General features: G+C 46.9%; 3 protein-coding genes across 4 annotated transcripts; all 3 read right to left on the bottom strand.

Moving 5' to 3' along the window:
• Positions 1 to 525: 525 nt before the first annotated feature.
• On the bottom strand, positions 526 to 1,490 carry FAM243A (family with sequence similarity 243 member A). The gene has a single exon (XM_032865551.1). The coding sequence runs from the start codon at positions 1,471 to 1,473 to the stop codon at positions 718 to 720; it is 756 nt and encodes a 251-aa protein (XP_032721442.1). The 5' UTR covers positions 1,474 to 1,490; the 3' UTR covers positions 526 to 717.
• Positions 1,491 to 20,856: 19,366 nt separating this feature from the next.
• On the bottom strand, positions 20,857 to 22,962 carry SMIM34A (small integral membrane protein 34A). The gene is made up of 2 exons (XM_032865549.1): positions 22,903 to 22,962; positions 20,857 to 21,442 (listed from the first exon to the last, which is right to left on the bottom strand). Exons 1-2 carry the CDS (start codon positions 22,907 to 22,909, stop codon positions 21,030 to 21,032), a joined length of 420 nt encoding a protein of 139 aa, XP_032721440.1. The 5' UTR covers positions 22,910 to 22,962; the 3' UTR covers positions 20,857 to 21,029.
• An 18,039-nt stretch (positions 22,963 to 41,001) lies between these two features.
• Positions 41,002 to 51,704, bottom strand: KCNE1 (potassium voltage-gated channel subfamily E regulatory subunit 1). 2 transcript variants are annotated; one of them, XM_032865379.1, is made up of 3 exons: positions 51,591 to 51,704; positions 42,525 to 42,975; positions 41,002 to 41,603 (listed from the first exon to the last, which is right to left on the bottom strand). In XM_032865379.1, the coding sequence occupies exon 2, from the start codon at positions 42,922 to 42,924 to the stop codon at positions 42,532 to 42,534; it is 393 nt and encodes a 130-aa protein (XP_032721270.1). In that variant the 5' UTR covers positions 42,925 to 42,975; positions 51,591 to 51,704; the 3' UTR covers positions 41,002 to 41,603; positions 42,525 to 42,531. The 2 variants fall into 2 exon arrangements, with proteins under 2 accessions (XP_032721270.1, XP_032721269.1); XM_032865378.1 differs by having other exon boundaries at positions 41,002 to 42,975.
• Positions 51,705 to 71,104: the final 19,400 nt, after the last annotated feature.

Here is a 71,104-nt window from a genome sequence, read left to right as displayed (position 1 = left end):
GATGCAACTCCATGGCAAAGTCTAACAACTTCCTGGTGGTATTCGTCGAGTTGGGATGAAATATTAGATAAGTGGGCTCCACAGACCCCCAATCACTTCACCTGTTCACCTACCAAGTCCCAGTTGAATCAACCAATGGCTACAGCTTTCCAGGTGCCTTACTGGGACCACCAACTTGCCTTGAGCTCCTAGATGGAGTTTCTCCTCAGATGTATCTCACTCAGCCTCTGACAAGCAATGGGAAGCAATGAACCTGCTCAGCCACTGTCTGGACCACATCTCCTGCTCATGGCAAACTGTCTCCCTGTAGACTATTTTGGTTGGCTGAAACTGGTTGACACACTATTTTCAACTTTTGGTGACCACACACTTGGTTCTGACCTAAATTTTGACTACACAGCCCTTAGCTCTGCTCACCCCTGCTCACCACTGAGCTCCTTTGGGCTGGGTTAGTTGGAATCCTCCCATTAACATAGCTCTCATGGTGGCCTTAACAAGATGGGAGTCGAGATCCCTAATTTACCAACAAGCTTTAATGGAACCTCCGGTAAACCTAAAGCACTTTGCCAACAGCCTTAGAAACCTCAGTCCTCACAGCATCTCTGTGAGGTTGCTGTTGGAGCATCTTGGGCTGCCGTGGTCCAGAGTCGAGCCCAGCAGAGTTGGCAAAGACTATGCCCATAGCATGGTTCCAACCGCTTGTGAGAGGAATCACCCTTAAGAAAATTTACCAAGATAGTAGTTTTCCCATCTCCGTACTTTGTTGGTTATTATTTTCCATTTGCTTAGGTTTATCCTTTCAATCCCTTTGCTAATTAAATCGCTGAGAAGTATATACTGGTAAGAATAGACACTGTCAATGTAGTGAAAACAAAACTCCTTTCTGTTATTGATGATAAACCATTTCAGAGAAGACCAGGCTGAGTCTAAAGGGTTTAGGTAATTGTAAGGGGAAGGCAGAGAGAGTAGTTCATGGCCACAGGACTTGGCCACCTCAGGGCAACACACAATGCTCGTTAAGTTAATGACAGATGGAGCATGGACCTGGACCTCTGGCTCTTCATCTTCTTTTGGCCTCATCTTGTCCTGCTGCCTTCTCTCTTTGACCACAATGGCACACTTCCCATAGGTCTTCTTCACCACATCACAGAACTCAAAGAAGAGGCTATCTTCCTGTTTGATGCATAACTCATCTCTTAGGAACATCTGATACTTCCAAGGCACCCATCCGTGTCTACCACCAGCATGCACAATACACCATGTTGGAGTTTGCACGAAATACCCATCACTTAGGTCTTCCCCAGTTACAAGACTTTCAGCGATATCAGTTTCTCCAAAATATACTGTCTTAAATCCATCATACTGCAGTGTTCTCAGGGTTTTCAAGTATTGGAGACATTGCTTCCTCCTGACATTATCAAATGAATTTCTGGTAATGATGTTTCTTAAAAGAGTGTTTCCAAAGTGAGGCATGGTGTCTCCTCCAGTGTTTTTAAAAGCTTGCCTGTCTCTCTCTGTGCCCATCTGACCAAAGTGGTATGATGACCTCACAAAGGGCTTTCTTACAACTAGCCCAGTCACAGAGATACACTTTGACTTTCAAAGCACCATGAAACACATACTCAGTACAATTTTCTTCTGGCTTATATGGTATGGGAAACGCTAACTGTAAAAAATGTTTCTTTGACATCGCTTTTCCCATGGTTTGGGACTGGCAATTGTATTAGTTTGGTAGGGCTGCCATAACAAAATACCAGATTGGTGGCTTAAACAGCAAATTCATTTTCTCATGTTTCTGGAGGCTAGAAGTCTAAGACCAAAGTGTCAGCAGGTTTTTGGTTCCTTCTTCTGAGGTCTCCTTCCTGGGCTTGTAGGTGGCTGCCTTCTTGCTGTGTCCTCACGTGGCCTTCCTTCTGTGGGCACCTATGGCTCTAGCCTAATCTCATCCTATGGTCATTAGACCTGTTGGTTTAGGGCCCCCCTATAGGATCTCATTTTACTTCAATCACCTCTTTAAAGACCCTCTTTCCAAATAGAGTCACATTCTGAGGTACTGGGGCCAGGGTTAGGGCTTCGACATATGATGTGGGTGAGGGAGACACAATCCTACCTACCACAACAATCTTTTAATAGCGGCGAGCTACATTGATGACCCCTTTCCATTTGGTTCATGAGGATGAAGAAGAATATTCACATTCATGCATCCAGTCCAAATACATTTATTGAGCACATACTAAGCACTGGGCATTATTCCAGGCACCAGTGGTACAGCTATGACACGTCTAGTGAGACTTGCACAGGTGTGTGGTTTAAGTCTGCACATGTGTGGAGTTCACAGGTGGCAGAGGAAGGTGTGAAAAAAAGTACAAGGAAGTCAGCCTGCATGCCTTTTATTGGACTGCCAAATCTTGAGCTAATTCAGTAACCTATCTGGAAATCACTTTTAATTTTATATACTCCCGGCAAAAGATTTTTTTTTTTAAATCCCAGTAGGCTCTTCAGTTGCCTTTGTATTTTCTTGTTCTTAGAGATAAAGATGCTTCATAGGGGCACCTGGGTGGCTCAGGTGGTTAAGTGTCTGCCTTCGACTCAGGTCATGATCCCAAGGTCCTGGGACCAAGTTCTGTATGGTCTTGCTCAGCAGGGGGCCTGCTTCTCCTCCTGCTTGTGCTCTCTCTCTCTGACACGTAAATAAATTAAATCTTCAAAAAAAAAAAAAAGATGTTCCATAAGTGTGCAAAACCGATTCCCTCATATGACAATGGGTCGGAATGATTTGACTGTTTGATGGTCAGTGATTTGACAGGTCCTTCGCTTGACTGTTGAATGGATGAGCCTTTCTCTTCCCACCATGATTTTCTTGGGACTCAAGTTTAGGCAACCCTGGACAGTAAGATTTCCCCAGACTGGTTAACATGAAGAATGTGTTCTCTGAACAGCCTCTCAGAAGCCAGGATCAGTGTGTTTGGGTTGATCAGTAGCTTATGGCTATTTTCTCTTAGGATTTCTTTTATAGTGGGAACCATTTTTCAGACCAAATTTGATAGGAATGCCAAAGATGTAGAACAGAGGTGTGGCTACTGTGGTTGAAGTGGTAATGGTGGCCCCAGAGTCACCCTGTCCAGCCACTCCCTTTCCCACTGTCCCAAGGTCCCCTGGGCTCTGGAATGGCCGTGTGAAACACTATATAAAGCAATGAAGTCAATTCTAAGACAACAGTTTGCTTCTTTCATCCAGTGTTTGGGTATGGATATGAGAAACGTGATCAGAAGTATAGAAGAAAAAGTGTTATATTATCTTTTGTGTAAATATATACACATAACTAAATGATAAATAAATATGCATACTTTCTTATATTTTCATTTAGGAAAAACAGAAGAATGAACCAAATATGAGTTAAAATTGCTTACCTACAAGTGGCGGAGTAGAATAGGAAGGACGGAAAAAGCAAGAAATACAGACTTTTCTGAACGTATTTCGTTTTATTGCTTTAACCAGAGAATATAAATATTTGGCATTTTTAAAAAACACAAGTTAAAAAGGAAAGATAAAGCAAAAATATGCAAATAAATCCGAAACTAATGAACCTACTTATCATGTCAGTAACAAAACAAAACACCCAATCCAGCCACACCCAATCAACAAAAACACTCGATCCAGCCGGAATGTGTACTTCTGCCACTCAGACTGCAGTCCCTAATATTGTCTCCTATTAGGGGAACCAAAAGTCCTTCTGTTCTTAGGGAAGGAAATATACAAGATGGGCTTGGGACTTCTTGACCAGCCTGAAAGCAAGGAAGCCATCAAAGACTACCAGGTTCTGTTGGAAGGACCTAAGAGTCCATTTAAAAAGCCTCCCATGGCCAACAATGGAAGAATTTGAGCATCAGTCAATAAAGAAATAAATAACGACTCCAAGAAATTGAAGTAGAATAAATCTATAAAAACTTTTGAGTACATTATAGTACTGAAACAATCAAAACAACAAATCAAACACACAATTAAAAAAATATATTCAAAAAACCTGTTGGTTGCCTGGGGGTGACGTTGCAGAGCACTACTGCACTGTTCTGCTAATTAGTAAACAGAAGAATCAAATGCGTATCTTGCCTTTTCTTGTGTGGATTCCATTTCAGACTGGGAAATGACAGGATGGCCAGTCCAAACGGATGTCAGATCAAGGTGACGGGTGTGAATGTGGCCCTACTGGGCTGTATAGGGACACGGAATAAATCTGAGTACTGGGGTCGTGGGCAGCGGCTCTGGTACCAGATAAACGTACTGGTCAAATCTTAGCTCCACTCTCAGTAGCCTCAATTTCTCTCTCTATGTAATGGGAGACTACCTATGGCAGAGTATTGAGGCAAATATAATTCACTGGCATGGAGGAGGGACCAATGGCTATTTAGGAAGCACACTCTTTGTTTATACCTTGTCTGTACACTTCCTGCTTGCTAAGTGGTCTGTTGATTAAATCTTTACCCCCACCGGGAAGGTGAAAGTACTTCCTGGTATTTCAGGAAGTGGGGAGGCAGGGAAGCGAGTGGGCATTGGGGAAGGGGAGGGTCTGTTAACTGTCAAAATTGAAATTAAAAAAAAAATTGTTGGGACGCCTGGATGGTTCAGTCTGTTAAGCCTCTGACTCTTGATCTCAGCTCAGATCTTGATCTCAGGGTTGAGAGTTCAAGCCCCACACTGGGCTTCATGTTGGGCGTGGAGCATTCTTAAAAAAAAAAAATGTTCTATTACTTTTGACTTTTAAACACAATGCATAGGTACTGTAGATAATTTCCAGCCTCAGAGAAGTCACTCGTTCCTACTACATCCACACCTGCTTCACTCATCAGCCAGAAAGCTGTTGGAATTATTCTGCGTCGTTCAGACACAGGTGGATTTAGGAGTATAGATACAGATCCAGGCACAGATGTTTGATTTAAAAAAAAAAATGAATCATACTTTATATTCTGTAACTTGCTTTTGTAAACCTCACAATAAATCACGGACATTTTCCCATGTCATTAATATGGAAAACCTCATTGTTTTTAATGGTTATATTGTATTCCATTGTTTGGATGGGACACACTCTATTTGGCAAATGCCCTATTTTGTGGTTATTTAGATAGCTTCAAGGTCTTTGCTATCTCAAATAATGCTATGATGAATATCTCCTCATAGTTGCGAAGGTCTGATGTAGATATATGCATCTATAGATGGCAGGGAAAAGGAGAGTTCAAAGTCATTAATGGTTTAAATATTGGTAGATATTGCCAAATCATCCACTAAAAAGTTTCTACCAATTTGGACTCCTCAGATTGCTATCACCACTTGATATTAGTAATCTTTAATTTTCACCAATCTGATAGGCAAAAAGGGCACTTCACTGTTTTAACTTCATTACTTATAAGTAAATCTGGCCATAGAATTTTTTTAAAGATTTTATTTATTTATTTGGGCATCTGGGTGGCTCAGTGGGTTAAGCCTCTGCGTTCGGCTCAGGTCATGATCTCAGGTCCTGGGATAAATAAAATCTTTAAAAGAAAGAAAGAAAGATTTTATTTATTTATTTGGCAGACAGAGATCACAAGTAGGCAGAGAGAGAGAGGAGGAAGCAGGCTCCCTGCCAAGCAGAGAGCCCGATGCGGGGCTCGATCCCAGGACCCTGAGACCATGACCTGAGCCAAAGGCAGAGGCTTAACCCACTGAGCCACCCAGGCACCCCTGGCCATAGAATTTGAAAAAAAAAAAAAATGACAAGAAGAATTTGGAACAAAATGCACACATTTAGATGGCGTTGGGGGTTATTTTTAGAGAGGGGACAGGGGCCATGGGTGTGGAGGAACCAGTCAAAGGAGGAGTTATGGGGCTGGGCCCATAACTGGGCCCAGTGGGATGCCCACCAGGCCTTGAGGGTGACAGGAGAGGGGGTCCTGGAGTCAGAGTGATCAACAGAGGGAGGCAAAGCCAAGCCACAGCAGCCCTGGCAGAGAATCCTTCTGTGCCCCACCTTCACTGGCCTAGGTGGAGACCTTGCCAGCATCTGGGCAGGACCAGGAAGTAGCCTGACTGGGTGGTCAAGGGGCCTGGACTCAAGCAAACCATTGCACCACACACAATCACAGAAACCCCGAGAACCTTCCATTTTTCCTCTTCCCTTGATTCTGCACTTCCTCTGCTTCCCCTCCTTGGCTGTAGGTTCCACTGGGAGCTCCTGAGGGCCTGGGAGAGAGGACATGACCACCCTGGTCACCTCCCACTTTGGAGATGTTGGAGGGTGATGGAGGGACCACCAGGGGGCAGTATGGATCTGTGTCCATGATGACTTATAAGCAACACCATAATCACCTCCCAGGAGAGGAGTCCTTGCCAGCCCCAGAAGCACCCCATGCCCCTTCCCAATCACAGCCTTCTCCCTCAGTCCTAATAGTAACTACCCTTTGCTTTTCTAGAAAATTCTTCTTTCTTCCATATAGCCTGGATAACTGATATTCTAAGGTAGAACACTGAGGTGCATTTCTTTAAATTAATTTCGTATAATTGGAAAATCAAGTTTGTTTGATTTAAAGACAAAAAGTGACAGAAGTCTTAACTCGAATTCACAAGGGGAGGAGTTGTAGGGGCATCTTAAACTTGGTGAGGATTGCTATAGTTTTATTGATTTCTGCCAGACACAAATCATGCTTAGGATTAAAAAAAAAAAAAAAAGGGAAGAAGAAGAAAGAAAGAAAAAGAAAACATCTGGAAACTGGTTGCACCAAAAAAACAAACAAAACAAAACAAAACCCCCAAACCCCAAAACAAACAAATAAAACTAAAACAGTCGGCACACATATGAATAGATATGAGTATGTGTGCTAGTTTGACTCTTCCTTAGTTGCATAGGAAATATCATGTTTATTTATTTCGAACCATGACACTGGACTCAGGCATTGTTGGGGCTCCTCACCCCCCCCATTCCCAAGCTTAGAGCACTGGCAGGTCACTGAGGTCACCCGTCCACGCTGCTCACTATGAGCACCCTAGGAGACACTCAGATCGAATTCTTGTGTTCCAATCACCTGGGCCCTGGAGATTTGCTGGGGCTGAGAACCTCTAGGTGTGCCCTAGGCCACTGCTCAGGAGGCCCAGTCACATTCAGAGGGGGACTAAGAACGAGCAAGTCGAAGACCCCCAGAACCCCCACCTAAGACAGAGGCTCTGGGCTGGGCTGGGGGATAGCTCTGCCCCATTGTCTCTGCTCAGCAGCCCTGGCCGCCTGTCCCTCACAGGGCCAGTAACACGGTCTCCTATACATAGGGGGAGCAGCTGCCCTGAGACTCTGACCAGGCCCCCTGAGCCTCCTCCGAGGCCCAGAGCTTGGCATTCCCTACAGGAGGCAGAGCAGGAAGGGAAAAGGGCTGAAAACGAACCCAACTTTGCAACTCACAAGCGATCTGCCCCTGTACATGCGTGATTGGGTACATGTCAGACTTCCTGCCTCCTCCCCAAGCTTGCTCTTGGGAAGATACTCCCAGTGAAATGCATCTGGCATGGGAGGTCACAAAGCCCCTGCTTGGCCAGTGGCTGGGGGTGGTAACAATAATGTTTGTGGGCACTGAGTTCTGGGAACGGCCCTGGGCCCTCTCCCCGAAGCACCATAGGGAGCCCTCCATGCAGCCCATGGTGTTGGAAGGATTCTTGCTTTATTGTCAGGACAAAGTGTTTAGGAAGAGAGGGCAAAGGGGCTCCTTCTCCTTGCCTGCCGACCCAGAGAAGAATTCTCAGTTGCCTCTCTTCCTACAAAATGGATTCTTAATAGAGCTAAGGAGAGTTGACGGGGAGGGACCATGGGGGCTTCTTAAATTCCTTGATTCTTTCTGGGGCTTCTTTTCCTCACATGTAAATTGAGGGAATTGGACCAGACAAAGGCTGAGTTTCGTTTGCCCTAAAATTTGATGTTTTTCTTGTGAACAAGTAAGATACGTGTGAGTGTAGATGTAGGGGTGTGTGTGTGTGTGTGTGTGTGTGTCTAGAATGTGTATATGTGTGTGGAAATATGTATGTGTGTATGTCAGTGGGTGTGTGTTTACATGAGTGTGTGTGTGTGTGTGTGTCTAGAATGTGTATATGTGTGTGGAAATATGTATGTGTGTGTGTCAGTGGGTGTGTTTACATGAGTGTGTGTGTGTGTGCATGTGTATACACACGTGTGTGGATTTTAATTACCCGGGACCTGGTGCGGGACGCCCACCTCCGGATATGCTTCCTGTTTTCTCGGCAACTGAGTGACCAGCTCCCAGGGAATGCCTTACTCAGGCCAGGCCTGGAGCGACAATGCTTCCCACTATGCACACCTCCCACAGCCCTCTTCCCACGTTATTCCCAGTTCTCACTGCTGGGAAGGAGCTGGAACTAGTAGTCAGGGGAACTACCGAATTCTCTTCAACTGTCCTTAGCTCACTTCTTGCCTCATTGGCTGAGGCAAAATTCCCACCTCTAACTTCTCTGTGAGCCCTCACCTGGCAGATAAGAACCAGCCGCCTGAGTTTAAAGTTTCCTCTAGGGTCTGTCTGGTCTTCAATGGAGTACATGGAAGAATCATCTGGGGAGCTCTATGAAATTGTTTCGATCTGGGCCCAAGCTCAGAGGTCCTGATGGAATTGGTCTAGGATAGGTCTGGTCATCATCAAGATTTTTACAAATGGGGGTGCCTGGGTGGCTCAGTCAGTTAAGCATGTGACTCTTGATTTTGGCCTAGGTAATGATCTCAGGGTTGTGGGATTGAACCCCATGTTGGTTCCACACTCAGTGAGGAGTCTGCTTGAGATTCTCTCTCTATTTCTGCCTTTCCCCCTGCTCAAACTCTCTCTCTCTCAAGAAAATAAATAGAAGTCTTTAAAAAAAAAGATTTTTCCAAGTGTCTACATGATTCTCTCTCTCTCTTTTTAAAAGATTTTGTTTATTTATTTGACAGAGAGACAGCAAGAGCAGGCGCAAGCAGTGGGAGTGGGAGAGGGAGAAGCAGGCTTCCCGCTGAGCAGGGACACATCCCAGGACCCTGGGATCATGAGCTGAGCCAAAGGCAGACGCTTAACGACTGAGCCACCCAGGCGCCCCTGTCTGCATGATTCTTAAGTGAAGCCAAGGTGAGAACCCATGTCTTAGAACAAGTTTTAATCAGGTCCTAGTGGGGAGCCCAGGGGGTCAGAATGTTAGAGCTGACAGGGTTAATTTGGAAAGGAAAAGAACCATTTTTAATGACTTTTTAAAAAAAGATTTTATTTATTTTTGCGAGAGAAGGAGGGAGCACAAAAGTAGGGGGAGGGACAGAGAGAAGCAGACTCCCTGTTGAGCAGGGAACCCCTTGCGGGACTTGATCCCAAGACACTGGGATCATGACCTGAGCCAAAGGCAGACGCTTAACCAACTTAGCTACCCAAGTGCCCTTTAATGACTTTTGAATATAGATATATTTGTTTTATATAAATGCAGAAGAGAGAAAACAGGGTATGGGTTTGAGCTTCTCCTTGCTCCCTTTGGTGGCCATGAGGAACCCCATGGTGCACGGTATCCTATTCCGTTCCAGCTGCTATAACAAGTTACCACAGATTGGGGTGGCAGGGTGTGGGAAGGGCTTAAACAACAGATATTTATTTCTCACAGCTTGAGGCTGGAAGCCTAAGATCAACTAACTTCCCAGTAGATCCTGTATCTGGTGAAGGTCCACCCCTAGGTGTAGACAACCAGGTTCTCATCGTATCCCCACATGGGTGAGAATAGAGATGGCAAGATCTCCCATCTCTTCTTAGGAAGTCCCTGGTCCCATCAGGCAGCCTCCATCCTCGTAACCCAATCATGCTTCCCAAGATTCTACCTCCTAATACCATCACAGTGGAGGTTAGGATTTCAACGTGAATTTTTGGAGGACACAAACATTCAGTCCATAGCACGTGGTTTAAGAACTCCGTATCTGGTTCAACTCTGTGGGATCATTAGAGTTGTTCCCCGGACTTTGGCTCTTAGCCCTCCAGGCACATGGTAGGTAGGAGTACTTCCCCATCCCCCTGTGGTTAGGAGCAGCCATGGGTTCATTCTAGCCAGGGAGTGGTGGGCAGAAGTGATGGGTGTCCCTTCAGCCTGGAGCCTTTAATGGTGCAGGTGAGACCCTCCAGAGCTCTTCCCTTCAGCAATGAGACCAACAGTGTTTCGGAGATGGACTGTTCCAGAAACCTGGGACTCAGAGTAAAGACAGTAGTAAATTGGAGTAGAGCCCCAGCTGACCTGCTGTGCATCTGTGGCAAGAGAGAGAAATAAACCTTAACCAAATAAGTAGCCTTCCCAGCTCCTTACCTTGAATGAAAACAGAAGTGTATTTTGGACAAAGACTTGATAGAAACATCACATGGACTTCTGAATCCGGTAGCTTTGAACCTCTTCCCAGCTGTGTAATGACAGACAGGATTCTGAACCTCTCTGAGCCTCAGTTCCCACCTTCTAGAATTTATAAGGGGACCGCCTGGGTCTATATCAGAGCTCCTAGCATTTGGTAACATTCATGCAATCTTGGTTTTCTTCTCTTCCTCTTGTACCTGGTTGTACACCTACTTGCATTTTCCCTGACCCCTTCCTGACAGTACCATGAGTTTGGTTCAGGAGTTCACCAAACTTCCATGAAGCTCAGGTTCTTCCGGAGGACGCCACAACTCCTGTTCCAGACTCAAGCCAACCCCCATATTCCACTCCCCAGCCATCACGTGGTTCAGGCTGTGTTGTGACAGAAACAGCCCCCAGGGAATCTCACGATTCTTGCTTGGATTTCTGGGCACTCAGGCTCCAAGAGAGGGCTAACCTTGCTTCTCTGCATCTCTCTTTCCCGGGGAATAGATCTGTCCTCTATGTAAAAAACCTCACCAACACTTTTTCAAACACATCCCATCCCAGCGAAGGATGCAGCCTGGGCTCCAGCTGGGACACCCACTTGTTTTCTGCTAATTAAACTTCTTAATATAACAATACCTAGTGGGTTTTCAAGGCAGGGGGTGTGGGATAAAGGTCCTCGCCTGGCTTGGTGAGGCCACAGCTTCCCCCACACCTCGGGCTAATGAAGGGACATGCATGCAAGTGCTTGTCTGGGCCTTGGTGACAGCTTGGGGCAGAAAGCCTTCGAGATAATCAGGGTTTCAAACCACGCAGGAAGGACATGACTGGAGGGCAGACAGCTCAGCATCTCCCTGGCAAATACTAATTACAATAATAATACTCTCCAAAGAACATTAGCATTTGTGCGCATGGGAGAGCAACCAGAAATCCATGTCATGGAAATGATGTGGCTTAATTTAACATTTACGACTTTTATTGAAGACTTATTGACACAATCCTGCTTGTCGCTTCACTGCATTGAATTTTCCAGTGTGTCAAATTATATGGGTTTATGTCGACGGTGGGGGGACATAAACCTTTGTCTGCCCTGACCTGAGATTTATGGACAATTTCTCAGTCATGTTGTAACGTATCGTTCCAAATCACCAACACGTTGCCTGTGCTCTTCTTACACAGAGTTCCCAGCTGGGGAGAACTGGCCTTCTGTCACACGCTGCTGTGGTCACCTGACCAGGTCTGGGAGGAGGAGCTAAGTGGGGGACGGTCCATAGGATGCAGAACCTAAGAGAGACCTTGACACCTTCTGACTCCTGCACAGAATCTGCCCTTCTGGAGAGACATTTATTACATGCCAGGCAACGTTTCTCCCGGAGCCCTCTCTTACATCATCCCCCCTTCCACCCAACACAGATTATTTCTGACCGGGGGTACCTGCCCCTTCCCTGCTCCCAAAGATCCTGGCTCTCCTCTAGCTTTGCTTTTACTGTGTTGCCATGTGTTGTCCCTTGACCTTCTCCAGGAGACTGTGTTTTTCTGTCTTGCTGCTCCTAGCACAGTTCCTGGCCCTTTGCCAGCCCGCCATATAAGAAATGTATATTTGGGGGGTGCCCGGGTGGCTCAGTGGGTTAAAGCCTCTGCCTTCGGCTCAGGTCATGGTTCCAGGGTCCTGGGATGGAGCCCCGCATCGGGATCTCTGCTCAGTGGGGAGTCTGCTTCCTCCTCTCTCTCTCTCTGCCTGCCTCTGCCTACTTGTGACCTCTGTCTGTCAAATAAATAAACAAAATCTTTAAAAAAAAGAAATCTATATTTGGTCTTCGCTTCAGTTCCAAGCACAGAGCTTCTCTTCCTCCTCCTCCTCCTCCTTCTTAAGATTTTATGTCTGTATGTATTTTAGAGAAACAGAAAGAGAGCATGCAAGCAAGCAGAGGGGGTTGGGGGGAGGACCAAGGGGAGCAAAAGGAAAGAATCTCAAGCAGAACTTCCCGCTGAGTGCAGAGCCTTATCCCAGGACCCTGAGATCCTGACCTGAGCCGAAACCAAGAGTCTGACGCCCCACCGTTGACCCAGCCACGCAGGCGCCTCTCTAGCACAGAGCTCCTAAAACCCTTGGGAATATCCTGAGTGAGAGAAACGTCTTTCATTGTTGGTAACTAGTCTCTCTCAACTGGACCTGAGTTTATGCTAATAAGATGACTTTGGCGAGCCCAGAGATAGCAGGTTGGGAGCCCGTTGCCATAGGAACCATTAGTGTGATGAGAGGGCTGAAACCGGACCTCCATGGTGGGGAGGTGGGCTGGAGATTGAGTTAAATCACCAGTGGCCACAGATTTAATTTTAATGAAGCTGGCATCAGAACCCCTAAAAACGGGATTCAGAAAGCTTTTGAATTGGTGAACACAGAGAAATGCGGGGGGTGGGGGGTTGCCTCTCAGAGAGCCTGGATGCTCCACACCCCTTTCTCCATGCTTCTCCCCGTAAGCTCTTCCATCTCCCTATTCCTGGGTTTGTCTAAACTTGACAGTCTAGTAATGAAGAATTTTCCCGAGTTCTGTTCAAGCTGAGTGCTGCTGTTCAAGCACATTACTGAGCCTGAGAAAGGCTTGTGAGAACCCTGGATGTGGAGCCCGCTGATCACCCTGGTGACACCTGGGAACTAGGGACTGGCATCTGGAGTGGCGGCGGTCCTGGGGGGCGCAGCTCTCAGCCCGTGGGGTTTGCTGGAACCCTGAGCAGTGAGTGTCAGACGGGGTTGCTTTAGAAAGATGAGGTTGAGGGGCGCCTGGGTGGCTCAGTGGGTTAGAAGCCTCTGCCTTCGGCTCGGGTCGTGATCCCAGAGTCCTGGGATCGAGCCCCGCATCGGGCTCTCTGCTCAGTGCAGAGCCTGCTTCCTCCTCTCTCTCTGCCTGCCTCTCTGCCTACTTGTGATCTCTGTCTGTCAAATAAATAAAATCTAAAAAAAAAAATTACTAGAAAGATGAGGTTGAGAGCAGATGAGTGAGGGAGGGAAAGAAAAAATGGGTTATAAGTTGTTCCCTGGGAAACATCCTCAACGCAATTAAATACAGGGTTTGGTCCCCTCCTGACCTCTGAGCGCTTGCCATCCCCCATCTTATAGTTCATTTGATGCTGTCGCAGGGCACCTTTTGCTTCAACGGAAGAAGTGGTCCATTGTCTGGGTAACACTGGAGATTATATTAAAGGCTTCCTGTAACCTCAGGGCCCAGAAGCCCGTTGGCCTTCATTTCATTCACCACTGGTCAAGCGTGCTTGGCCGTGAACTTTCATTCTTCAACTCACACCTTGTACCATTCTGGGGGCAGTCAGGAGACTGGGTGGGTGTTTAATGTACAGAATTACAAAACTGAAACAGGGAAGAAGCTCTACGGATGGAAAGAGAACTGGAAAGGTGAGCCAAGGCTGAAGAAGAAGAGTGCCCAGGGAAGGATAGACTTGGAGGAGAGGGGGCCCCCTTCCCCAAGCTGGGGTTCAGACCTCGTTGGAGGATTGTGGCCTCCAGGTAGAGGAGAAGTCTGCAGGGCCCAGGCTGGAGCTGTGGTCTCTGAGCAGCAGGACGTGATTCCCCAGGTGCAGGAGAGCCGAGGCTGGTGGGCAGGTGCAGGGGAGCTGGGCACCACCATCAGTGGTGTTTCCTGTGGCCCTTCTGATGGGGATGCCACACGCCCCACAGCCCAGGCCAGGCTCCGCCTGCCAGTGAGTGGGCTCCTGTGAACCTTGAACTCCATCTGGCACAAAGACTCACCCACATACTGTGTTAAGAGACTTGACCGAATTGGCTTCTCCCCCACCCCCACACTAGGCTCTCTCCATAAAGGTGACCCCAGCCCCGTTCTGAGTCTTTGCTCAAGAAAACACAGTGCTGCCCAAGCACAACATGTACGTGGTCCCATAAGCTGCATCTTGTGTACGATCCACCTTGCCGAACCGTTTTCAGGAATCCTCCACCTACTCCCTTCTGGAACCTTCCATGTCCCTATGGCTCCAGTCCCTTTTTACTCCTTTTTTGTTCTCAGCTTTGTCTCAGTTGGAGTGGAGCTCAGTCTGTCTGGCAGTCTCCTTCCTCTTCTGTGGTCATCCTAACGCAATCTGTCTTATTGCCTTTAGTAAGGATCCGCTGCTGTTTCTTCTTTAACACTGTGCCTTAGTCAGCTCAGACGACCATAACAAAATACCACAGACTGGGAGCTTAGACAACAGACAAACATCCCACAGTTCTGGAGTCTAGGAGTCCAAGATCAAGGTGTCGGCAGATTTGGTGTCTGGTGAGGAAATTGCCACCTTATTGCTTCACACAATGGAAAGAGAGCCCTGGTGTTTTTCTTCAGATAAGGACACTAAACCCATCATGGGGGCTCTACCCTCCTAACCTTGTCTAAACCTAACACCCCCCCACAGATCTCACCTCTAAATACCATGATAATGGGCAGGGGAGCACCTGGGTGGCACAGTCAGTTAAGGGTCCAACTCTTAGTTTCAGCTTAGGTTGTGATCTCAAGGTTGTGTGATGGAGACCCACATCGGGCTCTGTGCTCGGCGTGGAGTCAGCTTGAGATTCTCTCTCCCTTCTCTCTGTACCCCTCCTTGCACATGCACGCACTCTCACTCTCAAATAAATAAATCTTTAAATACTATTACAATGGGGGTTAGGACGTCAACATACACATTTGGAGGGGACACAAACATTCAGCCCAGGGGACACCATCAACACCCTGACTCCCTTACGTGCCATTCTCTGCTGGCCCCTGAACTGGACAGCTGTTACCACTGCCTTCCATCATGGGTGACTAGATGCCTCCTGCCAGTGAGGGGGCTTCCTACATCCCAGAGCTCTCTGTGCATCTGGCTACCGGCATTGGCTCCCCTGTCCCCTGAGAAGTTGTTTCCTGCTGCCCAGAGACTACAGCCCAGCTCAGGTCCAGGCAACCCCACGAACTTTTCCACCCTCCAGTGGCTGCAACTAGAGCTTTACCAATGGGGTCTGAACCCCAGCCTTGGGGAGGGGTCCCCCTTCCAAGTTTGTCCTTCTCTGGGCACTCTTCCTCAGCCCTCCCATATGCTTTAGAGTTCTTTTTATATTTTTATAGTTTCTTATCATTGTTGAATAGTCCATTTAATGAAATTTCCTCTGTTCACATGACCATATGGTTTGTCTCCAGCTTTTTTTGTGGGTGTTACCATGGAGGCGGCATAGCATGTGGGGATACAGAGGATGGGCAACAGACAGAAGGAATAATCAAGGTACAATGACGCTTAGTACCTGGTCCATACTGAGTCCTTTTATTTTAACTTTTATTATTTTCACATGAGTATGGTTATTTTTTTAAAGCACATCTGTAGGAGGCTGGGCAAGGGGAGAAGGCTTTCTGGAAGCAATGATATCTGAGTTGATTTGAAGACAGACAAATGAATAGGGCATCTGGGCAACAGAGCATCCACTATGGCCAAGGCTGTAAGCTTACCTGGCTCCTAAGGCCACTATAAGGACCCAAGTGAGAGAGACCGATAAATGTACTTTGTAAATGCACAGAGAGATTGTGAACAATAGTGATCCAATTACTTTTGCTTGCTGGAATGACCTTCTTCCTTAAGAACAACAAATTTCCTTGTTCAAATTCAATGTTCATTAGATTTTGTCTGGGGACTGGACATTTCCACCAGAAGAAGTGCCCAGTGAAAATTGTTAGGACCTATTGTTCCCAAGGAAATAGCTCTCATTGTAAGTAATGAAACTGACACACTAGTGCATCCTTCTTCATTCAGCAAATATTGATTCTGTGTTTTGCAAGGAATTGGTAATGTCAAAATTATTCTTGTCCTTATTCTTGAGAGCTTGACATCTTGAGGTTTGAGGAGGGGAGTGGGCAGCTACTCCTATATCCTTGACCGAAGAATGGCCCTCCTCCGTCGGGGAAGGTTGTCCTCTTTGATCCAGTATGCAGCTTTGGGAGGGGGGCACATGGAGTGGGGAGGGAGGATGGGGACACCCACCTAGCCAGCCAGATCAGTCAAAATCAACCCTGGTGATCAATGAGGTGACAGATGTCACAGTCAGGTCTCCCTCACATCATCTTGTCCTTATTCTTAAGTTATGATTGTCCTTCTCTGGTGATGGGCAAGTCACTGGAAAGACATTTCTCAATGTGTTCTGCCATCCTGCTAGGTCCCTAACCTACTCCCCCCACTGTATCTTTTCTCCTTCCCTTGAGAAGGGAATTCTTCTCTTGGTCTCCTGTAGAATGGTTCCCCACGTTCATGAGCCCTTGGGGTCTCACTTCCTGTACCAAACACTCGGCAAACAAATGCAGTTCCCAGCCTTGGAGAGATTCTGTTAAATAAAATTTTCACTTTGGCTCATCCAAGTGTTTATGAAGTGTTAGAGCAGCCCTGGAGGAGACACCAGTTCTGCCTTAAGGGTCAAGACATTTTCAAGGAAGGTAACACCTGGGCAACAGTCTTTTTATTGGCATTTTTCTCCACAGACTTCTCCTTAGAAGGGAGCACATGACTCGGCCTCAGCCAGAGTTCTCTATTCCTTGGGCCCACCCTCGATGATTGGTCTAAGGGGTAGACACCTGCTGTACCTGATCCAAAGCAATATTCTCTCTGACATTTGACACTTGAGCAGAGGCGCAGAGAGGCAGCATGGAAGGTGAGCCACCTTCTGGGAGGACCATAGAAACAAGGTTCTCCAGCAGGGGCCTCTGAGGGAAGGCTCTGAGCAGACTAACGTTTCTCCTTCCTGAGGCCTGGATATGCTGCTGTCCTTCTGATTCTTCGAGCTTCCCCAGTTGCCTTCTCAAATCCTCTTTTTGGGGGGAGAGGTCATAAGGTTGGCTGCAGTCGGTTTCTATTGTTGCCAAGAGAAGAACTTTAATTGAAGAGTGAGTCGACATTCTTCTGCTCTAGTGGAAATCTAGACAATCAGAATCAGTTAAAAGGATCAGAGCCACCAGCCACTCTAGGAACAGCTGATAAATACTGACAAATATTTAGTCTTTAATTTTTTAAATTATTGTTTTAAAATGTGATGGGGTGCCTGGCTGGCATAGTTAAGCACCTGCCTCTTGGTTTCACCTCAGATCATGATCTCAGGGTCCTAGGATTGAGACCTCTCTCCGGCTCCACACTCAGCATGAAGTCTGCTTGGCATTCTCTCTCTCCTCTCCCTTGGTCCCTCCTCCTCCCCACCACTGTCTGTCTCTTTCTCTCTAAAATAAATCTTAAAAAAATAAAGAAAATAAAATAAAATGTTGTGATAATTACATCACACATGAAAATGCAGCTGAGCTGATTAGAATTCCATTTAGAATAGAACTGTTCCAAACACACAGGAAAACTCTGGTAACCTGGGTTTGATTTGGTAGAAATTATGGCACCATCAGCCACAAATCCCCAGAGGAACCATTCCTGGAAACTGTTAACCAGATCCATTCTGCATTGATTTTAAATAATTTCCATTTCAGAGGAATGTCTTTATCTGACCTGATCCCCTAATCTTGGGGGTAACTTACGATAGAGACAAAGAAAGAAAAGGCGTCTGGAATGTTGGGAATCAGCTTTCTCTACTCCTGTTTCCACGAGGGTTGATGGAATGTGCAAATCTCTTCCCCGCTTGCTGAACTGAACACCCACACACGGTGGTCCTAGTACCTTTCCTACTAGTCCAGCTACGTGGGGTTTGCCAAGATAGCTGTGGACTTCTCTCAGCCTGAGCATTTTAGATTTAAGACATTTTGCATAAAATAATCATAATACTTGTGTCCCACCAGTCTTGCTTAAAATGGGGACTTCATGGATGTTGTCCCCATCCAGGAACACATCTTCCATGCAAACTGTCAGAACAGCTCTGGGAAAACAGGTTAATTTGGATCAAGAAACAGTTATGTGTCCTGGGAAAATGTCCTTGGATCTCATGTAACTAATGATATCTGAGTGTCAATGGGAAGATAAAGGCTTTGCCCCTTAGGAAACACCGTAGGAGCCTGTTCCTGATCACATGTCTAACATGACAAGTCCTCTTTGGGAACTTGAGTCAAGAGTTGGGGATTAAATGGAACAGAATTACATTGAATGCTTCTTGAGAGGTCAAATGATGTGAAGTCTTAAAAGTGATCATTGAGCTGACATAAGAAGAATACCAAATCTTCTTTTGCCTAAAACACAAAAATCCTAGAAATACAAAAAACTTGGTGAAAGAAGGGATCCCAAGGGATCCCACATCACATTGCTCCCCTTTTCAAATGTTACTTCAAGGCCCACTTCCCTCAGGAAATTATTTATCCAGTAGTATCATATAGGATATTTTTGGTTGAGAGGGGTCAGAAAGCTTAATAAAGGAAATTTATTGGCTCACAAACTGAAACAGTCCTGTGGCAACTTAAGGCTTCAGGACAGTTTGATTGGGACTCTAGTCTCTATGATTTTCTTAGTTCCTTGCCTATGTTGGCTTTTGCCCTCAAGTTGGCTTTTCTAATGTTGGCAAAAAGGCTCCAGCAGTTACAGGCTCAGATCTGCATTTAACACTGTCCTGAGCAAGACAGAACTTTAATGTCCCAGGATCTCCCTTTAAAATCTTTCCAGTCATTCTGAGTGGGTGGACCAGCTCCCTGAAGACATGAGTCCATCTTGGACCCAATCAGTGAAGCCAGGAAATGCAAAATACTGATTGGACTAACCTATGTCTCTTATTTCAGCCCTTGAGCTAGGAGTAGTTTCAGCTTCCTCAGTGCCTTATGGATCTCCAAATGCAAATTAAGGGTGGTTGTGTTAAGAAAGGGGGAAATGCCTGCTGGGGAAGCAACCAACAAGAAAGTATTGAATTTTCAGATTTAGTGAAGTTCTGACTTTACACTCCTATTGTAATACATTCCATGTTCCTATTTGCTGTGGATTACATTTTTGTCTTTATTTCTTTCTTCTGTTTTATCCTGCCCTATAAGCATCTCAAACATATGGATGATACCCAGCCCTAACTATATAGACAAGCCAACACTTTTGTTGGATAACCTAAAAAAGAAAAAAAGAAAAATACTTGGAAGTCGACCTTATCCTCCAAAAACATAAGCTTGGGGTTTAATTCTGACCTTTATGAAATTGTGGCGCTGGTTGCAGACCACTGTTTTCAGACAGGAAAAAAAAATTATTTTAGTTGTAGTCCAGGGAATGTCTCCAAAAACGGAGCTGGATAAACTTCATAGATGTTGGTATAACATATAATTTATCAATTTGCCTGCTGAAAGCCACTTGTGGAAGTTCAGCTAATCACGCTCTCTCTAAATTAATTACTCATCTAGGCGAGGTCTTATTTCTTTTTAGTCTGAGACAAGTATATAAGTAACAGATATTTATAAAACATTTGAGTTAAATCATATGATGTCTAATATAACAAAACCTAAAAGTAACTTTTTGTTTTGTCTACATGTAAAACTTGAATCTCATGGATTTGATTCAGAGCTCAGGTCATCAACTGTTTTGCAGATTGGTTCTCTTATAGAACAAGGTACTGTAGCCATTGCTTGCAGACTAATTGCCAGTGGAATAGTCATGTCCTTTTCCACAATAGTATAACCACCAGCCCCCACTATCAAATCACAACCCAACACTACCACCATCAAAGTCGACCATCAACCACCACCACCATCATCCACATTGACCACCACTACACTACCACTACCACCACCATCAACATGAACCACCACCAGCATGACCATCATCAACATCAACCACTGACTGCCACCATCAGCACTATCACCAACACCACCATGAACACTAACCACTACCATCAATACCACTAGAATCAGCCATCACTATGATCACCACTAACACTGATACCACCATCAGCATCAACTACCATCACCACTATGAACGCAGGGCTTATATTTTACATATTTATTTTTACTTTGAAAAATAAATTTATGTGCATGATTTCATTAGTTCTTATCTATTTTATAAGATTGGCAGAATAGACATTATCATTCTCATTTTATCTGTGTGCAAACTAAGGTCCAGAGAAATGAGGTGGTGTGTTCAAGGACATCAAAGTGTCCTTGACTAGAGTTTGATTCTTCTGACTCCAGAACCAATGCTCTTTTTCAATAGATGCCATGACCTCAATGAAAATGAATTTCTAACTTCTGTTATTAACAACCTTGGTTCTATAGTCAAGTGAGAACATCTAGAATGAATGGCTCTTTGAAACCATACAGCCCACTGCCATGTGTTCTAGGTGAGAGCCACAAGTCATTCAAAGTTCATGTGACCCCCTGGAAGTTGAAAACTTGAATCCAGGGTGCTCGATTCCGAATTCGGTCTTCTTTCCATGACAAGAGGCTACTTTCACACATACCCTCAGGAATCTCCTAGATTCTCTGAGAACACTGACTGCTCCAAGTCCTTCCCCAGAATGCAAGCTTTCCTGGGGAAGGGTATGACCAGAAGCTGCCGCCCCTGCTGTCCTGTCTCAAAGTGCCACAAAGCCTGAGAAGGAACGGGACGCTGGCTCCGGTCACACTCCCTCTGTCCTAAGTGCCCCAGGGATGCTCTTCCAGCCCCATTCAAGGGCCCGACTCCTCTCTCAAGGTTCCAGGTAAACTCAAAGCTGCCTCCCCTGGTAGGAAGGTTGGGCCTCTTCTGTGGAGTTCAGTGTGCCTTGACTTTCAAGGGATCCCCTGGATTTCAGTTTGGCACTCACTGTTTTTATATTTTGGCCCCAGGCTGGCCTGGCCGGGCTGCAGGACAGCTCTGTTGCTGATGGTCAGTGCAGAACCTTCAGCCCCCTTGCTCGGGAGACCTTTCTTTTTGAGTTCGGAGGTCAGATTGGAGTAGTAAGTATCTTCCAAGGATTTATCGTTCTTTCTGAGGATGTTGCTGGCCAACCGGAAGAGGAAGATCACTCCATAGATGCCAATGATGGTGAGAATGTACCAGGCGGCGCTGGTCCCATCTGGAAGTTTCAGGGCCCTGGTGGAGTTGGCGCCGCTCCTCCCCTCCATGTGGTCCCTCAGCAGGGAGCTGAGACCAGTGCTGGCCTGGGTTTGGTTGGGGGCTCCCTGAGGTGTCCACTTGGTCACTGAGAAACAGAGAGATCCAGATGAGACCCAGCATCCTGGGCTCAGGGCTGCCTGGCCAAGCCAATGATCAGAGAGAAACATGGGGGAGAGGGGGGTACTGCTTCAAGGGGCTCTCTCTGTTGAATGGGCAGGAGTCTAACAACACATATATAAAGAGAGATTTTTGGGAGGACAGATACTAAATATGAATATATGAAAAAGTGAACTAACCATGGTATAGTGTGCAATCATGTGCATAAAAGAAGGGAGGATATGATATTTGCTCGAAGCTCATATATGCATAAAATATCTCTGGGAGAATACACAAGAAGTCGGTACCTATAGTTGCCCTTGGGGAAGAGAATTGAAAGATGAGACATACTTTTCACTAGCGCCCTTTTGTACATTTCGTACCATGTATGTTTATCTTCAAAAAGGAGTTGATTTTAAAAGGAAAGGATATAAGTGGACACTTTCTTGGTCTCCTTGGAGAAGTGCCCCTGGGTAGTGACACTGTGTGCCCTTCCAAGGCCAGAAGATTAAAATCTTAATTGCTGTTTAATTCAAAACTGTTTTCTCTCCTCGAAGAGCCAGTGCACATGAAATGAAAGCCACAGAAATAGTACATAAAACTGTGAGACATTTTTTGATTGAACTTCACTGGCTCAAATCCCTGTTTCTCGCCCTCTGCAAACACAGAGGCATTCAGATGTGTCATGGGGTATAGCCCAGAGCCTGCTGCATGGACCACAGCTTCTCCCCAAATGCTACCTATCTGGCATTTGTTTGTTGCTAATTCATTTTACTAATGCAAGATGCAGAGAGGTTAGTATTTCTTTTTTATTATAGTTAATTGCCGGAATAAGCGAATGATCTTATTACTTTGAGATGAAGGGAGAAACAGTTTAAAAATAACTCTATAAACCACATGTGACAAAGCCTACATGAACAGATTTAATTGTATAAAATTGGTCACCCATAATAAACAATACAATAATGAAGAATTTTATACCACCGTTGGTGGAAGGGCTTGACAACTTGAAGTATGGATGGGGGAAAATTCCCATCATTATTAACAACAACAACTACAAAAAAGTCAACCCAACAAGGACATCATAAATCTCAATTAGAGCAAAAGAACACATGTTTATAAGCCCAGACCTTTTCAAGAGTTGTTATAGAATGATGTGATATGTTCGAATACATAGAGAATACACCCACGCAAGAACTACAGGACATTACATTATTTTAAAACCTTTCCATTTCCACTTGAAAGAATCTCACTATATTAATTACTGCAGTCCATTATTCTTTTCTTTTTAAAAAAAATAAGAATAAGTTGGTTGTACCTTAATGGATAGACATACCATGTAGAGAGACAAACATTTTCCTCTGTGCATTTTGCACTTATAATTTACTGATGGAAAATACAGCAGTCCTTCTAGAAGAGCCCATCCCTGTATCCACGCCAATTACTCACGTTCCATGAGGCGGTCTTTTCCTTGACTCTTGGGGAGGCAAGTTTAAGCGGCATGGACAGAGGAGATAAAAGGAGAAGTCTTCCCTGCAGGTGGTCACAGTTCTAATGAAGCCCGGCTGCCCAGAGGTTCCTGAGCAGGGAGTAACATGATACCCAGAGTGTTTTAAGGCAGTGCCAAATAGAAACTTCACAGAGAAGACTCCAACTATCTTTCTCTAGTTCATCAGGGGATCACAATCGATCTGTCTGCTTTTGGCTCAGAATACAAAGCACTTCCTGGCTTACATGTGTTGAGAGGGTCTAAAGCAAAAGAATTTTTACAAACATGCTGGTACCAAGGAGTTTCCAGCTCTCCCAGGTCCCATCCAGGCCTGCAAGGCTGGGAGGCTTGCCGGAGGCTGGCTCATCAGCTCATAGCCTGGATGGTTCCTGGTTCCTGAACTCCCCTCTTCTGTACCTGTCCTGGGAGTGCCAGATGGTCAGGTGTGGTAGAGACCTGTTGTCATAGGGTCAGGAAACGCCAGGGTCAGGAGTCACCAGCTTCCTCTTGGACTGTCTCCCGGATGAGGAAATCCAGCCAGGAAGGCACAGGCATGGGGTTGGGGGTGGGACACACCCCCTCAGGGATCAGTGGGCCGATAGGCCAGGCTATGCGGAGTGGCACTTCCCTTCCCCACTCTTCTGAGTCACAGCCCACACTGGAATCTAAGTACATTTAACCAGAAAGTGCTAGAATAATAAGAGGCTGAGAGAAAAGAAAAGCAGCGATCTTCGGCAGGTTCTGAGCAGCCAATGTTCCCAGCCCCACTCCTGAATCCTCACCAAGACTAGCACCTGCCAAACTTGTAAGGGTTGTTGGCTTTTAAGATGTAATTTGGTGGGAGCCTGGGTGACGCAGTCGGTTGAACATCTGACTCTTGATTTCATCTTGGCTCATGATCTCGGGGTTGTGAGATCGAGCCCCGCATTGGGCCACATGCTCAGTGTGGAGTCTGCTTGTCCCTGTCTCTCTCTGCTCCTCCCCCACCTTGCATGAGCACTTTCTGTGTCAAATAAATAAATAAAATCTTTAAGCCTGGTTGGCTCAGTCAGTTAAGCCTCTGCCTTCAGCTCAGGTCACGATCCCAGGGTCCTGGGGTTGAGCCCCACATTGAGCTCCCTGCTCAGTGGGGAGCCTGCTTCCCCCTCTCCCTCTGCCCCTGCCGCTCCCCTTGCTTGTGCGTGCTCTCTCTCTCTGTCAAATACATAAATAAAATCTTTAAAAAACAAAAATTAAAAATTAACAAAATAAAAAAGTAAGATGTAATTTAATAAAATTGTCATCAACATGAGACTAGACAAGTAAATTATCAAATAGGCTGTATGATCTGCCGTTCCAGTCTTGGGCACGTATCTAGGAGAAATGGCACATACACCCACACAAAAAGTTGCGTATGGATATTCACAGTATTATAAGTCATGGCTGCACCAAGAAGACAGTCCAAATGTCTTGATGTCTCGATGAAGGGGTGAATAAAATACCGTCGATCCCTAGAATGGAGTATTACTTGACGGTGAAAAGGAATGGAGTGCTGACGCATGCTACAACACGGATGGAGCTTAAAAACGTTAAGCCAGGGTGCCTGGGAGGCTCACTTGGTTAAGCGTCTGCCATCGGCTCAGGTCATGATCCCAGAGTCCTGGGATCGAGGCTCCCTGCTCCTTCTCTCCTTTCATGCTCTCTCTCAGTCTCTCAAATAAATAAATAAAATCTTAAGAAGAAAAGGAAAGAAAACGTTAAGCCAAGTGAAGGAAGCCAGTCACAAAGAACAGTCTAGTGCGTGATTGCCTGTGTAGGAAATGTCCAGAACAGACAAATCTAGAAGGACAGGAAGTAGATTCGTGGTTTCCTCCAGTTGGGGTAGTGCTTGAGACCTGATAACTAAGGGTACAAGGTTTCCTTCAGGGACTTCAGGGTTCAAAAATTTGTCGTGGTGCTGGTTCCACAACTCTTCTTTAGTGAATACACTAAAAGCCATTGAATTGTGCACTTTAAGTGGGTGAACTTTATGGGCTACGGATTCCTTTTCAATAACGTAACACAGGCGTATGAAGGAATACTATGGAGCCCAGACCAAGAAATGCAGAGGCTATTGGTGTGCTGATGTGTAGAGCTCCCCCACATACGTGGGTCAATGAAAACTGTAAAGAAGACAGCAAGTTACCCTCCATGTAAGGTGGAGGGGGGAGGGGCGCCTAGGGGCTCAGTGGGTTGAGCATCCAACTCTTGATTCCAGCTCAGGTCCTGATCTCAGGGTGATGGGATCAAGCCCCACCTTGGGCTCTGCACTCAGTGTGGAGTTTGCTTCAGACTATCTCTTCTTCTCCTGCTGCTTCTCCCCCATCTTACCCACCCCCAGCTCACTCTCTCCAAAATAAATAAATAAAATCTTTTTTTTTTTAAAGAGTAGGGGGAAGTCACACAGATCTAGTTTGCGTGTACAGGCATTAGAAAGCTGCTTTAAGGATGCCGGAGAAAATAAGAACAGGAGTTACTCGGAGAAGAAGAGAATTCTGTAGATGGAGGGCGGGAGTCGGGGGAGAATTCTCACTGTATATTCTTTACGAATCTGAAGAAGTTTAATCATGTCTGTGTGTTCCCTATTGCATAGCGAAAACATCCATGGACTAAACGAAACTCTTCATTCAACTTGTATTTCGACTCCTGCCATCTCTCTTTTTGTGGGGTGGGTGGCTGGACCCACACTTCGGGCTCTGCCACACAAACAGGGATTTGTCACACTGACCTGCAGAGCTGACAAGGGGCAGAAAGGAGGACCCCGGGTGACAGAGAGCAAAGGGTAGAACAGGGTCAGGAGTCAGGGCTCTGGTCCCAGCTGTGCCCTCGCCCTGTGACGCTGGGCAAGACCCTCCCCACCCTGGAGCCGGTTTCCTGGCCTGTGAGGGGAGGAACAGCGGGACTTGCTCCCCTCTCATCCCAGGAAGTCAGGAAGGAAGCCTGGGGAGGTGTGGGGAGGAGCCGCTCCCGCCCCGTGGAGGTGTCTGAAGGGGAGGGCTGTGTGTCAGGTGAGGTCAGAAGGTTTCAGCATTCGGCCCAGGAGGACGAAGGCATGGGGTGTGGGGAGCAAGAAGCTCCAGAAAAATGGGGGTGACAAAGAAAGGCAGCCTCCGGTCTCATCCCCACTGTACAGGTGCACTATGGTGAGGGCATAGCTCTGTGCGAGGTGCTCTCAGCCCTGTTTTGGCTTCTCTAATCCTGGGAAGCAGCAGTGTTATTCCCCCTTAAAGGGGGGGAGGGACATTCTTTCATGCTCAGAGAAGTGACTTGCCCTAGTGTTGCACAGATCCCAGATTCCAGAGAGCAGAGGGCTGAAACCAAAGGCATTCTCCTCCCACACCCTGAATGTCACCTGTAGGCTGGACCCAGGGTCCCACGGATTCTCCCAGCTTGAACAGCAGAATGTCCTTGCTGAGGCGTATCCATGACCTTGAAACCCGTCCTATTGGCCAAAATGAAACTGTGATGTTAAAAGTCGGGAGAACGGTATCCTTCAGCTGAAGACAAGTAACTAAAGGAGGCGGAAGGAAGACTCCACGGGCTTGGTTGTAGAATTGTCCACTGGCGCATGGTTCACTTTTCAGGATGCATGTCTCACTTCGATGTAGACCGTACCCTGTTTCTTTCACATGGAAAACCCTGATAGACCGTGGGAAAATAAGGTTTAAGGTTTATATAGAAAACACAAATGTTATTTAAAAAAAAAGAATTCTATAGTCTCTCATGGCTGTGGCCACATGGTACCATCTGATGAAAAATGCCCTTCCTGGGGCTGGGGAGGGGGTGGTCGAGGTCATGGTCCCAGGGACTGGGCGGCTGCCTACCTTATGATGCCCTGTGGATGACGCTCACTATTGTCATTCCCGAATGCTTACATAACAGTGAAATGGAACAACCTGTACCACCACGATGGCCAAGAATTTTCTTCCTATTTGTGTATGTCTTTTCAGACCTTCTGGTTCAGTCTAGACAAAGTGCAATCAAGCAAAACCATTCACCTGGTAAATATTTCTCTGAGCTTCAGTTCTGGGAGAGAGGGACCCCAATACCTTTTGGCCTCTATGACATTAGAGAATAAACCCTTCCAGAAAACCACAGCTTGTCTCCCTCCTTCCCTCCTTCCCTCTCTCCCTCCCATCCTCCCTCCTTCCCTTTTCTCCCTTCTTTCCCTTTTCTTTCCTTCCTTCCTTTTTTTTTTCTCTCTTCTTTTTGTTTCTCTACTAAAGAACCAGTCAGCTTAGAAGATGCCCAAATTGGGGGCAAAGGTAGTGAGGATGTAAATTTGACTAGCCAGGAAAAGAAGCAAAGTGTCCTTGCATTTCAGGATATCAGAATTGGCACTTTTAAGAAAATGTCAATAAACACATGCTCATAACCACCCTTGACATTCTTTCTAAGGAATTTTTCTAGGGAAGGCAGAACTCACCAACCAATTCTGACTCCTTGCAGCGCAGAAGGACATTAAAAATGACAGTTTGGGAGTCCTGTGGATGGCAACGAAACTTCTCCCTTGCCTTGCCCTGGACAATGGACACTTGCAGGCTCTCCCGACCAGGAGCGTAGATTCCTTTGCAGGAGGTACAAACTTCCAGAGGCCATTTAAAAGATGTTTTGCATATTTAAAAAATCTTTAACTTATATGTCATTCTTGCCTTTCCTTTTTAAAAAAAATTTTTTTAAAGATTTATTTATTTGAGGGGTGCCTGGGCGACTCAGTAGGTTAAGTGTCTGCCTACCGCGCAGTTCATGATACTGGAGTCCTGGGATTGAGTCCTGCATTGGGCTCCCTGCCCACTTCTCCCTCTCCCTCTGCCTGCCACTCCCCCTGTTTGTGCTTGCGCTCTCTCTCTCTCTGTCAAATAAATAAATAAAATCTTGGGGCGCCTGGGTGGCTCAGTGGGTTAAGCCGCTGCCTTCGGCTCAGGTCATGATCTCAGGGTCCTGGGATCGAGTCCCACATCGGGCTCTCTGCTCAGCAGGAAGCCTGCTTCCTTCTCTCTCTCTCTCCCTGACTCTCCGTCTACTTGTGATCTCTGTCTGTCAAATAAATAAATAAAATCTTTAAAAAAAATAAATAAAAATAAATAAATAAATAAATAAATAAAATCTTTAAAAATAAATAAATATTTATTTATTTGAGAGAGTGCACTCACAGTGGGGAGGAGCAGAGAGAGTCTTAAGCAGACTCAGAATCGAGCATGGAGTTCTAGGTGGGGCTTGATCCCAGGACCCTGAGATCCTCACCTGAGACAAAACCAAGAGTCAGTTGCTTAACTGAGTGCCCCACCCTTGTGCCCCTTGCCTTTCCTTTATAATGTCATTGTCTCCACCATTTAGGGACATTTAATATCATATCCTGTCTCCAGGGAGGTGCAGAGGGGCACTCCCAGCCTTTGGAATTGGCAGTTCCAGGTTCTAGCTGGGCCTTTTTTACTTTCTAACTATGGGATTGTGGCCAAGTCACTTCCCCACCCCAAACCTCAGCTTTAAAACCAAGGGTAATAAATTGTGATAACACGAACCACCCAACAAATCCAAGGTGCAAATACAGTCACACCTCATGTGTTCTCCCAACTAACTACCTGAGCTCCCAGTGCCTGGCTAGCAGGAAATCTCACATTTATTTCCCCTCTTAAGGCCTCCAGGTTGAGCAGGACTCTGGGATTTGGTCCAGAGTGGGTAGGGAGGACAGCCTAGTAACCCTCTGCTGCTGTTGCCTCCAGGTGCCACGGGGAGGTCGCTGTTGAGCACTGGCTTGGGGCAGTCTTCAAAGGTTTCAAGAGCGTCCCCAGGAGACAAAGCTTTGGCTGGAGACACTTGCCTGTTGCTCAGTCACAGCACAGTTAAGGAGTCTCTGGAGTGGAAGCAGAGGAGTAGTGCCAAAACAACCAGCCCACTGTCATTTCCCACTGCAGTTCTGCCCCTTGCAGGCCTGAGTGGGAAGAGCCATAGAGCTATTAGCCTTAGAGTGGGCAGATTTTAGGGTATGTAATTTATATCTCAATAAAGTCGCTTTAAATTTTAAATCGGTACCTAATTCCGGATGTGCGGGTAAGAATAACAAAATGAGCCTAAAGAAAGCAGGGAGAGAAAAGATTAAAAGGGATAAGAGCAGAATTTAGAACCCCGAAAAACAATAATGCTATTAAAGCACCTAAGAGTTGGCTCCTTGAAGAATAAATAAATAAATAAATAAAATGGAGAAACCATTTGTTACCCTGATAAAGAAAGAAAGGAGAAAGCACAAACACACCAAATAAAGATTGTGAGTGGAACAACCACAGCTATAGAGGAAATCAAAGAAATGATGCCCTTCTGCTCAGTTCTGTGCAAATCGGTCTGACAGTCTTGACCAAATGAATGGCTTTCTAGGAAAAGATAAATAATCAAAATGGTTTTGAAAGAAGATTTTTTTTTTTTTAAATCAGAAAATATCAGTTACCATAGGCTACGCTGAAAAACTTGCTAAGGAGTCACCCACCCAGTTGGTTAAGCATCTGACTCTTGATTTCAACTCAGGTCATTATCTCAGGGTCATGAGATGGAGCCCCCTGGTGGGTTCCATGCTGGGGGTGGAGCCTGCTTGAGATTCTCTCCCTCCCTCTACCCCCACCCCCCTCCCCACCTGTGCTCATGCTCTCTCTTAAAAAAACAAACAAACAAAAACAAGTCATCCATCCAGAGATGCAACTGGCTCAGCACAACGCGTGAATCCTACTAAACCTTTAGTGATTAGAGAATGCTGTTTTTAAACTGAGGTGAAACTGCGGTGGAGTCTGGAGAAAGAAGATGGCTTCCAGCTTTTTTCTGGTGAAGCTAGCCGATCAACGATAACCCAACAAAACCACCGTGATAAAAGGAAACCACAGACCAGCTTTACTCAGGAAGACAGATGTAAATATTCCAAATACGACATTAGCCGACAGATCCCACAGCACATTCAGATAATAAATGTGACAAATAGGTGCATTTGGTGCAGTTACAGAAGAGTTGTCCGATATCAGGGAACCTACGAATGGGACTCACCACACGAGGAAGTCCAAGGAAATGTGCTCATCTTCACAGATGATAGGTATTTGTTAAAGTCCAATTTCATCCTGATTTTTAAAGTCTCGATAAGTAAGAAGATAGCTAAGTCTCTAAAAATGCCAAGTTAAGTAAACCTCACGTCAGAAACAAGACTTGTGCTTGAGGGGAGAGATGCAATCTCCCGTCACCGCAACTGCCATTGAACATGATGCTGGGGGAATCATCCAACTCAGACAAGAAGCATGAAGCCTGGAAAGGAGGAAGCAAAAATTATTCTTGACTGCTTAGTTAGAAAAATGTAGAGAATCAATGGCAAAACCATGAGCAACAGTAGAATAATTCAATAAGCCGAGAGTGTACAAAATAAATAGTAAAAACAATATACAAGGATCTGTATTCACAGCACTCAGTAAATATAATTAAACAAAAGATTCTACTTACAATAAGAACCAAAAATGGGGCACCTGGAGTCTTAGCCAGTTAAGTGTCTGCTTGAGAGTCTCTCTCCCTCTCCCTCTGCCCTTTCCCCTGCTTGTGCTCTTTCTCTCTCAAATAAATAAATAAAATCTTAAAAAAAATAAGAACCAAAAAAGATAAAACACCCAAGAGCACAATAAATGTATACGATTCACACACAAAGAAAAATCTAAAAGACAGACAAGAAGGAAGATTTGACTAAATACCACAATTTCCTACGCTTTGCTAGAAAGACTCACTTGTGTAAAGATGACAAATTCTTCCCAAAATAAATCTGTGGATTTAGTATTTAGTTTTTGTTGCCGTTCTGGTTTTGTTTTGTATTTCAGAAACACACCGAATGTCAAATGATCCCAGCCCACGTTCCATTGATCAACGATCTTATTCCTCTCTTTTCCTTTCCAAGACTGTATTTTATGCTTTTCAGACCCATTTTTTTTTTTCTCTCAGTACCAATGAAGAGAATTCCGGCTTGGAGGCTTGAAAAATCACAGCAAAAGTGCGGTAGAATTGAAGGGAGAAAGCGATCCTTTCCCCCAGCAGCCACAGAGGAGAGCAGACAGCATTTTCCACCATCAACATCCCTCCTTGCAGCGTTATTCCGGCAAAGGAGTAGGCAAGTTCCCTGGTTTTTCAAGTTTGCTGCTCTGCCGGGAGGAAGGTAACCTTACCTTCTCCCAAAGGCTTTAATGCCACCCGGTCTTCTTACATAATGAAGTTGGCTCTAACAGAAATATTTTAAAGAGATCCCTTTGTTTTTCCAAAGGTTTAAGCATTTGTGAACTTTCTTTCATTGGCTCCTCTCTTCCCTCACGGGATGGGAGGCATGAAGTAAGAAAATCTGTTATATTTCTTATTTAAAACAAAGACTTTGAGAGCCTGGCCTCATTCAAACTGACATAGACAAGTTAGTCGAAAATGTATATGGGAAATGGAACATGCAGGAATAGCTAAGAAAATTCTGCGGTGGTGGGGGTAGTAATGAAATATCCCTGAGAGATGTTAAAATGTATTACAAAGCCATGGAAATTAAAAGGGTTTGATTCCAGCATTCAAACAAGCAGACAGATCGATGAAATAGAATGAAGTTCGAAAATAGACTCAAAAACATTCAGGAAAATAGTATTAAATAAAAAGGATGTTTCAAATTAGCATAGAAAAGCTGGGTTATCTCATGAAGCCACAGGACAATTGCAGAGACATCTGGGGAAGAGTGAAATTGAATTTCTGCTTTAATACACCAAAATAAATTCCAGATGGAGCTAAGTTATAATTTTTAAAAATATAGCCATGGAAGTGTGAGCACAAACATGGGAGGTTTATTTTTATAATCCCAGATTGTGGCAGTCTTTCCAAGCATGACACCAGAGTCAGAAATCACAAAAGATAAGACTGATAAAATGAACTACCTAAGAATTAAATTTTTCTTTGGGGTAAAAGTGAAATACCATTCGCAGAGTCGAGAGAGGATAAGCCAGGGAAGCATGGGCAACTTGTATAATAGAGTGTCACATTTTTTTAATATTCAAGGCTTTTAACATTAACAGGTCAGCAACTCAACAGAAAGATGGTCAAAAGATGTAAACAAGTAGTCACAAAGAAAAAGGACAGTTGTCTCTTAAACATAGAAATGGGGTGTTTGGTTGGCTCAGTCTGTTAAGCATCTGACTTTTGGTTTTGGCTCAGGTTGTGTTCTTAGGATCATGATCTCAGGACGGTGAGATCAAGCCCCACCTTGGCTCTGCACTGGACACAGAGCCTGCTTAAGATTCTCTCTCTCCCTCGCCCTCTGCCCCTCCCCGACCAGCACCCTCTACCCACTCCTGGTTTCAGCTCAGGTCATGATCTCAGGGTCCTAAGATCAGGCTTCGCACTCAGGACAGTCTGTTTGTCCCTCTCTATTCCTCCCCCAACCCCGTCTCTCTCTCTCTCAAATAAATAAATAAAATCTTAAAAAAAAAAAAAAAAAGGCTGGGGGGGGGGCGGCATGGAAATCCATTCAGCGGGATTCTATTGAAGCATTCAGGCATTCAAAGGAATGAAGTAAGATGTCCGTGCACTAATGTGGAACAATCTTCAATATATCACTAAGTAGGAAAAAATTAGCATGATGCAGATCGGTGTGTTGAATCCCCTTTCTACACAAAAACTGGCTATTCATGTATGTACGCAGACTATCTCTGAAAAGAGACCAAGGAATCCTTGCATTGCTTCTAAGCAGTATCCATTTTAATGTTTTATTTATCTATTTATTTTACCGTGTGTCTCTTACCTTTTAAAAAGACAAATCTATTTTTTTTAAGAGCCAAGAGTTTGCAATAAACATATTAGCTCTTTACAGGGGATCAGCCGTTTCCATGCCAGCATGTTTAAAATACTTGCTTTCAAACATTTTTTAATCCGATCCTCTAAAGCTCCGTTTGCTGCTTCTTGTGGAAACCTTCCCCTGTGCAAGAGAAATAGCTTGCCTCACAATAGAATCAAATGAAGTATGGAAACCGTTCGCGCAGGTTGCCCTGACATTTACCCAAAAAGCCCTTTGAATTCAGTAATTCATCTTGCTTCTGATTCAGTGCCGCCGGTAATTACTGATCCAGTAATTCAGTGGCACCTGCCCCGATGCTCACCCCACTAGACCTCGTCTCTTCCAGGGGGCCCCAAAGGCATAGACTTTGTGGCTCCGGGTTTCTTTCTAGCCGGGGATGGTCTGCCCCCGCGTGGCGAGCGGCTGTTATGACAACCAGAAGCGGCTCCTGATGTTTCCCTGGGGGTCCAGCCCAAGCGTTTTCAACGGAGGGCGCGGATAATAAACCAGCCAGGTTTCTGTGCAGGAGCGGGGCGTGTTTTCTTAGCACAATAGTCAGATATGTGGACTTTAATACACACAGAAGCACTCAAAAAAAGTTACGAAGTGCATTATTCTGGGCCTAATGAGTCACTGATTTTTTTTTTTTTTTTTTTTTTTTTTGTGAAATTCCAAATTCTGGTATTCTATGCTTAACAGACAAAACTGCTATGAAGATCCGTGGGGCGTGTTCAACCGGGATCAGCCTCAGTTTGACTTGACAGAGCGCTCACCGCGCCTCTCACCTTGACTCCTGAAGTTGCATGTTCCAGCCTGGGCATCCGCAGGGCCATATGTGGCCAAAGTTACCAAGTTGGGCCACATAATCAAAAATATTAAGGATGGTTCTAGAACAGGGGTCAGCACACTTTTTTTTTTTTTCCTTAAAGGGCTAGATAGTCGATAATTTTGGATTTGTGATCCATGTGGTGTCTGTCACAAGCGCTCAACTCTGACCGTTGCACCAGTGCTGCCTTAGACAATGTGTAAATCACTGTGTAAATATTTCCAATAAAAGTTTATTTATAAGAAGAGGTAGCAGGCCAGAGTGAGTTGGCCTGTGGGCCATTGTTGCCCAAACTCTGGTCTAGAATGTTCCTCCATGTCTTCAAAATCCAATGATACGTTACCGTGTTGGCAGCGTGATGTTTTGCTGTCCGCTGTCCCAGAATTGAGTGCAGTTCAGCAGTGGGACGAGTGACTGCTCTTTTGAGTTAGCGTGTCCATTTGGAGTGTGTTCCAAGGTCAGTATGTCCAGACATCTGGTGACTGAGTAAAGGCATAACCTTTGCGACTTGGGGAGAACGACGCCTTGAATCCCTCAATGCTGAAGTTGGCCCTAACGTCTTTGACTCAAGAAGTCAGCTCCAAAACGGTAGTCATCACCTTTTCATCCTCATCTGGCTGCATCAAAACACATCTGCTTCAATTTCTCCCAAAGATCCTGGGACCACATGTGCACAAAAAAAAAAAATTAAATTAAATTAAAAAAAAAATACATCTTCTGCCTCGTTTCCTTCATGGCTCCGTTAACCTTAAAAATAAAACTCTACTCATTTTACCAGCAAAATATGGGTTTATTCAAGAATAACAGAGAATTACAATGTCGGGCAAGTCAACTTCAGCAAAACCATGAGCAAGTCTGGAAAACAGGAGAGGTCTTTTATAGAGAAAAATGGGGTTGGGCGATGTTGTTGTAAACGCAAAGCCCTCGGTGGGGGAAACTGCAAAGTTGAAGTGCAGTGGCTTCTCACTGGCTGGGCTGTGCTTATCTCTCATTGGCTGAGCTGTGACTGTCTCTTATTGGCTGGGCTGTTGCTGGGGCCAGAGAAAATCTTTCTTCCTGCTGTTGGGGTAGTGAAGTATAGACTTTGTGCTGAGAATGCCAACTGTGTGTCTTCCCTTTGGTTGGCTGTTGGCCATAAGTGGTATGGCATGTGAGTCCCCCTACCCACCTTCAGACTCCATTTTAAATGAGGGTTTGGTTTCTTAGTTTTCCCAGGTGCATGTGGACCTCTCTCCTTCCCTTTGACTTGACCACATGAGGATCTCTTTCTTTTTCTCTCCCAGTTTAGGGCCAACCCTTGAGTGCATGACACAGTTGCTCCCCGAATTCACAAATTCTTGACTGGGCCACCTGCAGTGCTCCCAGCTCTTGGGGACTTCCTTAATAGCTGAAACCTGTGGAGTTTTTCTTTTCTTTTTTTGCCCCAGTATCAGAAAGGCCACCCTATTTTATTTTATGTTACTAAAATATTTATTGACTTAAGAGAGAGAGAGAGCATGGGCAAGCAAACAGAGGGGGAGGGAGAGGGGAAGCAGACACTCCCACTGAGTGTGGAGCCTGACGGAGGGCTTGATCTTAGGAGCCTGAGATCATGACCTGAGCGGAAATCAAGAGTCGGATGCTTAGCTGACTGAGCCCCCCAGGTGCCCCAGAAAAGGCCACTCCTTAAAGTAGAACAGGCAGGATCATCAACCCAGTGAGTGCTAGCGTGCAACCTCGAAAGACAGCATCCAGCCTGTAAGCCCCCATGGGTGCATTTACACTTCAGTACCAAACAAACAGTCTTGCTTCCAAGTCCCTGCTCAGGCAGGGGTGTAGGATTTACAGGGCAATGGGCTACATAGCAGTAGCGGGTTAGCCAGACACCCCCCCTCCCCAATACACACACACCTTTTCCTGTCATCCTGTTTGCAGGCCACTCCCTGCAGTTAGGATCTCTGGTTCCCTTTCTTGTCCTTTCTGTTTTCTCACATCCATTTCTTTGTATTTACATCGAATGCTTCACATTAATTTCTCTGTCAGAATAAACAGGCCTCTGTTTTCCCGAGCAGACCCTGACTGATAGCTACCGAGAAAGTGATAAGACACGTCTGCTACGGGGTGGGTACGTGCCGGGGAAATGTCACTGGAGAAAAATCACAGCTGGGTGTCGAGTAGCAACCTTCCTTTGGTGAGAACAGGAAACACTGACCCAGGATTCCTCACTCACTCTGGAAAAGGCACTTTCTAAACTCTTGGCCTAGAATCACAGTAGGGGATTGAGTGGAATCCATGTGCACCCAGAATCTCCAAATGGGCCCCTCATTTAGAAATGGGGTCACTTCAGATGTAATTAAGGTGAGGATATACAGGGGATCAGCCTTGATTAGGATGTAGTCTTCAATCCAAGGACTCGTGTCCTCGGAAGAAGAGGAAAAATACACACACAGCGGAGAAGGCCAAGTGAAGCCCGATGCAGAGACTGGAGGGAGGCAGCCACTAGCCAAGGAGTGCCCGGGGTCACCAGAGGCTGGAAGAGGCATGAAGGACCCCCCTACCCTGTGAGCCTTCCAAGGAAGTGCGTTCGGCCCTTGCTGGCTCCTAGATTTTAGATTTTTAGCTTCCAGAGCTGTGAGAGAATAAATTTCTATCATTCCAAGTCGCCAGTTTTGTGATAATTTGTTATAGTAGCCTTAGAAAATTAATATAATCACTGAATTCTCACAGAAAAGCTATGTTTCAAAAGGATCCTGGAACACTAGGTTCTTTCCTATGGATCTCCTGGGTTTCCTGAAAGTGGGCGCGTCGTCCATTCTTCATGCTATTTTAAGGACTTTTGCTGCTGATTTACCACAGAGCCACCTCCGTCCTCTTGGGGAGGAGCCTTCCAGACCCACGGGTGGGGAGTGGGGCAGTGAACCCACCCCGCTCCCCTCCTGCACGCCCTCCCACCACATCGTAGCTTTGAAACTGAGTCCACACTCAGTGGCAGGTGTGGAAGGTACAAAGGAAATGAGAGTCAACAGCAAACCCACTCTGTTCCTGATTGTGACTCTTGTGTGGCCCCTCCATGGTGTGTGGTATCCCCCCTCCCTCTGGCTGTCAGTATAGGAGACCAATAGCCTGTTGTTGCTCTCATCTGTCCAGGGTTGGCTGTGGCATGTTCGCTGTCCCCAAAACCCTGGGGTAGGAATCCCTCCCTCGCTGCTGGGATGAGGAGGAGAACATCAGAGGCGCTCTGAGGCTGACCTCGTGGAGACTTTTCTCCACACAGAGCATAGGTGGTCACAGGCCTGAAACTGAAAGGGGCTTAGGTCTAAGTGAGAGACCATTTTCCAAAACTGGAAAGGATGATAAAGTGTATCATTTCTGGGGCCACCTGAGTGGCTTAGTGGGTTAAGCCTCTGCTTTTGGCTCAGGTCATGATCTCAGGGTCCTGGGATCGAGTCCTACATTGGGCTCCCTGCTCAGCTGGGAGCCTGCTTCCCTTCCTCTCTCTCTCTGCCTGCCTCTCTGCCTACTTGTGACCTCTTCATCAAATAAATAAATAATATCTTTTTTTAAAAAAAGAGTATCATTTCTGGAAATGGTAAGGGCGTGAGCAGAGTCCAGCCCAAAGGAGGGGGTCCTAGTGACTTCTGCAGAATTCTGAGCCTACAGGGCCCCTGCCCAGAGAAGCTACTTCCTGGGGACTGCCGCTTCTTTCCAGGCTTGCATTTGTCTGTTTCATGATGGTGCCCACGGGGAGCCCTGTCTCGGGGAACAAGTGAAAAGAAGTTTGGCCTCCCAAGAGTGTCTAAAGCCCACTCTGAGCGCCTGGACCAGCCCCAAGCCAGCATCTCCTGGCGTCAGGTGCTCCGGGCTCCCCGCGCCTTGAGAAATATCCTCCACGTGACCGCCAGGGGGCAGCCGCGCCCACAGAGCCTTCTGGCGCGGAGACTCGCAGGCAACACCCAGTATTTTTAGAAATCTCGATACCGGGCTCCGGCTCTGCCGAGGCCAAGTAGACACACCAGTGCCCCTTCTCAATCTCCAGACTCCGTTTTTTCATATTCAGATTTCTCCGTAACCAGCCAGTCGGCTCACTTAAAGAATTTGCCACCCCTTATCCATCCATTCTTAGCTTCCAGTACATGTCTTCTGTCTGCAAGCGCTCGTAGCCTCCGTTATCTCTCTTCGTCTGATTTCGTGTTTACATCTCATTTGTGCCCGCAGAGACTTCATCCGCTGATGTGGCTTTAAGATAGCGTGTAGTCTCCAGCGACCCACACGCACCAGCTGTCGTACTCCACGCAGCCTTGCCTGGGAGTTTAAAGGTTATGGAACCCACAGGAATGTTCTCTGCCTGTCGGCTCATTTCTAGCTCTTGCTGTGACTGCTGTTGGATTATGGCAGCGTCCTGAGGGGAGGTTGAAGTCCAGAGCCAGTGCAAAGGCAACCGTTCAAACCTTATTCTCATATTTTGCAGTTCGCCTTCCTTTTGGCTTGCTTTGCTCTTAATATATATGTGTGTATGTATATATATATATATACACATACATATAGATGTGTATATGTATGTGTATATATATATTTTATTCATTTATTTGAGAGAGAGCATAAGCCGGAGGGAGAGGGACCAAGGGAGAGGGACAAGCAGACTCCATGTTGAGCACAAAGCCCCAGGCAGGGCTCTTATCCCTGAGTCCCCAGATCATGACCTGAGCTGAAGGCAGACATTTAACGGACTGAGCCACCCAGGCGCCCCATCCCTTTTTTTAACGGCTTGGACAATATACTGGGCTACCTTATATCTTTCTAAGCAGATCTCTAGGTATACAAAGGAGGTGGTATTAGGATCCTTTTTCAGTGCAAATTGTCTGAAGTTACTAAATGATATCCTGTAAAAAATGCTCAGGTTTTACTTATCGTATGCAAAAGAATAAAATCAGTAAATTCACAGTCCCACCCTCCCCTGCAGTGTTCACTAAGTCTTGGCTCCTGTGGTGGCTAAGGGCGATTACCTATTCCACCTCAAGGCTTCTAGGAGCCCTTGACCTGGTAAAGCAGCTAGGGGCGGGCAGAGGGCTGGGGGGCAGGGTGCGGTCCAAAGACAGGGAAGCCGGGCTCCTGCGGGCTCCCTCCTTTAAGCAACCAATGACCTTGAGTGTGTCCTCGAACCTCCCAGAGTTCTAATTAACCTTCTTGGAGCTAACTCTTCAAGGGCCACTGTCCACTGACTGGCACACGGCCCGCCTACACCAGAGAAATTCTGAAGCCCACTTGCCCAGCCAGGCCAGGTGCATCCAGGAGACAAAGAGGTGGAAATGGCATTTCCTCATCTGGCTAATTTATGGCAGTCCCCGCTCAGCCCTCAGTCTCCTAAGAGGCTCCGAAGTCTGATTTGTCTGCATGTACCCTGGAGAGGTGGACCCTCACAACTCGTCCCAAGAGTCTGAGAAGCAGAATCGGCATAAGGTATGCGGCTGGGACGCAGGGTTTGGTGGCCAGGGGACCACATCCTGGGGACTGCTGCCAGTGAATTGGCCTGGTTGCCTGGTGAGGCAGCTGGCTTGCCGGATGTGCGTACCCCTCCCCCATGCTGCTCCATAGTAATTGTGACCTGGGGCTGGGGCAGCTCTTCTGTCCCTTCAAAGCTGAGGCTGTAAATCAGTGGTCTCTGGGTAGAATTCAACTCAAGGTCATGTTTTGTTTGGCCTGCATATTTTTCTTTTCTTTTTAAAAGATTTTATTTATTTATCTGACAGAGACGCAGAGAGAGAGGAAACAAAGCAGGGGGAGTGGGAGAGGGAGAAGCAGGCTTCCCACTGAGCAGGGAGCCTGATTTGGGCAGGGGGACCCTGAGATCATGATGCTTAGCCACCGTGCCACCCAGGCACCCTGGCTTGCATATTTTTCTTAAAAAAACAGAATTAGGTGGCAACATTTAAGAGATTTCAAATAAATATCTACATTTCCAGCTTCTCTTAAAACTCCCGGGGTCCATTAAGGCTGTGCCTGAATTCCCAGATGGCTGGCTTTGCTCCCTACACTCTCTATCTGTAGACATCAGGGCTGACTGCAGAGTTTAACTACCCACGGGCAATCTTATTTCCTAATTCCTGAGCCCCTGGGGCTGCCTCACCAGAGCCTTCAAGCGCCCACCTCCACTTCTAAACGTGTCCTAATGATCTGAAGAGCACACACACCACAGATTATAATGAAAGACTTTAATTTTTAAAAAGAACTTAACTCCTCCAAGGCATGTTGCCCTATCCAGGGAACACATAGAACATTCCATACAAAGTATTAAGGTCCCGTTTAATATTTTTTAAAGATTTTATTTATTTATTTGAGAGAGAGAGAGAGAGAGAGAGCATGAGAAGGGGGAGAGTCAGAGGGAGAAGCAGACTCCCTCCCGAGCAGGGAGCCCGTTGCGGGACTCGATCCTAGGACTCCAGGATCACGACCTGGGCTGAAGGCAGATGCTTAACCAACTGACCACCCAGGCGCCCAGAGATTCCGTGTCTAAAGAGCTCAGGACAATAGCCGGACGGGCCGATTGCTCTGGGCATATTCAACCAAATTTTAACGTATGGGCACAGGCATCTGAAAATGTGTGGCTTATAAAAGGATTGATGGGTGCTGAGGGGAGGGTGCTGAATATCCGGTCCCTTGAGGACCGGGAGGACTGCAGCTCATAGGACCTCCTTCTGCCTTAGAAGTCCCAAGAGTCCCAGTGGGGGGAAGCGCCAGCTGCTGGGCCTGGGGTCCCAGCCACCGTGCCTGCTCTGACTCACATCACGTGTCACATGCTCTCGGGGTTCCCCTCCAAACCTGAGCTCTAGGTCCACCTGCCTTCCCCGTGGGCAACCTGGGTCTGTTGGAAGCAGATAGCTCATGCAGGGTCCATGAGGGGCAAGCAAGTGTGAGACGGTTTCCAGCAGCCCTTGATCCCCGGAGATGCTGGGCAAAATGTGTCCATGTGCATTTTTCAGGTCCCGGGGATCGCAGCTTTTATTAGATTTCCAAAGGATTCGGACCCCAAGAAGCACTCATCATGGGGACTATAGTCGTCCAGGGCAGAGCTCTGCCCCAGAGATGTCCTAACCCCTGCCTCCAAGCTCTCCTGCAGGCACCACGGCCAGCCTGTGAAGCCAGGGCTGCAATCGGCTGCTCCAGATTCGTCCACTGAGAACGGCCAACGATGCTTGTGGGTAAGCAGGCCGAAACCACGGTGCGTGTTGTCTGCGATTCTCGAAGGTCAGGGAACTCCAAGTGGGTTTTCTTCCACTGCCCTGAGCAATGGCCCCAGCACCACATGCCTCCCCCCTAATTCTTTTCCTCCTCTCTCATCTTCGAGGGATGATTCCCAGAGAATCTTCTGTCTGATGAGGAGGAGAATGGCCAAGAAAACTGCTATCTCTGGGAGAGGGGGCAGAGCGGGGGGGAGGGGGGGACACTGTCTGAGTCGCCTGTGGTCGTCCCAACAGAACCCAAATCAAACATGACACACTCCTCATCTCACAGTTCTGGAGGCCCCAAGTCCGAAACCATGGTGTGGCAGGGCCACGTCCCTGTGAAGCCTGTAGGGGGAGACTCTCCTTGCCTCTCCCAGTCTGGCTGTGGCCGGCAGTCCTCGGCCATCCTTGGCTCACAGAGGGGTCACTCCAGTCTCCACCTGTCTTCACGAGGGTTCTCCCCATGTGTCCATGACCTGATTTCCCACATCTTATAGGAGTATCGGTCATAATGAATGTGGGCCTACCCCAGGGACCTCATTTTCACCTGATGACATCTGCAAAAGCCCTCTTTCCAAGTACGGTCACATTCACAGGGACCAAGGTTAGGACTTGAACATGTCTTCTCGGGGGGACACAATTCAACCACGATGGGCACATCGTCTCAAAAGGCCCTGTCCCCTTGATGCCATGTGTTACCACTTACCCAGACCCACTCTTTCTCTGGGGTTCTGGGGAGGCAGGTGCACCCCTCTCTCCCCTTGGCACCCATTCTGAAGTGGAAATTTTTTCTCCAGCATCTCAGTCCTATAGGAAGTGAATTATTTTGAGATTAACACGTGTGAGTAGGAAGTGTCTCTTTGTGTATTTCTGTGGCGCGTGTGTGCCTCTGTGGGTATGCATGTGCGTGTGGGTGTGAAAGTGTGTGTGTTTGGAGGGGGTATGTGTGAAGGGTTGATGTAGGGGAGGGGCAGGAGGGAGGGAGGAAGAGGAGGCCAGAGTCACTGTAGCAAGGGCGTTAGTGACAAGGGCAGAGTGGAATTGTCCTGTGACTAGGGCAGGGGGTAAGCTTGTGATAAATATGGGAGTATTATGCGTCTGGTCTCAGTCCTATAAAATAGGATACTAGTTCAGATACTGACTGTTATTTTGACAGGAACCAAAATAACAGGGGTCTAACGAAGGTCAGAGTTAGTTTGTTTCCCATAATGCCTGAGCTGATGGGTGAGCAGGAAGGCAGGGCGACACTGCCCCACGACGTTGCCCAGACTCTCGCTGCTCTGCCATCCCTGAGGATGCTGTCCTTTTCCAGAGTCACAGCTGGCTCACTACCACATCCCCGTCCCAGCCACTGGGAAGGCGGGACAAAGGGAAGTGGAGGACGCACCCTTTCCTTCTCAAGAATCCCACTTCTATGGGCCCAAACGTCACTACGTGACCTTGCTAGGACCCTGCAAGGGAGTCTGGGAAGTAGAGCTCTTCTCAGAGAGAGGCCGTGATCTCAGGACTGCTGCTAAAATCAACAAGGCAGGGACAGACACTGGGGAGCAGCTGGCAGTCCCCAGGGAAGGAATGGGACTGCAGAGGAACAGTGCTATGAAGCTAGCTAACCCCTCACCCTTTACGATCTGCAAAACACCCTAACGACATCGCTACCAGAAAGAGCACACCAGGCACGGGATGAGAAAAACCAGATCGCCAGGCAGAATCGGTCCGGCTTCAACCAACCGTGGGATCACGACAGAGGTTTTATCTCGGGGAGGTGCGTGCGGGGCCTCTCCACCGCCAGCTGGTTTTCGATGACGTAACACGCCTTGCAGCTCTCCAGGACGCGGGCCTGGAAGTACGCCTTGTCCTTCTCCTGCCAGGAGTCCGACTCGATGTACACGTTGAACGGGTCGTGGGAGTGCTCCAGCTTCTTGGAGCGGATGTAGCTCAGCATGATGCCCAGAGTGAAGAAGCCGAAGAAGCCCAGCACCATGAGGATGTAGAGCGCGGCCAGCTGGCCGTCCTCGCTGCGCGGCGACCTGCGCGCCACGCCCGACACGTTGCCGCCCGGCGCCCCCGTCCCCAGCCGCCACAGCGCCGTCAGGAAGGGCGTCAGCGCGGTGGTGTTGGGCGGAACCATCCCGGGCCTCTACTTTCTGCTGCGGGGGCTCGAGCTTGCCGAGAAAACGTTCTGAAAGAGAAGTGCAATCTGAAATCGGAAACGGTGTCGTGGCCCAGACCCGCGCGCACATGCGCATTTTGTGACCTCTCCGGGCAGAGGAGGGCCCGGACGTACACCCGAGTTCCCGGCAGGTGCCCAGTTGAACCTGCACAGAGCCTCTCTCTCTCTCTCTCTCCCCTTTTTTTTTTCTTTTTTAAAAGATTTTATTTATTAATTTTACAGAGAGAGCACAAGAAGGAAGAGAGGCAGGCAGGGGGGTGGGGGGGAAGCAGGCTCCCCGCTGAGCAGAGAGCCCGATGTGGGGGCTCCATCCTAGGATACTGGGATCATGACCTGAGCCTAAGGCAGAGGCTTAACCCACTGAGCCACCCAGGTGCCCCATGCACAGAGCCTCTCTTGACTGACCAATCAATTGATTTCCTTTTTTTTTTTTTTTTTTTTTTTTTTTTTTTAGGTTTCATTTCTTTTTTTGACAGCACAAGCAGGGGGAGCAGCAGAAACAGAAGGAGAAGAAGGCTTCCCACGGAGCAGGAAGCCCAATGCGGGGCTGGATCCCAGGACCCTGAGATCATGATCTGAGCTGAAGGCAGACGCTTAACCGACTGAGCCACCCAGGAGCCACGATTCCCTCTTATTTCCACTCACTTCTCCCACCGCCTACCTCCACGGGTGAGCGCCAGTATGAGCTCCTCTAATATACACCCTGGATTATGTGTGTGTGTTTTAGTTTATGTGCTATGGACCGAATTTAGTCCCCCAGTTCACATCTGGAAACCCTAAGCCCCAGTGGACTGCACCTGGAGATGAGGTCTTCAGGAGCTAAGTCAGGTTACAGGAGGCTGCACAGGTGGGACCCTAACCTGCTAGGACCATGGCCTTCTACTAAGAGAGGGAAATCTCCCTCTCCTACATGAGGACCCTATGAGAAGGCGACCACTTGCAAGCCTGGAGGCGAGCTCTCACCAGGAACCAACCCTTCTGGAACCTTGATCTTAGACTTACAGCTCCCAAACTGTGAGAAAACAGATGTCTATTGTGTAAGCCCCCAGGCTGTGGGATTTGGTCATAGTGGCCTGAGCTAGGATGGGTAAGTGGTACAGGGTTACATATCTGCCTCTCCTTCCTTCTCCTCCTTCCATTGTGGCTTTTTGGCCTTTGGCCTCGAAGGGCCAGAGTGTTCTAGCTTGTGCTGTGTTGGTCCCCTCCCTGCCCCCCTGTCCTGTGCTGAGTGGCTCTCACAGGCCATGTGGAAAGAGACAGTATCCCCATCACTTCAATCTGGATGTCGGCATCACCGAAAACCCAGAGAACAGGCCTGGGAACTGTGAGAGCTTATGTTTCCAAGAAGCTCTGGAATTCTGTCAGGGGGTTCATGAGTCACTGATAAGCTCAACAGGTTTTATTCATATCTTTGAGAACATGCTGGCCTCCATCCTGCCACCACCACCCCCCGCCCTCTAGGCCTCGCTGGGAGACAAAATACCCAGAGCCAACTTGATGAGGCCTCCCGTGAAACTGGACCCACAAGGGGCTACAGAGGGCTGACCAGATTCCCAGGCCTCACCCAATTCTCAGGGCTCTCAAAGCCATTGTGAGCAACATTCACTCAAGACACCTTGGAGTGGCTGTTGAAACTAAGGGTGACGGTTTGGGACCATAGTTGCTGGTCAGAAACCCCATGGAAAGAGAAATTCCGATGTACATGGTTGGGCAGGGTGGGAGGGGTGGTGCGGGCTCAGCCTCTCCCAGCTCGGGTGGGGGCTGTGACATCACACATTGTCTCACCAGGACTGATGTCAATCTAGAGCTGTTTCTTAGGACTGGCTTAAATTTTGCAACCTCTGAACAGAGCCCTGGGGGGAGATGCTTGGTACCTGCCCTAAGCCCCTCTCCCTCTACCTGTCCCTGGGATGTCGGTGCACCCCAGAATTCCTGTTGGCCCTTGCTTCTCACTCTGCCCTCTCCCTGGGTGGTTGCACCTGCCGTTCAGGATCCCCCACATGGCCATGACCCCAGGGGCCCTTCTGAGTGCCAGAGCTGGGTGCCCCATGACCTGCCAAGGATTCATATACTTTCAGCCAAACCCCAGGCCCCTCCACCTCAGCCACACCCCTCCTGCCATGCGCCTCAGTGAGCAGAGGGGTTGTGTACCCACCCCCCACCCCAAAACCTGTCAACCCCACTGCAAATACCAATAGATCGGTCCTCGGCTCAAAGGCCTTTCCAGGTTCTGCCCTACCTTTAGGGTGAAACACCCCATTTTCGGCATGGATATGGGGCCAAATGCAAGGACTCTGGCCTCCCCTCTTATTTGACTATTGTCACTTGCCCAGACGCTATGCTCCAGCCTGGCTGGCTGCTTGCCCAGCCCTGTACACATCACCCCCACTTTCCACGTCTCCAGCAGAGGCAGCCCCTCCTTCCTGGCCCACAGAACCTACTCATGCTTTTGAGTCCAGCTCAGCCTTCTCTGATGTGTGGGGCTGGCTTAGCACCAGCAAGCATGCCCATAAAGGCTGCTGTGCTCCCTGCTGACTTCACGACAGTCATCATCCCTGTCCTGCACCCTGTGCCCCGCAGCTTCCCTAGCCTGGTGCTTGGCACGCAGCAGCTGAGGAGCTGTCCTGAACTCCTTAATACCTCCTGATGGTGTAACACCTGATTCTTCATAACCTGAGTATCTAATGAACAGATGCTTCCACTGTCTCCCTCTGAGAGCCCAGACTCAGGGAGCAGAAGTGGAGGAGGAGAAAGAGACCCATTGTTGGAATTACACCTCCACTCAAGGTTTGGATTCTGGCCTTCCTGCTTTCCGGCTACATGACTCTGGTCACGTTCCTTAGACCTGTTCAGTCTTTTTCTCTTTGGAAATGGGGAGAAACATCACTGACATCTGGAGCTGTTGGATCACTGACCCAGCGTGCAGAGACGGCGATGTAACATAGGACACATGGCGGTGCCCACTTAGGGTCCTGAGGGTGAGTGCGTTGGTTTTTCCAGCTTTTTAAGAAATATCAGCCAGGACACCTGGGTGGCTCAGTTGATTAATTACCTGACTCTTGGCTTTGGCTCAGGTCATGATCTCAGGGTCGTGGGATCGAGCCCTGTGTTCTCTCCCCACCCCTCCTTCTGCTTGTGTGTATGCTTTCTCTCTCTCTCAATGAATAAATAAAATCTTTGGGGGGAAAAGGAGGGGGGGCTCAGTCATTAAGCAGCTGCCTTCAGCTCAGGATATGATCTCAGGGTCCTGGGATCGAGTCCCATGTTGGGCTCCCTGCTCAGCAGGGAGTCTCTTCTCCCTCTCCCTCTGCCTCTGCCTGCTGCTCCGCCTGCTTGTGCGCACTCTCTCTCTCAAATAAACAAATAAAAACTCAAAAAAAAAAAATAGAATGATGGTAGAAAACCTCCAGAGGTTAATTGGTTTAGAACCAATAGCGCCACAGAGCAAGTGAATTTAACAGTAACTTCTACACCTAATTCATATGTGTGGGATCACGGAGAAGACATGTTACTTAAAATGAGATGGACTTTCCTATGGCCAGAGGAGGTAACCAGAAACATCTGCGTTGAAAAACCTGGCAGGCCAACCATCCTCAGTCTTGCTTTAAGGTAGTGGTGCTCAAATTTTGGCACGCTTTAAATGCCTGCCTGCCTGCCTGCCTTCCTTCCTTCCTTCCTTCCAAGATTTATTTATTTTAGGTGGGGGAAGGAGCAGAGGGAGAGAGTGTCTTAAGTAGACTTTGCCCTGAGTGCAGAGCCCAACAACGTGTAGCTCGATCTCACGACTCTGAGATCAGGACCTGAGCTGAAACCAAGAGTCGGTTGCTTACCCGACTGTGCCACCCAGGTGCCCCGGCACACTTTAGAATCACCTTCTAAAAATGCAGAGTGTTGGGCTCCACTCCCAGAGTTTCTGATCTAGAATGGCTGGTGTGGGGTCTGAGAACTTGCGTTCCAACAAATTCACAGGTGCTGCTGAAGCTGCTGGCCTGGGGACCCCCGCCTGGTGACCTATGGGAATCATCTGGAGAGCTTTAAGAGAAGTACTGATGGTCAGATTCCCCCCTCCAAAGACTGTGCGGTCCTTGCTTTGGGTTCCTTTCTGGCATAAATCTTCCTAGGTGATCCTGATTTGTAGCTAAGGCTGAGACCTACCGGACTATGGCACCTTAGGAAACTGACCAATTTTTCATACTGCAAGGTGCCAGGAAGAATTTGATAAGAGAAATGATTTCATAAAGTACTTTTCAAAACCTCATTTGTTTTTTAGATTTTCTTTTTTGGTCTTCTACGTCCCTGATAGAATCTGAAGAGGAGACACAGGGAGAAATTCTCAAGTCTTCACCATAAGCCCAGCTGCTTCCCACCTAACTCACGCGGACACCTTAAATGATACAGCTTCCAAAAGACCCGAAAAGTCAAGTTCATTAACTGCCTTTCAAGTAATGACTTGAATTTTTAAAGAAAAAAATCTCCTTCTTACTTTACATTTAATTCATTGTATTGCTTTTGCGAAATGCCCTCTGTGCCCCCAAGGCCTGCCTGCTGGGTCACGTGGTGTTCTGGGTAATGAGTCTCAAAATGTGTTTGGCAATGCCCTCTTAATAATCAGCATGGTGTAAACGAACTCAATCTGCATGTCAGCTGGGGGTTTATGTCCCATTCTCCAAGTTCACTTCCATTATAATGCCAACGCACTGCCCAATGGCCACTGTTTCAGACCACTGGACTCACAGGGATTTGAAGAGCAACAAAGCCAGCAATTTTAACTTACAAGAAACTGGGCTCCACACAGTTCAGCTGACCTGCCCAAGGTCATGCCTCTTATCAGAAATACATCTCAAATGTAATCTTGTAGCCATGACCTCACATTTTATTAGTACAGAATAAGGAGTTCTCAGGACTTTGCAGAAAGGAGATGGATTCTAGAATTAAGGTCAAGGGAACTTGAGGACCTGGCCATTTATATCAGGTAAAACCAGGTCTACCCAAATGAGGACTGGCTTGGGACCCGAAGATGCCATCAGAAGACCCCCTTCCCTACTTTTTGTAGCTTGCACAGTGACGAGGGGGCTGGGGGTGGGTGGCAAGCAGCAGGAACCGGGGAGGTCCAACTCTAAACACAACCTGTTTTATGCCCCCACTCATGCTGAACATTCTCAAACTGGCCTTAGTGGGTCTAGAAAGAGAGGGCTTCTAGAAGCGTCTGCTTTGGCATGGGTTTGAGACTACACGTGCAGAACAGATACTGCCCCTAATCAAGGTTAGTACAATTTTCTTTTTTCTCCAAAGCTCACACATACCAACTGGGTCTCCAGTACCCTGGGATTGGAAGGTCCCCAGCTGCACCCAGAGGAAAAGAGGGCAGTGAGGGATGTCACATGGTGCTGGCACACATCACCCCCGTTTGCATTTCTCTCACATGTTCCAGCTCCGTGCGTTGTCAGCACTGATAACAGCCTGGAAGCTTTTAGAACAGATTTCCCAGCCCTGCCACCTTGCCTTCTTGCTCAAGCATTTACTGAGCAACGAAGGTTTCTGTGGGCTGACTCCGTCCATACTTCTGCTGAGAGTGTTAGATGCTGGGGAGGGGGTCGGGGGGTGTCCAATTCAGAGCCAGGAGATCTGAATTCAGGCCTCCACTGGGCCTCAGTTGACTTATCTTAGTAAACAGGCGTAACGTTCCTATCATCTTTTTTTTTTTTTTAACATTTTGTTTGTTTATTTGACAGAGAGACAGTGAGAGAGGAAACACAAGCAAGGAGAGTAGGAGAGGAAGAAGCAGGCTTCCTGCTGTGCAGGGAGCCCGAGGTGGGGCTCGATCCCAGGACCCTGGAATCAGACGTCAGCTGAAGGCAGATGCCTAACTGACTGAGCCACCCAGACGCCCCACGTTCCTATCATCTTAACAGCATTCTTTAAGCATTTCCTCAAAGAGCAGCCAGTCCTGACATCATCATTAGGCTTTACGTGCTTGAGGAAGCAGAATTAGGGCAAAGCCAATTATGGATTAGCCTAATTTGGGTAAATATGATCTTACTGCGTCAAGAATTCTGCAAGCATATTTTCCCTGGAAGCCACTGTCAATTATTTTCATCTTTATCTCGACAAATTCTGGAGACATATTTACCTCCAAGCAGATAAAAAGCCAACAGGGGCCCCCAGACCCTTCCAGGGTGTGAAGGATGGCAACGTGACCCAGCGAGCTGGTGAGGGGGACCCAGCCAAACTCAGTATGGGAAAAAGGACATGCATTTTGGCATGGAGAATGGACGGGAGGATTCCCAGACTCTGGAGGGTAGCTGAAGTCACACAGAAAGAGGGCAAGTGGACTATCACCTTCAGCAACCTAAATAAATTTGAGGAGCCTCAGTTTTCTTATCCAAAAACTGAGCATAATGGAATCTCCCCCGATTACACCACAGGGTTCTGTGAGACGTGGAACAAACCCATAACTTTGCTACCTCTAAATTTTGTTGCTCTCTCTCCAAGAGGGGCGTGACCGCCATATTTGCTTGTCAAAATTCTACTGGTCCTCCAAACGCCTAGTCCTATGCCAACCTGGGTGCAAATGCCCCTCTCCCCCTTTGATCACCTGGTGCCTTGACTGTACTGCCCATATTCTAATTTGTTTCACAGTGATTTATGGACTTGTCTGGGCATTTCCTTCCAGAAGCTCAGGAAGGTCAGAGACTGTCTTGCTCACCTTGTCCCCACTCCAGCATGCAGAACCGTTCTATAAGAGATTGCTGAATTAAATGGGGGAGGCAAAGTATTAGATTCAACACAAACGCAATGTGATTGTTGAGTGCAAATAACCAATGAAGTATAATACACTCGTGAAAGAAATTGGTAAGTAGCCAAAAGAAAACCTCTTTCAATATAGTCTGGTTTTATATAATAAAATGTAAACAATTTTTATTTATATTTATGTATTTTATTAGTATTATTTATTTTGTATATTAAAATTGATATTATTGTTATTATTATTAAGATTTTATTTATTTATTTGACAGAGACAGACACAGCGAAAGAGGGAACACAAGCAGGGGGAGTGGGAGAGGGAGAAGCAGGCTTCCCACTGAGCAGGGAGCCCCGTGCGGGGCTCGATTCCAGGACCCTGGGATCATGACCTGAGCTGAAGGCAGACGCTTAATGACTGAGCCACCTAGGGTTCCTAAAATTGGTATTATTAACATAGTTACATACGTATCCACAACCTACTTTCTTCCTAAAAAGGTTTAAGGCGGTCAGTACTCGTTGACAGTATGGCTGAATTTTTATCCCTTCTCCACTCCTGATAACCCCTATCCCGTTTTTTCTTTCTTTTTTCCATGTTACTTAAACTTTAAACTATGCTAATACGTTTTTCTTATTTATTATGTCCATTGCTTATTGTTTGTCTTCTCCACCGAAACTCAAGCTTTTGTGTGCCTGTGTTCTTCTGCATGCATCTCAAGGTCTCGATCAGCATCTGGCATACGGTAGGGGTGCGATAAATATTCATGGCATGCAGGTGGGCATACGGGAATGCGTGAATGAGTAAATGTCCCATTCGACTACCAGAAAGCCCCAACCACCAGCTCTACCGTCAGAGACTTAAGATGACAAGACTGAGTCCTCTGATGTCTTTACAGTGTACTTTTTTTTCAAAACAATCCAATTTCTAAGAGCCAGTCCAAAGCCAGACCTCCAGGGATATTCTTAAAAGGGAGAACGCTTTCCTCACAACCATCCCTCACTGGCCTCTGATGGGCTTATGAAACAGATCACAGAAAGCGGGTTTTGGCCCCCTCCTTAGCCATCCACAGATCAGAGTCAAGATGCTTTCTGGCAAGTCACCGCATATGAATTTAAACAGCTGTGCGATCACACCAAAGCTCCCCACCACCAGGATCGTAAATGACAGCAGTGGTTACTGATCAGGACTTTCGTTAGTGGAACTAGAAGCTCCTTCTTAAACCTAAATGGGGCCTCAAACAGTTCACATACAGCAGTTTGAAAAATCCGGGGTGGCTGGGGTTGGGGGTGGGAGGGAGACAATGTAACAGGTGATACAGATCCTGAACATACACAGAGCTGCTACTCGGTCAAGTTTCTTCCAGAAGTTCCCCAATTACTACAGTCAAGAGCAGATACCATCAATGTACTCCACGTCCCATGCCTTTTCCCCAGGGAGATGCCAAGGCCCAAGAACCTTCCTGGTCAAGAAATTCAAAAGTTCCCTTTGAGGCCGGATGTATCTGCAGGTACCGCCTGAGCTGGATGGTGGTCTTTGAAACGGAGAGGGGACTGGGATCTTGGGCGGTTTTAGTTTTCTTTGGGCCTTGGAGGTAGTTCCCAAATTTTCTACAAGAATGTCTGAGGTTTTATTAAAACGGGGAAATGTGGTTGTTCTTTGGTGGTAAGACCGGTCCCCACGCGTGCGCCTCTAAGTGAAGCCCCGCTGAGAGAAGAGAGGAGCGGGCCGAATCCTCCGTCCCGTCCGGTCTCCCCGGGCGGGGTGGTCGCCGCGCCTCCGGCCCCGGGGGCTGAGACCCGGTCCCTGGAGCCCCCATCAGAGTGGCCCGACTGGGGCGCCGGCGCGCGGGGCGCGGAGCCGGGAGGCGCGAGCGTGCACTTACCGGGTCCGGGGCGCCGAGGCGGCCGGGTGCGCAGGGGGTCCGCCGGGCCGCGCGCAGGACACAGACGGCCGAGCCCGAGGCGGCGCGCTCCCCGGCGGGTGGCAGCTCTGGCAGGCGGGCGGGCGGGGCCTCCCGGAGCCCGCGGGCGCCCCGCCCTGTCTCCGCGCCGCCAGGCTGAGCCCGGGCCCCCCGACCCACCCCAGACCAGCCCCCTCCCACCCGGCCCTCCTCTGCCCAGCCGAGCGCCTCGGATCGCGCCGGGTAGGCTCAGGGTCGGCAGAAAGTCCCTATTACTACAATCGCCAGCCAGACAGACAGACCTTCCCGTGGGAGTTTGCAGTGGGCCGGCGAGAAGCAAGAGAAAGGCATTCCGGGAGACCCCCACCCGCGGCCAAAAGCCAGGACAAACGTCCCTTCCAACAGCTCCCAACAGTAACTCAAAGACGCTCACAACCCAGCAGACTCCTGTTAGCCGCATCCCCCACCTGAGCTGTGTCCACGCAACCAAGCGCCAGAATTATGTAGTGTGGGGGTGGGGGGCGTCCAGCTCTGAGCAGGAAGTGCAGCTGGGCATGGGATAGGTGCGGTCCCCGCCCGCGGGAGTCAGTCGCTGGGGCTACCCACGCCTTGGTCGGGGCACTCCAGAGTCGTTGGGGGCGGAGGGACCGGCCACGAGGGGCAAACTGCACAAGGGCCCAAGTGACCTGCTAGCCAATTTCACAGCCGCTGCCCACAGCATGGGGGGGGGGGGGGGGGGCGAGGCTGGGCCCCGGGCCATTTCCAAATGACAGGCCCGTGGAAGCTCTGGGGGATGAGGTCCAGGCTCACGCTCTGCAGGCGGAAAGCAGAGGAAGAAGGTTCCTGATCTAGAGCCTGAAGATGCTCCCTCGGCTTGGTCTTCCTCCTTCACTCTCCTTCTTGGGTCTTGGGCTGGGTGCTGTCCTGGGGAGCAAGTCCTCAGAGGGGTCCGCCGACGCATGTGACATTCCAGGGCTCAGCTCAGCCGGCAAAGGCCGAGTTGGCACCTCCCTGTTTCGTGGGTACCGGTACAAACCCACCCCAGACACCTGGGAAAGCCTAAAGTGCCCTTGGCCTGGATGCGTTAGTTGTACTCTGCGAAGTCTCTTCGGCGGGGTGGGTCTGAAACTTAGAGAAGCTTTATGCATAAACCGTTCTTTGTAGATTTTCTTGCAATAGCTAGAATCTGAATGTCTCAGAACAAAAAGTGGTTCATGAGGGTACCTCGGATAGACTAAAAAAGCACAGTGTGGATATTGTCGGCTGGGCTTATGTGGTAGCTTATGTGGGATCTATTTTCTTATTTACACTATTCTGTATTTTCCTTTGCCTGTTTGTTTTTGTTCTTGTTTTTGTTTGTTTTGGTTTTTTTGCAATAGCTCTATGTTCTTTAATATTTAGGGGAAAAAATACGTACAGTTTATCTGGAAATTCCCTTGGGCATGCTGTATGGAGGTGGTCTCTTTTTGCCCATCTTTCCACAAAAGACTCCACACTAGGGGGAAATGGATAGTGGATTGAAGCAAAGTTTGTCCTGTCAAATTTGTGTGCAGCCCTTTCAGGGCAAGCCTGCAGGCCAGGTGACCATGTGGGGCGCACCCCACACCAGCTGTGAGATTACTGTGTCCCCTGGCGGGGGAACGGGGCCTGCCCACCTGTCACCTGTCACCCAGTGTGTATGGCAGTGTTTGCGAAAGGTGTGACATATGTGAATGGTGTCGCTCTTAATTCTCTTCCTGGTTCTCTCCATCCCACAGATGATGGGTTATTTCATTATGATGATACCATTTTTGTCATTTCTTATTTGTAATGATAAGACATGATTATAGCCAAGAAAGACTGTATTTTCTCTCTTTTTTTAAAAAAGATTTTACTCATTTGAGAGAGAGAGAGAGTGTGAGCGCACTAGAGGGAGCAGGGTAAGAGGGAGAAATAGAGCAGGGAGCCCGATGCGGGACTCGGATCCTGGGAACTCCGGGGTCATGACCTGGGCCAAAGGCAGTTGCTTAACCAACTGAACCACCCAGGTGCCATGACTGTGTTTTGTTTCTTGAAATGGTTTCTCCTTCTCTCTTTCTCTTCCTGCTTCTACCTTTCTAGACTCACCTTTCTCCCACCTTACAGGTGTGACCAAGCTTAAAATAATCATAACAATAGAGCTACAGCCTGCATAGCCCTTGGGTGGGTCATTTCTCTGCTCTCTCTGGTTCCTCCACCTTTTCCATTCTTCTTGGTCCCTTCAGTGGGAGCTGGGTCTTGGGGAAAGGGTGGCAAGCGTAGACCCCTGCTCTTCTCAGTGGGTTTACGTTCCTCTTCTGTGAGTTCCCACCTCACTGCAGGGGAGCACCTGAAGCCAGAGATCCAGCCACTCTTCCTTCTTTCTTAGGAAAATCCCCTATCTCATTTTGCAACTTGGCTGTCGTGCATATGTTCCTGACCTTGCTTACATGCTCTAGGAGGGAGAACGGCTCTGCCATCAGACAGGACTGGTCTGCAGTGTAATCCACCTACTCAGGATGATCTTATGGACTCTGGACCAAGATATGTAGACACTTCTTGGCTGTTTCCCCTGGCTGTGATTCTGTTGGTGTCCAGATGCCCCTGCATTAGCTTCAGGATATCCCCTGGCCCCTGGCCCCTGACCCCTCTTTCTTCCTGCTTTTTCACCCCTCTATGCCATGGCTTCTACTGTCCCCTGGAAACCCCCATTTGTCAGTGAGAAACACCTGTAAGGCAAACAACCTTTCTTTAGTAGCAGTGGAGCATATCCAGAGTGTGGTCACGTGCTCACTTACGGTATTTCCCCCAGAAGGACAAAAAGAGGAAGGGCACTGAGGTCCTCATTCTCACCCCACTGGTGACAGATGAGGTGCAGAGTGATGGCAGAGAGCCCCACCCTGTACCCTGCCTGTCACCTGGGGTGCTGTCATGGACAGCTGCCAAGGCTGTCCATGGCTCCATCAGCACCTCATACAGGTGGCTCGGCATGACCGCATCTTCTCTGATGGCCACATGGTGCTCTCATCTCTTCTGTCCTCCTTCCCTTGGCCAGCATCTCCCCATCTGATTCACTCAGTTGTAGGAACCTAGCCTCAGTTTCCTCCCAGGGCTCCTCTTTGTGTAGGGACCCTGCACACCAGGGGCATCCCTTTTAAACGCCACAGTCTCCTGGCATTCTCCTAACACCCCCTAGAGGATTGCTCTTGTTCCAAAAAGAAACCATCCACAACCTGGGTACAGGCCATTCCAGTTCCATGACCTTATTTCCCACTGCTCTGCTCCTCCAAGCTTCCAGACCAGCAAAAGTCATGCCTCTGTTTTTTTGTGCACAACCTGGCCTTCCCCCATCCAGACAGGTTGATGATTGTCCCCTAATTGGCTCCAGGATATTTTCAAATCCCAGATCTTCAGCAAAGGGTTAAAATGTGGGGTCAGTGACCAGTTCTGAGCCTCTTGGCATAGAGTCTGTTTGCTTTAGCTCTGAATTCATTTTTCAAGATGAAAAAATTGAGATCTCTCATACTAAACATCAAGATGTCTGGCTTCTCTTATAAAACTCAACAGATCTAGAAACTTTATGCTCACTTTTGGCACAGCGACCAATGGCCGGGGCTGCATTTTCTGCAAAGACATGCTAGAGAGTTTACCACACGCCTTCCCACAACATATCCTCCCTGACAAGGACAATGAGCAGGACCCACTTACTCAATATACTGCCTGTCTGTAGGTATCGAGTGGGTCACTTCTGTCCCAGGACATTCCCTCCCAGGACAAAGCCCCTTGTCTGGCTGGTCCTTCTCTTTGCATGCCTGGGAACTCATTTCTGCACGTGTTTTGTCCCAGCCGGTTCGCTGTGCTGCATGTGCTCTTCGGCTGTATCAGGGGTGAATGCTTTGTTGATCCTTTTAGGACAAGTGTTCTTAATTTTTCAGGAATCTTCCTGGGAATTTGAGAAAAGCTATAGCTTTCCTCCCATCTCTCCAAAGGCACAGATGTGCAACATTTTGCCTACAGTTCAGGAGATGGGAGGACCCCTGGTGTGCTGGGAGATTTGTGGATTCCACGTTACGAACTGCAGGGCAAGGACTATCTTTTCCGTGAAACCAATTCAACTCTGTAGGACTGAGTCTTGGGTCTTTACTGTGTACTACGCTCAACAAATGCTGAGTGTTCCCCAACTGGTGGGCAGCAAGACTGTCCATGAACATAGTTGTCCAAGCTGCCTCTACCTAGATCCCGGGAGCACAGCACAAGTTCTCAGCACCCTTGAGTCACCCAAGGAAGATGAGACATCAGCTCCAGAACCCACCAAGTCAGGCATCACAGCTGCCCTTGCATTTGACAAATAACCATAACCTTCACCTTGTTATGAAAAGAACACAAATCCAATTAAGAAAGACTTTCCAAAAGAAATAACATCGGTGTGCCCCCCCCAACCCCCTTTTTGTCCCAGAATAATGCTATGCTGATAGAAACATGATAAATTAATTACAATCTGGAATGCTATTTACTGCTAGGAAAGAACACTAAATCAACAAATACAGTGTTTGACATTTGAATATAAATATTGCCCTTATGTTTTTGCTTTTTTTTTTTTTTAACCCAACGGACCAGTTTACGCAGGATTATATGTATAATCCTTTTAAAGCCTAAGGATTTAAAATCACGAAAGTAACAATGTGCTGGGTGTTATAGTCAGCCAAAGAACAAGGTAACGCAGGAATAAGATTAGGATCTCTTCAGTTCGTTGCATTTCTGATATTATTTTGGTGTTCCTCCAATTCCTTATAACACAGAAACACTGTTGTGGCCCACGTCCCTGAAATGGAAGGACATTGGCAAGCCTGATTTGGAAACCAGTGCAGGCAGCCTTTCTGGGAATGTGTGTGAAGGTCACTTTTTAGTAGAAATGGGACTGTCCACAGCCATTGTCATGATTTCTGTGCTATTTCAACCAGGCTCTTCTGCCAGGCAGTCTGGATTAATGAGGATTAATCCTCCACAGGGACTGAAGGAAGAAATCAGAGGTGGTGTCTGGCATGACTCAGAGGAGGATTGGAGGAACTATATTCAGAGGAAGTCTTCAGAAGAGCAAATTCCAAATGCTTTTTAAGTTTGAAATGTGTACATAGTGAAAAGATTTTGATGACACCCTTGGTCTTTGAATCCTTATTCTAATTAATATCGAGTCTGAACTCAAACCCTTCCTATTAAAAATTTTCTCAATAAAGAAATCTCTTGATAACTGGTCAGTCTAATTCAGTATTTACCAAGTTCTTAGATGGAAGGGGTGGAGAGCACCCAATCAGATGTATGTCCAAATTTACCCACCTTGCCCAGTAGAGCTGAGATGCCACCCCCTTCTCTTGTCAGCCTTCACCCACCCTCAACACACATGAAGTATCTCTGGCAGAAGTGGTCCCTTCCTGCTGGAGAGATGCTGTGCAAACATTACCCTTACGTTTGTTATTGTTGTTTTTAAACCCAACCAGTTCCAACAGCACAAGGTGTCACCTTTGACCATTGCACTCTGTCCTCCAGAGCTCTGAAAACTAGTCTTCTTTTTTCATTTCTGAAGGCCCCACCAAAGGCCAGCACGTATCAACTTTTGCCAGGAGTCTAACAAGAGTTTCCAGGCTGATCTCTTACCCCAGTCTGGCCATCTTCCTCTCTCCTTGAGAGATCCATTATACTGTGCTTCCTTTTCTACCTCACTTGCTAGTAATTGAGAGTCACATCGACCTTCCTCTCCTGCTGTCAGCTGTAAGCTCCTGAAGGACAAGTTCTACCAACTCATTTGCCTTTAGTCCTCTGTTGGGACCAGTGAGGATTATAGCAAGTAGACAGGGATTCACAGATACTTCTTGAGTGGATAACTGGTTACTTGTCCATTATTTGGGGGGCACCCCTTTCTGGGCCAGTCATAGACCAGACTGGATCCCCTGGTGACACCTGTGTATGACAGAAGCTCAGTGAACATTTGCTGAGTCAGGTTGAACTTATTGGACTGTCAGAGTGTGGACTAGAAAATTAAGTAGGAAGAATAAGTGTGAGTGACAGTATCTAAATGAAAATCCATGTTGTGACAGTAGATCAAACTTTATCTCTTCTGATGTTGCTCATTTGGAAATCACAAAATGCCCAAGGTATCATAAGCATCAGCTATAGGACAAGGGAATTGTATATAACAAATGTCATGATTGTTCAGTGTTCCATGTCCCTTGGCAGCGAGTGTGACCTGGGACTAAAATGGGAAAGACCCGGAACCCGGTGTGGGGTCCTGGCTGTGCAGGTAAACAATCTGGTCACTAACCCTGAGCTGAGGCACTTGAACCCTCCCTTTCTTGTTTTGCTCATTTATGACTCAGGTGATAAGAAGATGTTGTGATGAGTGAAAGAGCTTCTTTAAATCCCTGTGCAACAAGGCAGTGAACTGAAAACAAGGAAGATAGGGAAGAGTGTTCTGGACAAGACGGCTCAATGAGTTCATGCTTTGATCCAGCCTTCAGCTCTGAACACAGCCATGACAGATAAGGTATAAAAATAGAAAGCTAAAAAGAGATGTCTGGCTCAAGAGAAGCAGTGAAAGCTTCCTGGAAGCCTCTGACCCACTGGGCTCTTTGTCTGAAGTCAGCAGGGAGCTTAGCTCCTCTGGGCAAGCACAGCAGGTGAACAGCCAAGGTGACAGACAGGAGCCAAGTTACTTGAAGTCAGAAGCTGAGTGGGAGTCCTGAAAGAAAGATTTCGCAGAAAGAAACCATTGCCTGGAGACCATAGTCCTAGAACAATGAAGGTCTAGGAATGTGGAGTGGAGACCCAACTCCCCACCAAAAACTGAGCCTAGTCACATACTGGCCTTAAGACTGCATGGATGTCCTCAGGATCACTACAAGACAGAGACCCCCCAACTATTGTTACCAAGGTCAGGATGCCTCCAAACTGCCGTTATCTGGTCCAGGATGACATTCCAGGGTCCAGATGGAAGCTGTCACAAGATGTTGGTCAGGGAAGTGTGGGCTAGGTGAGGTGGATCCAAGTGGAAATGAAAATGAAATGTGAAAAGAAGTCAAGAAACAAAACCCACTTGAAATGAGCCTAAAATTAAATTCTAAAACATGTGAAGAAACCTACTATTAAGGACAGTCAAAAGTCCTCATTTTATGAAGTTAGAACACTCTGATACCAAACTGCATGACAATAGGACAAAAAAGGAAAATAACCCATCAGCATCAACCCTGAAAACTATTGCAGAGACACTAGGTAAAAATATTAGCAAACCAAATTCAACAGCTCTTAAATCAACACTGTATCAGAACAAGTAAAATAAGAAGTTTATTCCAGGAATGCCAGGTTTCACATGGTGTAATATAAGAAATTCAATGTCTATAAGTAACATAGTAGTAGTAGTAGTAATATTAATATTATGATGTAATGATTAATTTTATATTACAACTTGACCAGGTTACAAGGTGCCCAGATATTTGGTCACACATTATTCTGGGTGTTTCTGTGAAGGTGTTTTTGGATGACATTCACATTGACATCTACAGACTGAATAAAGCAGATTGCATGCCTTAAAGTAGGTGGGCCTTACCCAATCAGTTGAAGACCAGAATAGAACAAATTTGACTCTCTCTCAAGTAAGAGAGAATTTTCCTGCCTGAGAGCCTTTGAAATGGGACATAGGCTCTTTATGGTTCTATAGCAGCCTGCTGGCCCTTAGACCAGTATCAGGACATCAGCTCTGTAGATTTTCTATTTGTCAGTCTCCATAATCAAGTGATCCAATTTCTTAAAATAAATCTTTTGATAATCTCCTATTGGTCCTGCTTCTCTGGAGAGAAATGCAGATGGTATTATTATCAAACTTACTTAAGTGATTCATTTTAAAGGAGAAAAAACATATGAGCATTCATTTCTTTAATCAACACTTACATATTGAACCCTATTCTGTGTAGACACAGTTTTATACACAGTGAGAGAGGGATCCACAAAGCAGACAAAAATCTCTTTTCTGATGGAACATGTGTTCAATTTGGTGGGGGGAGGGGGGGAAAGAACCCCAGGGATCAATAAAATAAATAACATTCCTAATATGTTGAAAATGTAGAAGTGCTATGGAAAAAAATCAAACAGAGAAGGGGACAGGAAGTATTGGCCAGGGGCTGGGGAAGATTGTAATTTTAATTAGGGTGGCAGGGGGAACTCTCACTGAAAAAGTGAGATTTCAGTGAGGGTCTTAAGGAAGCAAGGAGCAAGCAATTCAGGCACCTGGGGGGAGGCAGAGGGGGCTATAAATGCCTGGACCCTAGGATGGCAAAGGTGTGGTGGTAGGAGAAAGAATTTAGTTACTGTGGCTGGGAAGAAGGGACAAGAAGTAGAGGGAAGACAAGGGAAGTATTGAAGAGATGGGGAGAAGATCTTGTAGGTACTTTCATAAGCCTTTGTAAGATGGGAAAAATGGGAAGGTGTTAAGCAGGAATGAGTTAAATTCATGGTAAGTGGTTATCATGTTGAGAATCAGTTGAAGATACTGAAGAAGGGAGACTGGTCAGGAGGCCAAATAGAGATAGTGTTGCCTCAGACCAAGAGGGTATTACAAGAAATGGTGTGAAATGGTCAGAGTCTGGATTATATTCATGTGTATTTAAAGTCATGTTTATTAAGGTATAATTTACATTTGATGAAACTTATCTCTTTGAAATATAACTTGAGAAATTTTGACAAGTGTACTGTCATGTAGTCATAATCATAATAAAGATATGGAATCTTTCCTTCACTTCAAAATTTCCAATATGTTCCTTTGTAACTATCTGTTCTCCTAACATCAGCTCCCAGCAACCACTAATCTGATTTCTGTCCATACAGTTTCACCTTTTCCAGAATGCGGTACAAATGGAATCATATAGTATATAACCTTTTACATTTAGTTTCCTGCACTCGGCATAAGGATTTGGATATTCATATGTGCTGTTTAAGGTATCAGTAGCTTGTTACTAATATTGCTGGCTAGTATTTCATAATGGATGTGCCATGATATTTATCTTCCCTGGTTGATAAACATTCACATTTACTTTGGGTCTTTACTTCACTTTAGGTTACTTTAAGGTTTAACTTAGGGTTCTTATAAGTAAAATTGATAAAAACATCTAATTACACACCTTTGGATTGACCTATGTTTTCATTTTTATTAGGTGAATACTTAGGACTAGTTGTAGTTGTAAGCTTAAATTTCTAAGAGGGGTGCCTAGGTGGCTCAGTCAGTTAAGTGTCTGCCTTCAGCTCAGGTCATGCTCCTGGGATCCTGGGATGGAGAGCCGGATCAGGCTCCCTGCTCAGCCGCGAGCCTGCTTCTCCATTTCCCTACCCCCTGCTCATGCCATTCCTCTCTCACTTGCTCTCTCTCTGTCACAAATAAATAAAATCTTAAAAAAATAAAAATAAAAATGAATATAGAATATTTTATCATACTGGTAGGAAACAGAAGGGGAAAATTCTTTAAGAAAAAAAAGCTGTTGGGGCACCTGGGTGGCTCAGTGGGTTGAAGCCTCTGCCTTCGGCTCGGGTCATGATCCCAGGGTCCTGGGATCGAGCCCCGAGTCGGGCTCTCTGCTTGGCAGGGAGCCTGCTTCCTCCTCTCTCTCTGCCTGACTCTCTGCCTACTTGTGATCTCTGTCTTTCAAATAAATAAATAAAATATTTAAAAGAAAAAAAGCTGTTAAAAGAAAAACAAAGCTGGAGGTATCACAATTCCAGATTTGAAGTTATATCATAAAACAGTAATAATTAAAACAGCACAGTACTGACATAAAAATAGACACATAGATCAATGGAATACAATTAAAAAAACAGAAGTAAATACACAATTATATGGTCAACTAATCTTTGAAAAGAAGGCAAGAATATACAATGGGAAAAAAACAATCTCTTTAACCAGTAGTGTTGGGAAAACTGGACAGCTGCATGCAAAATAATGAAACTGGACTACTTTCTTACACCATACACAAAAATAAACTCAAAATGGATTAAAGATGTAACTAAATATGAAACCTGAAACCATAAAAAATCCTAGAAGAAAGCATAGGCAGTAATTTCTCTGATATCAGCTGTAACAATATTTTTCTAGACATCACTTCTGAGGCAAGGGAAGCAAAAGCAAACATAAACTATTGGGACTATATCAAAATAAAAAGGCTTTCCACAACGAAGGAAATAATCAATAAAACTCAAAGGCAACCTACTGAATGGGAGAAGATATTTGCAAATGACATATCTGATAAAGGGTTAGTATCCAAAATATATAAAGAACTGATACAACTCAACACCAAAAAAAACAAAAATCTGATTTAAAATTGGGCAGAAAACATGAACAGACATTTCTCCAAAGGAGACGTACAGATGGCCAACAGACATGAAAAGATGCTCAACATCATTGATCATCAGGGAAATACAAATCAAAACTACAATTTGATACCACCTCACACTTATCCAAGTGGCTAAAATCAATAATACAAAAGACAGCAGGTGTAGGTGAGGATGTGGAGTAAAATGAACCCTTGCCCACTATTGGTGAGAATGCAATCTGGAGCAACCGATGCGGAAAACTGTAAGGAGGTTCCCGGAAAAGTTAAAAATAGGACTACCCTATGGTCTAATAATCACATTACTGGGTATTTACCCAAAGAATATGAAAGCATTAATTCAAAGGGATACATGCACCCTTATGTTTATAGCAGCATTATCTACAATAGCCAAACTATGGAACCAGCCCAAGTGTCCATCAATAGATAAATGGATAAAGAAGATGTGGTATATATATATATATATATATATATATATATATATATATATGAATATTGTAGTAGGGAGCCCTATGCGGGACTCAATCCCAGAACCCTGGATCATGACCTAAGCTGAAGGCAGGTGCTTAACTGACTGAGCCACCCAGGCATTCTGAGAATATTCATTCTTCACCAAGTATCTTTGAAACTGTTCCACGGATACTTGGTGAAGAATGAATGGAACAGTTTCAAACATAGGCCACTTACTTGGTCACAAAAAAAGTCCCAACACATTTTTATTTTTTAAAGACTTTATTTTATTTATTTGACAGAGAAAGAGAGAGAGAGAGAGATCATAAGCAGGTAGAGACACAGAGAGAGAGGGGAAACAGGCTCCCTGCTGAGCAGAGAGCCCGATGTGGGGCTCGATCCCAGGACCCTGAGATCATGACCTGAGCTGACGGCAGAGGCTTTAACCCACTGAGCCACCCAGGCCCCCCGCAACACGTTTTTTAAATGTCAGTTTTATGTGGACTGGGTACAATGGCCCAAATGCAATTACATTATGAATCTCTCTGTAGCTTTGAGGACCAAAGGGACAGGACACGACCTATGCAGCACGTCATGGTTGTGGGACGTCCTATCTCTCCTCCCTACACCTTCACCCTTTCCCTACTCATGGGACGGGACCTGTGGACAGAGAGAGCTACACTGGGATTGTGAAGAGTGACTGACTGTGTACTTTCTAATCAGTGGAGGTTAGGGATAGCGCAAGCGTCCAAGGAATCTGGAAGGGAGGCTTTCAGGACCTTGAGGGGCCAGCTGTTGCCAGGATAAGTTTACTTTTAAACATTAAGGCATGAATTCCTCGAGGAAGGTCACACTCTGGGCTGCAAGCTTTAAGGAGATTTTAATTTAAATCTTTTGTCTTTGTTTCCCACGTCAAAAGGACCACAGGAGCCTACAGAGGCTTCCCAGGGGTCAACACGGGAACTTCTGAGTTACGAAATAAGGTAGTATTAGATTATAACCCAAAGTATCAAGTAAATACCCACAAGTCCATTTGGATATAAATAAATGATTGGATAAATCTATATATGAGGAGGAAGAGACAAAATCTCCCATGCAGAAATATTCCGAAGGGTGGAAGCAGCTACTCTGCCTTGAAGGAGAGTCGAACTCCCCCCTCTGAGTTGACTTCCTCCTAAACTGCACAGTATAGAAAGGGAGGGGGAAAGACTGACTTCTGGAAGAGGCTTGACCAACACTACTTCTGGCCGATGACCAAGGCCACCAATAGTCATCAATCATGTTGACGGTATACCCTTGCCACGATGTGCCCAAAATAGCACTTGACCTCTGTGACTTTCCTCCCAGTAACTTATAACCCAGTCTTTTTTTTTTTTTTTTTTTTTTTTAATAAGATTTGATTTACTGGGGCACCTGGGTGGCTCAGTCCTTAAGCATCGGCCTTCAACTCAGATCATGATCCTAGGGTCCTGGGATTGAGCTCCATCTTGGGCTCCCTGCTTGGCAGGAAGCCTGCTTCTCCCTCTCCTACTCCCCCTATTTGTGTTCCCTCTCTCACAGTCTCTCTCTCTCTGTGTGTGTCAAATAAATGAATAAAATCTTTAAAAAAGTTATTACTTATTTAAGAGAGAGAGAGAGAGAGAGAGAGAGCACGCGCACAAGCAGGGGGAGGGGCAAAGGGAGAGGGAGAAGCAGACACCCCGCCAAGCAGGGATCCCAATGTGGGACTCGATCCCAGGATCCCAGGATCATGACCTGAGTCGAAGTCAGACGCTTAACCAACTGAGCCACCCAGGCATGACAAAAAGAAAAACATAACAAATTAAGTGAACCAACTCTGGGCACACACGGAAAGACAGATGACTCTCTCTGATGGGAAGCTGAGCAAACGAAGTCAGACAAGCTTATATTGTATGATTTCTTGCATACGGGATTCCCAGGCTGGTGACTGTGGCATGAGGAGTTAGTGAAGTGTTTCTCTGGGGGACGTGCAGCAGCAGGGAGCCAGTGACGTCACGCGTGCGGCTTCTGTAGGGTCATTCACGTTTTCTTTCTCGCTCCAGTCCATGGTTCCTCGGATATGTTCGCTTTACGGCCGTTAATCGAGGCGACGCTCATTACCTGTGCCCTTCGCTGTGCGATTGGACAAACCCGAACTGTGGAAAAAAAGCAAAAAGGCACGAGGAATGAATCAGAATGTGTATCCCCATGAATGAATACTAAAAATGTTAAATTTTTAAAAAGTCATCTGCCAAAGAAAATAGTAATCTGACAAATCATGCCTAAAATATACCAGTTTCTAAAATTTACTGTTGGTAGAACAAACTCTGTTTCTGTTCCATGAAAGGGAGGTTTATATAAAAAGACTTCCAAAGGCCAAAGGAGACTAAAGACAAAAGAAAAAGGCCACCAAATCCAGTTTGACAAGAAACGGTTTCTTAAGAGGATTTATAGACAGAAGCGTGTCTTCCTCGGGGCCACCAGCCAAGTCGAGCTTCCCAGCCCCTATCTCCCTCAAGAATAGCTTTCATAACCCTAGGGGCTGGGCGTACAGCAGAGGGACCACCTAGGATGGGAATGTTGGAAAATAGGTGTGTCACTGTCCTGTCCCCAGGCCAGATCAAGGATGTTTTGCCCTGAAGGTGTACTTAAAGGTGTGGCTGAACAAAAGTAAAGAATGTGGCCGAGAGGAGCTTGCTGGCAGACTTAGAAAATTTAGTCAAACTCTATAGAAACACACATGAGATTATAAATACCAAATTCCTGATAGCAGTTACCTCTGCAGAGGGAGGAAGGGAAATAGAATGAAGGACGAGGGGACAGAGGGTGCAGCTTCTACCTATAATATTTAATATATATTTAAAAATCTGAAGCACAAATTGGAAAATATTAAGTTATGATACAGTTGGGGTCAGCTCCATAGGTAATCATGATATTATCTCTATTTTTTTCTAGTTTTGTAATATATACATATATGCATGTGTGTCTATGTCTGTAAGAACAGGTAACAGCTCTAGGAGATCAAAAATAGCACTTGACCTCTATTTTTTCTAGCATTTTATGGTCCACACTTGGCCTCTGTGTTGCTGAGGATGAAGGGGTGCACAGATTCTTGGCAACACAGAAAACTTTAGCTTCTTTTTTAATAAGGCGAGTTCTAACTCAAAGACTGGTAACCTTTGCATTTCACCAGCCCCTTGTCAACATTGTATCTTTCATGAAAGGTAATTTCAAAATTTCCAGGGAGACAAATTCCATCTGCTGATAAGGCTCTTTAGAACCACTGGGAACAGTCAGATGCTGGGGGTCCGAGTGAGCAAGGACAAAGCAACCCAGTGGTTCGTTCATTCACTCCAGAACTGAGGGGCCACGCACGCGGTCCACGGTGACATGGCAGGGCTTGAAGGAGGCTGGCTGTGGAGAAGAGATGGAAGCAAAGAGCTCTGGGAAACTTCTGGAGGCAGAGTGGCCCCAGGTCCCTGAATGGCTCTAAATAATGTGGCTGAGCCCAAGCGGTGAGAAGAGGAATCGAGGAGGACAGGAGGAGTTGACCTGAGTGTCCGCGCGGAGGCTGGGTCATTCACTGAGCTGGGAACCATGGGGGAAATTTTTAAGATGTGTGTCTTTCAAAAGTGTGAAGTTGAAGATGCCTTTCAAAGTCCAAGTCTAGATGGGGGCAACTGCACGTTGGAGCTGAAGCATGGGGAGGAGTCAGGCTAGAGACACACACTTGGGTGTCATCAGTGTATTGGTGACTCTGTGCCATGGGACTTGCTGAGTCCCTTGTTGGAGAAGAGAGGTCTGAGGATCACGTCTTGAGATGCTCCGGGGATTGGTTTTATAGAGGAGCCCAATGAGATAAGAAAAACTTAAAAAAAAAATTTTATCTAGGGGCACCTGGGTGGCTCAGTCTTTAAGCATCTGCCTTTGGCTCAGGTCATGATCCCAGGGTCCTGGGATTGAGCCCCACATCAGGCTCTCTGCTCAGTGGGGAGCCTGCTTCCTTCTTTCTCTCTGCCTGCCTCTCTGCCTTTGAATTACTGTCCTTTAAAAAAAATTATCAATTTATTTGACAACAAGAGAGAGAACAATCACAGAGAGCTGCAGAGGGAGAAGAAGCAGGCTCCCCAGTGAGCAGGGAGCCTGACAGGGGACTCGAACCCAGGACTCTAGAGCCAAAGGCAGACACTTGACCAACTGAACCACTCAGGTGCCCACAGCAAAAGCTTTCGATTGGGAACTTGTGTAGCAAGGGAGTGGGCCACCATCACTTGCATTTTGGCAGAAGCTCAAAGGCAGGCGGAGGAATGGGAAAACTTTCTGGCAGACCAAAGAGAAGACTTCAGGTGTGCCCTGATTGGAGATTGTTGGCTCAGGGAAACGGTAGGTGGGCTGGCTAGAAGTGGGGTGTCTCACGTGATTGGTTAGGGGTGGATATTTGGCTTTCTCTTGATGGTCCTAGGTTGGAAGCTGTCAGTTATTGGTCAAGTCCTGGCCATGTGAGACCAAGTGTTGTGGAAGTTATTATCTTTCTGTACTGTGACTAGAGATCCCGTCTGGCTTCCAGCAGGCTGGCTTCCTGGGAAGTCTGCTGCCCGCTGTGGGTCAGAGATCTCTCTCTAGAGATGATCTGGCCATTGTCCATTTGCATATTCAGTCTCTCAGAGAATAAACCAGAAACAGAGACTAAGAAGGAGCAGCTGGAGAGGTGGCAGGAAAACTAGGAGAGAGTCTCATCCCAGAAGTCAGGAAAATGATGTCTCAAACAGGAGGGGCTGGTTAACTCTGGCAAATGTCGCTGTCACGTCTGATGAGCTGAGGACACAAAAAGCAAAAGTTCCTAAGCATGAGAAACATTTTCCAGTGGCAACAGGAAGCAACATGGTGAGCTAGCAAGCAAAGGGGGCACTTTGCATCCCAGGTGAGGTCTGCACAGCAAACAGGGTTCCCAGTTTCCGGCCCAGCGCTGGGTTATACGACTGGGAGGATGACCACATCCCAGACTGCGATTAGCCTGAAACCCACACCCAGGCCTTGGACCACACACTAAGGGCCCAGATGTTCCATTTTAGGGAATTCTGTTATCAAGATGATTGGGAAAATGGTCATTCTCCTTCCCAGACTGTTGAGAGCAGGGGTCAGAAAACTGAAGATAGCATGCCATCCCATGAACTTTGAATCAGCCACAAGAATGTTAACCATGAGCAGAAATTGTGTGGTGATACTTTTTATTATCATGAATTTGGTTTTTCTTTAGTTAAGCAGTAAAACCGTGTTACGAAAATCTTTAAAGTCGACAGTAGATAAAACTTATCCAGAGCCTTTCTTCCCTATCACAGCCTGTATAGAGTGACCTTACACTTGAATTCATCTTCAATGACTGATAGAGGTGCTTCTGCCCCTTCAAGAGGAGATATTTGCTTCCCTTCTGGGTGCGAACACTAACTTGCATTCTTCTGGAAATTGACTTCAAGACTGCAGGAACCTGAGGTCAGGGAAAAGTGGGAAAGGATGACCTTGAGGGATGGTGAGTGAAGTCAAAGCTTTAATCCTTCTAGGACTCTCTCCTATTGTCCTGTGTTGTAGCCCTGGCTGGGCGCAGATGGCCCACATCTGCATCGCTGGGTGAGTTCCCTGGTCTGCAGGCCTTGCCTCTCTCCTCTCCACCCTCCATGTGGCTGCCAGAGGATCTTTCAAAACCCCAAATCTCACTATCCCTTTCCCCGACAAGTCCTCTCCTTGCTCTGAGGCTCTGATCTGGGCTCCCGGGTAATACACAAAATAGCCCTCTGCATTCTGCCCCTTGCTGGCGCTTTTCATTCTCAGCAACACTTCAGAATCCAGGGGAACATTTTAACGATGGTTCGGTGGTTCTGGTCTAATCAGGTGATGGGGGTGGGTGGGTGGAAGGAGTCCCAGGTACCCAGATTTTTCATTCAGTTCCTCAGGACTTGCTGACACCTCCTTGAACCGTTTGCAGATTCTGATTCCAGTGGCTTCGATAGAAGCAGGCCTTTTGTGGCTCCAAGACCACCCCACTACAGCATGCAGTAGATTTCAGACGGAAAGATGGGGGTAGGGGGTGGGAATGAGGGAAGGAAATGTGGGAGCCTGCACCCCAGAGGCGCTTGTGAGAGCTCAGGAGACCAGTGGTAGGAAGGGGGGTGGCCAGCCAACAGGGAATGGAGGGCTGGTGCCCAAGCAGTGGGCCTACCACCATCTCCCTCCTCCTCCCCCCACCCCCCACCGCCCCAACCCAATTTATCCCCCAATGTCAAGATAAATACAAGTCAAAAGAAAGAGGAGAAAGGATTTTCCCTGGGGTCAAAGGGAAAGAGAAGCTCCTCCCTCCCTTAGAGTGTTTCCTTTAGCATTCTTTCAGTCTCTTTGAGACTCCTATAAGTCTTAAAAAAAAAAAAAAAAGGAATTTAGCCCAGTTACCAGTTTTGCTTCTCAGGGGTATCTTTCTTGGGAGTCTTGGAGCCCCCTCTTTGAACCGTGAATGTGGAGAAGGAAGGGACCCTGTCTGCCTGTTTCTCTGGGAGGTTAGCCTAGGTACCTGCTTCTGGCTATAACTTCCTACTTCTCGAAAAGGCAGGAGAAGATTAGTGTTCCTTAAAATTAGGTGCTTCGACTGCCTGCTAACTTCTGCTCTGGGTTCTCAATGAGGGAGGCAAGGTCTGGGGGGACATCCCTCCAGAGCCAACTATGCTGGCCCGGAGACTCTGGACTTCTGGCCCATGCCACCGCTGTTCCCTGCTTTCACAAAGGTGGGATCAAGCCTGTGTAAATGCCAGGGGCAGAGGACACTGCTATGGAAGTTGGGCTGCCCAAGAAACCCACGGGGCGGATCGGAGGAAGGCTCTGGAATCCATCTCATGGAAGAGGGGAGGTGATGTACAAATCACAGCAGGGAGTCGGACCAGGCAAGTCAAGGCCATCCGCTATGATAAGTTACTACCCAGAGAAAAACTGGAAAAGGGGCCCACACATTCTTCACGACTGAAGCAGTCGGCTCCAGGCAGAAGAGGAGGGCGACTCCCCAGCTAGAGCATGTCCTGGAGGGAGATACCCGATTGTCTGAGAAGGAAAATGACCTCATGCTGTTGATTTCAGGCCCTACAAACAGCATCTTGGGCTCCCGGGGGTGGATGCACCCCCGGTTTACAGTTTCTGGGTCTAACAGGCACGAGCTGATGGGAATGGGACAAAACCAGCAGAGCCTGGGGAGTAAGGGTTGGTAGACAGAGGAAAGCTTTAAGAACTCAGGCCAGCACCAGTGTCCCAGAAACAGAGACACCATAATCCACCCCGAGCCATGATCTCATTCCCAGGAGGCCCCCATTCTACAACTGGAGTGTCCGTAGCTTCTGAAGGTTAAAGACAGCATCTGTTAACCTCTGGTCCAGGCACACCTCTGTGACCTGCTGGGCTCCAGAAACAATGAACCCCATCATAACCTCAGACCTCTGTAAGCCCTATGGGGATCACTGGATCTCAAGGTGGCCTTTGACTTTGTGTCCTCACCAGCCAGTGGGTGTGGACCAGGAAGTCTCACGCCTCGGGAAGAGTGGAAATGCTGATGCCCTGGGAACTGGGGACATAAGACATGAACTCTGTTTCTCCAGTATTTGCTGTTATGCCAACCATCTCCAATGCTTTTCCTTCTTTAATCCTTGTGCCGGAGTCCTTCCTATCTGTCAAGAATCAGCATCAGCATCATCTTGCCCAATGAACCTCTCTTGGGCCCCCTCAGATAGAAAGGCCTCACCTTTCCTCTCACATTTAATCCCGGCTGGATGCTAAAGATTTCGATTCCTCTCTAACGCCAACATTTAGCCCTGTTTGGGGCACGTCATTGGTGCCCAATAACTGTTCAGAGGTGAATGAATGAATTCCATAGGTGAAGAAACTGGCCCGAGGGTGATTTGCTTACCAGACAAAGTCACTTAGCTTGTTACTTTTTTTGTCTCTTTGCACCAACCAGGAATAAAGACCAAAACGCAGATGGGATTTTTTATGCCAAGGCAGGTCCTGTCCTTTTTATGGTGAAGACGTACCTTGGAGTTCTTATTGTTAGTCACTCCTAACGCCCTCTGGCACTTACCGTATAGAGTTCACCTTGTACTCTGGCTGGAGAGGCCCGTCCTCCCCCGGACCCCACCCTCTTGCATCCCCTCACCTGACTCCACCTGAAGACTTGGCCTGCGGGTCCCTCCATCTGTCAACAAGACTGCGTTGGAGGGCCCCCTGTGGATTGTTCTCTACCGACACATGGGAAGTGCAAACAGATGGTCAGCTCACTGCCCGGGACTGGAATTCAGCCAAGGACGGTATTCACATAACGATCAGAAACCACAATACTCCTAGCTAGCCACAGCAGTTTCCCTTAAGAAGCATGGCTCTAGAATTTCCAAGCTCCCATACAAAATCTCATCATGGCTACCATGAGGCCTGGGTGAATTTCTCATCTTTCAAAGGCACCTTCTTCTTCCAAAACCCATCTATTTTACTTTAAGGGAAGTAGATCTTTATGAAAAGTGGGCTGTTTGGGGGTCCAGAATTTCAACATATGCCACCAAATCCTTTGCTTCCCTCTGAATTTTTGGAGGAGCTCCTCAACCCTGTGAATTTGTAGCACTGCAAAGCGGGAGCACGTACATCCAAACACATGTCCATATCAAC

This window comes from Lontra canadensis, unplaced genomic scaffold (genome assembly GCF_010015895.1).
Source record: "Lontra canadensis isolate GAN:19392208 unplaced genomic scaffold, GSC_riverotter_1.0 scaffold29, whole genome shotgun sequence".
Classification (NCBI taxonomy): domain Eukaryota; kingdom Metazoa; phylum Chordata; class Mammalia; order Carnivora; family Mustelidae; genus Lontra; species Lontra canadensis.
Note: the sequence above shows the minus strand (reverse complement) of the source record. Positions and strands in the feature narration are given on the sequence as shown.

Coding starts and splice junctions, on each gene's coding strand:
- FAM243A (XM_032865551.1), bottom strand. CDS start 1,473: ATGCCTCACTTTGGAAACACTCTTTTAAGAAACATCATTACCAGAAAT.
- KCNE1 (XM_032865378.1), bottom strand. CDS start 42,924: ATGGTTCCGCCCAACACCACCGCGCTGACGCCCTTCCTGACGGCGCTG.